Here is a 72,089-nt window from a genome sequence, read left to right as displayed (position 1 = left end):
CTGCATAGGGGGACCACTACTGGGGGCATTATATAAAAGGAGCTGCATAAGGGGGGTGGCAGCAGCTGGGGCTGGCATAGGTGCTGGGGGGGTGGTACATTTTAGTTTGGAGGGAGGCACCAACATTTATCTAGCCTTTGTGCACTTGGGATGAAGTTACGCCACTGTTTAAGAATATTGATTTGTGGTGATATTATTTAAATTTAAATAGTTTAAATAGTATTTAAATAGTTGCACTTGCAGTTGGTATTGAATCAGGTGTTAAGATCCTAAGCAATATATTTGTTGGCTTTTAAATGTGAGTGCTATGTCCATCTTCTTGTTTGTTTTAACATGTTAATACATGAGGCATGTACTTCTTTTTTAATCTATGGAGAGAGAATGTTGCTGATTACCCACAATGGAATTCAGGGAAAAAAATAAGAAATCTTTATTTATATACAACACTTTCCTAACCCCCCTTTGATCATGCTCCTATTTTATAAAGAAGTTTTGAAACTACATGCTAGTCATATATACATAAAGGATTTTCCTTTTTTTTCCTGAATGTGCATTGACTTTTTGAAAGATACATTTTACTTATGCATAATTAAACACACTCAGCACCAAGATGGTTGAGGATTCCTATAAATTCAATTTGGCTTACATATGTGTGGAACATTATTTGGAAATGCATCCATCTCAGCATATGAATGTAATCAGATATCCTCATTGGAAACATGGGGCCTGATTCAGCAAGGATCGCAATTCTGCTTACTTGCATGCAATGCAGTTACTAATATCAGTGGGGATATGCAAATGTTTGCATTCGCATTGCAATCACAGCCTAACATGAGGACGTCCACTTCCCCTTACTCACGTACACTTGGGCAACATAGCGAAACAATTGGTTACATCGAGAAATATCGGACCCATATGCACAGTTAAGGCAGGTCAGACCTCATTCAGGAATTACTAACTTTGGCACATGCTATGAGGCCTCAGGTTACGTATGGTAATGCAGTGACTAATTTATACATGATCCCTGCAACGCCCTCCCAATGCACTGACACGCCTGCGTTTGCCCGACCACCCCCCATCACCACCCACAAGCGGCACTTTCTGTCAATCACTCAGCAATGGGTCTGTGTACACACTATGCTCTCACTCCCGATCGCAGTGGATAGTCCACGCATGGGCACTGCGATGCATATGCATGCGCAGATCACAAAAATCATCCGACTGTGTGTGTCTTAGCTCTCGCAATCCTTGCTGAATCAGGCTCATGGTCTGTTTTGTTTGGCAGGGAATTTTCTTGGTGCGCATACAATGCGAAGTTCTGTAAAAATATGGGATGATATTATAAGCTTGTCAAGGTCTGTCTCAAAGTCATATAGTAATCCAAAGTCCATGGACTCTCTCTGGCTTGAATATGCTCCATTGCCTTCTCAGACATTACTTAATACCCTCTCCAGGAGTAAGTTCTTTGTGTTAAATAAAGGGCAGATACACTTGGGGCTAACTGTTATTATTGACACTACTTTTCATGAGGTGATGCCTATCCAACAATTAACTACTGTAGGCAGCAGTGACCTGGGTCTGTTGCAGGGAGATCTGCTGGCAAAGAAGGTGATAGTACAATAGTGAAGGCAAGGGATTGTTAAGGGTTTTGTGCTCCTAATAGTTGAGCGGTGAAGTTGGGTCATCCTAGAAACTGGAGGTTTACTTTTCACCTGCCAAATGAGGTCAAGAAAAAAGTTATGAATGGGGTTCATCATTGTGCATTATAATGCTCTTCCTCTGGTGGCTTAGCCTTGTCCCCTTAGTAGTAGTCCTTAAGAAAACCCCTGGGAAGTAACATCTGATTTAGCATCTGATTCATCCTCCTAGATATTTGGTTATTGCTGCCATCCCAGATGATTGTTGTGATTTATCAGTGTTTAGAAAAAACACTGTTGTAGGGGTGATCCTTTGGGTGTGTGCCCTTTTGGGTAAGATTGATATTTAGTCAACCTTTCACCTTTTGCACAAGAAATAAGATTATTTTCAGTTAATGAGGTTTCAGTTGGAGGATTTTTATTATATCAATAGATGACTGGCCATGGGATGTTCCACCTCCTGCATCCAGGCACATGGAAATGTGGGAAAGCATATAAATCTTAAGTATTTCCTTGAGTTGGACCCTGCTTGGTCTTTCCAATGCACAGGTTTGCTTTTTTTCTGCCCAGACTTTCTTTACAGAGTTTGGTGTTCCCATCACACATGACAAGATGGAGGTTCCAACATGTAAACTCTTACATTTTTGTGATATAAGCCCCATACAGATGGAGCATGGCATTTGCATGTTGACAGTAAACCCTAATCAAGCTTGGAGGGTCTTGGAGTGCTGCATTCACACTATTTGTCTTTACCCAGCATGTTAATGCTTCTAAACATTTTTTCCTGACCAGGAGCCTAATTGCCTTCCTGGCAGGTGTTTTTCATTTTACATAGCCTATTCCCTAAGATGTTAGCTCTTCAATTTGTTTGTTTATTGATTAATTGTTTCTGTATTCCTATTTGCAGCTTTACATAAGAATGTAAATAATAATTATGTTTTTATTCCTTGTAATGATCAGTGTTCACTAATGAAAGATTAGTGAGGCAGGACAAAGCTGCACAAACACAGGGAATCATTTCACCTGTGCAGTATAGCTCTTGATATAAAACTTTCATACAAACAAAAAATTATCAAGTGCTATTTATGATAGTTGTGTGGTGAGAGTTTCTTTATATTTTGGTGGAACTTTAAAAGGCAGGATAATGTGTGATATACAGGGCCGTAGAGAGACTGGTCGGGCCCGGGTAATGGAGGGGTTATGGCCTAATCATGGGAGGCATGGCCACGCCCCCTTGAAAAAAAAATAGAAAAAATAACACTTTTGCAGCACCACCTAGCGGCACTGCGTGTTGGGGAGGGGGCATTATGTAGGTCCCCCCAGCCTGGCACTAAGCAGAGGGGGGCACGATCAGTGTGATCGCTCCCCCCCACAGCTATAGGAGACTGCTCCGGCTGCTGCAGCAGTCTCGAGCAGTCTCACACAGCAGCCCAGCTAAAGTTGTGTGCTGAGATGCTGTGAGGGAGGGGGAGGGCGAAGTTGGACCCGGCCAAGCCAGGGCCTGGGTAAACTGTACCCGCTCCCCCCCTCTCGGCACCCATGGTGATATATCCTGTGTTACTCACATTGTTATATGTATATACAATATACTAATAATGTTTGAATATATTATATACTAATAAGTACTAAAAAATATGCAAGAAGCACTGTTTCCCCTTGTTTTGTTTTTATATCTGGATTCATCTTTGAGTTTTGGTTTTGCAAAAACACCCTCAAGTGTTTTGGTTTTGGATTCATATAAAAATCAATAAAATTCGATAAAAAAAGATAAAATGTCTGAATCCAAAACCCAAGTTCGTTTTCTAAATCTGAGTTACAAACCGGCAACAGATCTGAACCGGGACTCAGTTCAAACTGGGTCACAAAAGTGAATCTGAACCTTGACTCTGTTCTACTCAGAATCCCGAAATTCAGGTGTGTTTGGAATTTAGACATCTGAACCCGCACATCTCTTTTTCCACTTTTTTTTATTAATTCACTTGATGAATACAGTATGCCATTAAAAGCACTGATGTTGTCATACTAGCCATGGATATTGGCACTTTTCTGCATTACATAAAATTAAAAGGAACCTAGATAGGGTTCATTTGTTTTTCTAGTATATTACAGTAGTTCATTATTCTTCTTAACAAGATTCTACACTTAATGGTAAAGAAGGTAGCAGCAGCTTTAAAATCTTTGAGACAATCATTCCACTAAGCATACTTATTCTTAATCAAAACTATATAAAGGTCAAAAAATTCAGCATAAAACATGAGACATTTCAATGTGGTAGAATGACCATAATTTTAAATGCAAGATTTGTTTTCTCAACCATAGTCAAACATTATAGATAAACTTGCCACTTCTGAGTTGGTTACTTGACTTAAATTACATATTTCACACATTATTTAAGTCTCTGAAAAAGGCATTGTTAGGGATTCAAACGTAAAAATACAGCCAGTCTAATTTATGAACAATTATGGATTTTCCCATATAGAAAGATGCAAGCACCCATTGCCTTTCTTGTTTACAAAAACATATATTATGGCTTCTCTTGCACTATATCAAATCACATATAGTATTAATGGCTGCTGTGTTCAATTAAAAATAAAAGATTTGTAGTTTTTCATTGATATTAATTTCACTACTGCTACATCCACATGGACAATAATATATTGCAATTGGGAACATCTTGATTGATTACAAAATGTAATTCTCAAGACATGACCAAACCTCCCAGAAAATAAGAATATAAAATGAGTAAAATTGCATGCATGTTTTTTTTTCAATGCCATGTTCGAGCATGGAAAATGATGAATTTGGCAGCAGCAGTTTTGATCAACTAGAGAACAGATAGGCAATTAAGTGGAAGGCCGATAGGGAGAAGGTCAAAATAGTACAGATGGGAAATTATAAAGCAGGCATATAAAGTTTCAGTCATCTCTTGAATGAGAGAGAAGCATATTTTATCAATATTTTTAAAGATCCATTTGACAAGACTTTGGTAGTAATGTTAAAGGATGAGAAGTATAAAGGACTAAGGACTACAAGTTAATAAGCTTATGCAATAAAAACTATTAAATATAATTGCTTAAGTGTAAGACTAAGTGGACATCGAGGGGGGAAACAATTGAAGATATTTTTTACTGCATAGAAATAGAGGTGAGCTAATCTCACTCCCTGGTTTATAAAAAGTGTTAGCTATTCATGATTAACTATTAGTCTACTGCACATCAACCTTATCATTATAATCATAATTGTTAAAATGCACTCTACAGTACCATACAATGGGAACATAAATAAAATACATAAATTACAAATTTTACATAAAAAGAAATTATACATAACTTTTTTTTTTCGACATGCAACTGTATATTTTTATTACTAACATTGATGTATTGGCAATGAAATATTGTGTTGCAAGCTATACATGGATACTTTTATTCAAATATAAAGAGAAGGGAGATCTGTAACCTTGGGGAATGGACAAGGAAAGGTAGAGGGTGTGGCAGAACTTACAAATGACCAGGAGTTGAACAGAATTCATTCACATACCTTTGAATAATAAAAGAGGTAACATCAATCTTATCCTGAGCAGACATCATATACTGTATTTTGTAAAAAAAAAGAATCCACTTGGTTATGCAGACCTTCAATTAATTTATACATCACAAACAAAAGATAGTTTACATCTAACCATAGCCAAATTCACGCTCTTACCACTAGATATAAAAACTGATCTATAAAGTGGTAAACATAACATATGAAACTCACTCCAAAATGTATCATTTCAAACAAAACCAAAACACATGACTTCTAACAGGGCCTAATTTGTTTAATTTTATTACCTTGCTATGCAAATCAACTAGAGGAGGCTATGCAAGTGGGGTAATTAATTTGCACCTCATTTATAGATATTTATGTAATATTTTCCTAACAAATGTAACTTTTTATTGAACATGATGGGTTACATCAAAAGTAGTCATGAAAAGCCAACACAAACACGAACAAGTATGCAATAAAAGCAAAAAGAAACAAAGATAAACATTTGTCTGTCAAGAAATAGATTAGGAAATACACAGTTTTAAAATTACTTCTAAAAAATAGCTCTGTATGTACAAATTACAGAACTACATGTTTGTTGCTGAATACAATATTTGTTAAATACGTTTTACTTTTACTTTTACAGCAATCTTTTTTGTAGTGATTATGTAGCTTCTACTCAAATCTGTGGAGAACATGACCAGTACCAAGGCCAACTAATTTTGTAGCCAATTAAGAGACAAAAGGAATCCAACAGCCCCTCAAGAAGGAAATGTGGAAGGGACATTCTCTTTTGGTACAGGTGAACAGAGAAAATAAAAATAAATATAAGGGTCTTATTTAAAGTTGGGGGCAAATTTAATTGCAAACTCCATCTGAAAAAAGTCCCATTATTTACTATCCACTGTTAATCACATTCACAAGTTTGCAACTTAGGCTCCCACCCCTTCATGTACCTGGGTCCAATGTATCTGGAATATGACTGGAGGCATAACTTCACTGTGAGTACCAAAAAAGATGAAAATTGCAGTACACAATGCATAGAAATGTAATTAAATGACTCGGTAGTGTAGATAATAAGTAACCACGTTGATTGGAGCATCTGAACTGATAAGCAAACCAGAAGCAAAAACAGTATAGCTTTTTTATGATAACACTCATAAACAAATGTGCATCCTCTTCTTACCTAACAGAGCATGCAACATATTTTATTTGTGGAGAATAAGTATTCATTGCATTGTACTGTATTTTGACTTTTAAAACACAGTTGCAGAAGTTTAAATATATTTGTATATAAATAGACAAGTTTTAGACATCATTGTCCTATCATTCACAGACTGAATCTGTCGTCGTCGTCGTCGTCGTCGTCGTCATCATCATCATCATCGTGCAACTTACACAAAGGATTTAAGGCCTGATTCAGACCCGGATGCTAAGAAGTGTTCGCTCGTAGCTGACGATGGTTTGCATTGTGCACATGCATATGCATTGAAGTGCGTGTGAGCGAACCACTGCAAAAGATTTGGAAGTGTTCGCTGGACAAGCATAGACAGCCCAGCAGATTGAGTGACAGAAGAAGCCGTTTGTGGGGGGTAACAGGGGCAGGCCACTGGAAACGTGGTAGCGTAGATGAGAACGCAGGCGTGCCTGACCGAAATAACACCGTTTCAGAGGTGTGCATAATTAACAGGCAGCGTCATAGTTCACATCACCTGGTTGTATTTCACACTGAAGTGATCGCAGTGCTTGAGGTAGGGTAGAGGGTATAGTCCTAAAACAGGCTGGTGGGTATCTGCATACACAAAGCGATCACATGCCAAGACATAGTGGGCATGCTTATGCCTTGCCGTGCGATCGCCTGCCATGCCGTCACTTAGCCAAATTTGCATATGCTGGGAACGAGCGAATGCATCTAGTGACCGGCTCTGAATCGAGCCCTTAAGTACAAATAAGACCCCTCAGGCAAACGTGACTGTGTCTGTTTGGCACCCAAGTCACAATTTGTTACTACATGTCCACACCATCCCCTTTCTGTACTTTAGCCTCATCTATGGGGGGATTTGAAGTGCGCACTGGGTGTCACCAGACCATGTGAGAGGGAATATAGATAATAAACTGTACTGGGGCAGGGACTGATTTAAATGACTGAAATTGTCTCTACAAACCAATGTGTGTTATTTGTGCACTATATCAATAATTGTTAATAAATAAATAATGCTTCAAAGTGCTTTAAACTTAGGAATTCTTGATTTCATGTTTCATGTGCATGCTGTATCAAGAAGCCAATAATTGAATTGGCTTAGCTGTGGGGTAAACCCTGCTTCTAATTGAATTCTCCCCAAGGAGGGCCTCATTTACAAAGAACAAAATTAGCTAAGGCATAGTGCAAAATTATTTTTGGTGGTGTTGTGCTCCTAGATAGACTTCCACTATAGCACATGGGGTTTTTGAAGCAGATCGTGGCATTTTTGGAGAAGCAAAGGCACTTTAAGACAGGAGGGGGCTTGCATGCAGACTCTGTGTGGGCCCCCTCTCTTGCCATCAAGTTACAGATTAGATTCTGTAATTTCTCTACAGCACAGTGCTGTACCAAATCCCTTTGCTTTCTCTAGTTTATATATACTGTAATAATTGCTTTATTTTACCTTCTCTTGTTTTTCTGGTTCATTCCTCATTGCTGATTTCTCTTCCTTTCTATTTTGCCTGTCCTCTATTTTTGAATTTTTCTGTTACTACCTCTTCATTTCCATTTTTTTGCTTTTGCTGGTGATCTGCTTATGACTGCTTCTTTTAGCAGGAGAGGGTATGTAGAGGGGGCTCCATCTCAAGGGCCCTCTAATACTTTTGTCTGTCTCCATAGTAGAGCTGTTGTACCCCCTCATTCCCAGATCCTTTGGAGATTGTTTGGCTTATTAACTGGGTGTTGTGTACAAGGAATGAGTGTTTGATAAATATAGGGCTTCCCTCTAGTGTGGTTCTACAGCATCTGTCACCCTTGTGACAGGATTTATTCTGGTGTACATGACTGCCTTACACTTTCATATGCATGATGTAACCTCCCCATTTATTTCCAGTGAGTGAGTACCTAGGTGTGTGCATCCACTCCATACACCTTGGGTTTCTGCAAGCTAGCTCTTCTGACCTCTCAGTCTAATTTGCTTTCCAGAGATGCTATGTCCACTTTATATAATTGATCCGTGCATGTAGTGGCCGGCCTCAGTTCAGATCAAACTTCTATACTGTTTTTATTGTTGGTTACCGACTGTTTGCACAATTTTATTAATTGTCCTGCTTGGTGCAAGTGACAAAGGCTTGTTACTGTATCCTAGGCCACACTGTGTAAATGCCCTAGAACTAAAGCTAACAACGTCTTCCACCAATAATAACCACCCGCTGTTCCCTTAGAACTTATTACATTCACCGGTACTTAGGTGGCTGCCTGGACTTAAACTCATAGTAGCAGTGGTTTACACAGATACCTATGAAGTCCAGAGTTTCATGTGAGAGTGTAAGTGTTTGATGGGAAATAGTGTGACTAATACAGCCAGAGAATTGGATGCAACTGGTATGTTGATGGCAAAATAGCCAGCCATGCAGCTTTGAGAGCCTATGGCGTGGCTTCGAGAGCCAGCATGGCTTGTGAGCTGGTGGTGCGGCTTGAGAACTGGTGGTGTGGCTTGAGACAAAGTGGAATGGCTTGGTGAGCAGATGATGCGGCTTTGAGGGCCGATGCAGCTTGCGAGCCAGTGGTACGGCTTAAGAGCCGATGGTGTGGCTTGAGAGCTGGTGGTGTGGCTGGAGAGCGGTAGTGCAGCTTGAAAGCTGGTGATGTGGCTTTGAGACCTGATGCAGCTTGAGAGCCGGTGGTGTGGCTTGAGATATGGTAGTGTGGTTTCAGAGATGATGATGCTGCCTTGTGTGCAGATGAAGCAGCTATGAGAGCTGGTGCAGCTGAAGAGCTGGTGATGCAGCTTGAAAGCTGATGATGTGGCTTGAGAGCTGGGGATGTGGCCTGAGAGCTGGTGGTGTGGCTTGAGAGCCAACGCTGCTTGCGAGCTGGTGGTGTGACTTGAAAGCTTAGAATGTGGCTTGGTGAGCAACGTGGAAGCTGGTAAATGAGAGTCCACTAGGAATAAGGAACAATAAAAAACACAGATCATGCAGCAGAGCAGAGGGATACTAAAGGAAATGCTATAGTAGGCGAGGCAGCAAAAGACCAGCATGTACAAATAAAGAAAGGATCCAATCACGCTATGTTGTGGTTCACACATGACATCCTGTGGTGTCTGATTCACCTAGCAACCGATGGAAGGACTCCAGGAGAAACACTGGCAGATGAAGGTATATTACTGGAGAGAAACAAGTCGTGACCGCGACTTGTAACAGTACCCCCCGTTGATGAAGAACCCCAAGAACTATCCAAGGTTACTTTTATTCTAATATACAAAAAATATGTTTCAATAGTTAATCACATACAATATTTACTTTCTGTTTTGATTTATGTACTGTCATCAGCCTTAGTCAAATGTGTATGCTTTTCACAACTTACTATACACAATCCTCATAATAAAATGAAGTAATGTAACAAAATGTACTATATCGTTTAATGTGTACTTTGATGTATATACGAACTAAAGTGTATAGGCCTTATTACTCGTGTTAGTCTGCTGCCGTGCAGTCTATGAAACTCATTTAGGGGTTTATAAATATGTGCTCATGAACCACAGTTGTGGATTTCATATCAGGTTTTTGTGAGAGCAATAGCAGTGGATATTTAACTATTTGATATGAGTTTGTATATGATTGGCAGGACCTAGACCATACTAGGATCTGTACATAATTTAATATACTTTTATCTTGTTTGTCTCATGTTTCTTTTTTTGTAATGGTGATCTGTTTATTAAAGAATGTAGTAAAAGTTAAGTTTTAGAATTAATTATTTTTTCAGTGCCCCCAAACAAGAGTCTTCTTTTTTCCTTTTTTCTTATGAATAAACTCACGTTGACCGTGGATCACAACCAAAGCAGGTCTGGATGGAAATTTGGGTCTGAATTTGACAGACCTGAAGGCTGGTTTAAATAGAGAACAATAAAAGGTGTTATTAATATGGAGAGACTTGGGTAAATGAAGCTTGAAGGCCACTGGATTCACCTTAACAATGATGCGAAAAGGACCAATAAATCTCGGACCCAATTTCTGAGTAGGTTGGTGAAGATTGATGTTTTTGGTAGAGAGCCAAACAAAATCACCCTTCCTGAAAGCACATGACCTCAGATGCTTGTCACCTGACTTCTTGGAGCAGATAGAAACTTTACTAAAACTGCACCTTGCTCTAAATGCGATTGAGCCGAGAAACAGAAGACAAATCAGGCAAATTGGAGAAACTGGAATCAAACTAATTCACTCTGGGATGTTGACCTGTTACACAAAAGAAAGGAGAGACTGAAGATTCTGAATGACATGAGTTATTAAATACAAATTCTGCAAGAGGCAAATGATTAACCCAGTCGTAATCGCATTTGGAGACATAGCAGCATAAATATTGTTCCAGAGATTGGTTGGTGTGTTCCATTTGCTTATTGGATTGAGGATGATATCCTGAAGAAAGACTGAGGCAGATGCCTAAAGTGGAACAGAAGGCTCTTCAGAACTGTGCAACAAATTGTATTCCCCAATCCGACACTATGTCCACAGGCAATCCATGCAGGCAAAAGATATGCTGGAAGAACAACAGAGAGTTATTTGGCAGTGGGCAATTTAGACAAAGGAATGAAGTGTGCCATTTTGCTGAAGCGGTCCACAACTGTCAGATAACAGAGCATCGAGCAGGAACTGAGAGACCAACAATAAAGTCCATGTCAATGTGGGTCCAAGGTCTCTTAGGTATAGAGAGAGGAAGCAACAGACCTGAAGGAGCTGTCCGAGGCACCTTATTTTGGTCACAAACCTCACATGCTAGGACAAACTCATGGATATCTTTGGTCAGAGATGGCCACCAAACTGAACAGGATAGTTACTCCAGAGTCTTGCTACTGCCAGGATGACCAAAAAGTAGTTGAGAGGGGAAGTATAACAAAACTAACTTTCTGAACTTTTCCGGTACAGACAAAAGATCAGGAGGCTTGTCCGATGGAGTTTCGGGTGAGAGCAAAATGGATGCAAGAATTGGGAATAATAGGTTCATCTGAAATAGTAGTTTGTTGAACCAGTACAAAGCTTCTGGAAAGTGCATCAGTCTTATTTTTTCTTGACCCTGGATTGAAAGAAATTATGTAATTAAAATTGGTGAAAAACAATGCCCAACGTGCCTGTCTGGAATTCAATCTTTTAGCAGACTCGATGTCTGATAAGTTCTTATGGTCAGTAAGAACAGTAATTTGATGTTTGGCCCCCTCCAGCCAGTGCCTCCAGTCCTCAAAAGCCCATTAATAGTGAGTAACTCCCGATTACCCACTTTGTAATTATGTTCCGCAGTGGTGAATTTACAGGAGAAAAAAGCACAGGGGTGCAATTTGTTATCAAGAGGATCCCTTTGGGATAAAACAGCTCTGGCTCCACCTCAGAAGCATCTACTTATAGGATGAATGGCAGATCTGGATTAGGAGGACAAAGAACAGGAGCATGTATAAAGGTGGCCTTAAGATCTTCAATGGCTTGACCAGCCTTGGATGACCAGTGGAAGGTGTCAGCTCCCTTTTTGGTGAACTCCACACATTAATATTGCCATGCTGCTGGTACCATGTATGATATGGGTAAAACCAAATGCAGGTTTATTTATTTTCTGTTTTAACTCCACAATGGGTGCCACAAGATTTGATGAATCTTTGGTAATAATTAGCAGGGTAGTTGGTTGGACCCACACTAGAATCGCTTTGATCTTATCAGGATCCATAGAAAATCCCTGGGAAGATATGATGTAGCCTAGGAAAGATATTTCAGTGACATCAAAATTGCACTTCTCTAATTAAGCAAAAAGGTGGTTTTCCCACTATTTTTTCAATATCTGGCGAACATGTTGATAGTGTTGATTCAATGACTGTGAGTAGATGAAAATGTCATCAAGGTAAACTACCACAAAGACTCCCAGGAATTCACGAAGAATATCATTATTTATATGCTGAAAAAATGCTGAGGCATTGGAAAGCCCAAATGGCATGACAAAATACTCATAGTGTCCTGAGTGAGTATTGGAGGCCCTCTTCCATTCGTTGGCACTCTTAATCTGGATTAAGTTGTAGGCACCCCAAAGGTTGATTTTTGAGAAGATAGTGACTTGATGTAGCTAATCAAAGAGGACTGAAATGAGGGGTAATTCATAGGAATACTTGACAGTTATATTATTGAGGCCCCTGAAGTCGATGCAAGAATGGAGGGAGCCAACCTTCTTCACTACAAGAAAAACCTAGCCCCCGACTGGAAACTTGGAAGGATAGATAAAACCTTTTAGCTATAGCATTCTTGATAGCTTCCATAGCTTTGTTTTCGGGAATCGATAAAGAATATAACTGACCTTTTGGTAACTTAGCACTTGATTGAATGCACAATCATACAGATGATGAGGTGGAAGAACATCAGCCATTTGTGTAGTTATTGGAAAAATCCTGATACTGGACAGGTATAGCTGAAACATTTCAGGAACAGCAGGTTGAATCATCCGAAAAGGTAAGGTGAGACATTGAGAATGATTTCCCCAGAGGACCAATCAATAACAGGATAATGATCCCTGAGCCAAGGGAGACCATGAAAAATGGGCACAGGAGAACACTGGAGAAGGTAGAAAGAGATGACCTCCGAATGTAAAAGACCAATGGACAAACGAATGGGAGGTGACTTGAATTTGATGAAACCATTGGAGACCAGTCCTCTATCCAGTCTGCAAATGGAAATGTGTTGATCCAAAGGAACAGTGGAAAGACCCAGAGATTTAAAAAAAAGAGATATCTATAAAATTACCAGCTGCACCGCTATCCAAAAATGCAGAAGTGGCAAAAGTTGAATTGGAATATTGGATGGTGGCAGGAACAAGAACGGAATTCTTGGAGTAGATTGGAGCCTGGCCTAATAGTTACTATTTATTGCAAAATTTTATTCCACAGTGTATTATATATAATTAGTAATGTGGGAGTTGTGCACTTGTACTTTTTCTTTTTGTGTCTGCAATGATAGTCTCAACAGGTAGCACATCCCATTATATATATTCAGGGTGTGCAGTCTAGGGCCCTTTTCCACAAACTAAATGTAAATCCTACTGAACATTAGGCCATTCCTTTTATTAGTTTGAGTTGACAGTTGCTCAAGGAATATCCCTTGTCTCTGCAATATAGAGACATAGGAAACGCCTCCTGTGCTTCTCTTCTGGTGGTAAGCAAAAGGCATCAATTGCATGGGTTCCTCCTGATGTGAAGATGGAACCCAGGTGGGAGACTGAGGAGATTTTGTAGGAAGATTCTGCTCTCATCTTTGCTCATGGAGAAGACGATCAATGTGAATAGCCAAATGCATGAGAGCATCTAAAAATTTGAGATGGAGGATGCTGGACAAGACTATCTTTAATAGCTTCTGAGAGTCCAAGATGGAATTGGCTACATAATGCTGAATCATTCCAACTGGAGTCAATTGCCCATCTACAAAATTCAGAAGCATAATTATCCGCTGCTTTTTGTCCTTGTCTGAGGGAGCACAGCTTTGACTCTGCTAAGGCAGTTCTATCTGGATAGATATAACTTAGGTACCTAGGTGGCCACCTGGACTTAAACTCAGAGTAGTAGTTGTTTACACAGATACCTAGGAAAACCAGAGTTGAGAGAATAGGTGCTTGATGGGAAATAGTGAGACTAATACAGCCAGAAAATTGGATGCAACTAGTATGTTGATAATGTGGCAAAAGATTATTGGAGGGTTTATGGAACAGAGGACCTCATTCAGAGGTGGTCGTTAGTTGCAAGCAGTTGCATTGAATCAGGGTGGCCACTTGCATCCTGATTGGTCACCTCTTTGTTGATCGTTAAGCTGTGGGTTTCCACCCACAGCTTAACGACTGACCAGGTTGATGGTCGCGATGGTGATCACCATCACGACCATCGGGGCTTACGACTAGACCATAAGGTTGGGTCTGGACACTCGTAAGCCCCAGGGAGCTTTCTGCTCTGATGGAGCAGGAAGCTCCCCACTGACATCACTGATGATGTCAGTGCGGCCACCCATAAAAAGCTAGGCGTTCGTTAAGGAACGCCTCCATTTTGGAAACCACCCCCCGGCCTGCCTACCAAATAGGGGCAGCTTTCAATCAACATCGACAGACACTCCTTTGGTAATGAGCTCCAGAGCAACAGAATTTCTCTGTCGCTCCGGGGCTTGCACACGCGCAGTATGGCCGCTGCGCGTGCACAGGCCAAACCATCGAGTCAGTTACGAGCGCATCGGCGCTCGCGACCGACTCTGAATGAGGTCCAGAGTTCTTATAAGAATTACTATTTGATTTGTTCTGAGGAGCAGCTTAGCTTGTGAGGCGTCTACTCTCACATATGATATCGTAATGCTAATATGGTTTGTGCTAAGCGCTACACTGCTTGTATCCTGTATATTTGTGCTCTATATGTTTATTTAATTAGATGGTAATATAAAGTAGAAGTGAAGAGATGAATATTAATAACCATGCATTTATTCTATTTGGAGCCACAGTGCTCCTGTGAAAATCTCATGCAACATGTATTCAATATATATTCATATATATGCCTTTGTACATGATTAAAAGGTAAGAGTAAAATTGAAGTGCATATATGAGGACTATTATATGTATAGGTTTATGTCTCTGATTGCATACTTATTGTGGTATAAGCATACACCAACCTCAATTAGAGATCAGTATATGATCAAATCTATGTCTGTGTCTATATGGACACACATCGGTGTCCTCCTGGGAAATGTGTGTAAATTAGTCAAATATGTCCTGTACATGAGGTAAGTAAGTAGTCCTGGCAGGGCAGTGTCCCTTACCCCCAGGTGCACCAACTTACCCTCTATGTCCTTAATGCACACCTCCTGGTGTGCCATGTTTTCATCCAGGTACCTCCTGGTCTCTGTTGTCCTGTGCCTGTCTTCTTGTGTATGCTGTCTCTGCTGGTGCTGTCTGGGATGCCGTCCACACTGCCTGACCGCAAGACTTCTGGGTGAGCGATCTCATGAGATCTCGTGGCTCCCGGGCTCAGCATTCTGGCTGCAGCTCTACTGGTTTGCTGGCAAGGAGACTTGATTGCTATCCACACTGCCTGACTGTGAGACTGCCGGGTGTTGCAATTTTGCAAGATCACGCGGAACCTGGGCTCAGTGTACTTGTAGCGGCTTTACTCGGTTAATAGCCAAGGAGACTACAGATTATTTATCAGTGTTGGTAGTGGAAATGGATCAAGAGCTGTGCTTGTGTCTCCAACATGTTTCAGCCTGTTAGGTTATTTGGCAAGGCATGGAAAAAGAGCCAGTCGTTCAGCTTTGAGAACCTATGTTGTGGCTTCAAGAGCTGATGTGGCTTGTGGGTCAGTGGTGCAGCTTAAGAGCCAGTGGTGCGGCTTGAAACCAAGTGAAGTGGCTTGGTGAGCAGATGGTGCTGCTCTTAGGGCCAATTTGGCTTGCTAGCCAGTGGTAAAGGCTTGAGAGCTGGTGAAGTTGCTGGTGAGCTGGTAGTGCAGCTTGTGAGCCTTTGGTGCAGCTTGAGAGCCAGTGGTGTGGCTTGAGAGCTGATGATGAGGCCTTGTTAGCAGGTGATGCGGCTTTGAGAGCCAGTGCAGCTTGAGAGCCATTGGTACAGCTTGAGAGCCGGGGATGCAGCCTGAGAGCCAGTGGTGTGGCTTGAGAGCCAATGCAGCATACGTGCCGTTGGTGCAGCTTGAAAGCTGGGAATGTGGCTTGGTGAACCAGAGCATCATGGAAGCTGGTAGGAATTAGGAACAATAACAAACACAGATCAAGCAGCAGAGCCAAGGGATTCAAAAGGAAATACTATAGTCAGCAAGGCGGCAATAGACCACCATGTACAAATAAGGAAAGGAACCAATTACACTATATTGTGGTTCACACATGACATCCTGCAGTGTCCGGATCGCCTAGCAACCGATGGAAGGACTCCAGGAGAAACTCTGGCAGATGATTGTATATTGCTGGAGGGAAACAAGTCATGACCACGACTTGTAACAGGCTATTATGTTGCCCTGCTCAAGGTCAATGGAAGGCTTCACAACCTTATTAATTTACACATGTAGGGCAATTATTCAATTGCAGATTTTTTATGTTGTACTTCAGTGAGCCATATCACAGTGCCCTCCATTTTTATTACTTTGTGCAGAGGTGAAGTGTGTGTTGTTTGTGAAAGTGATAGGCACACAATACCTTTTAAGAGTTCTGTACTCTTTTTCTCAGTCTCTCTTTTGTTTGCTTAAACAAATAAAGAGTCCATGTGGAAATTTATTTCTCTGATATCAGCTCCAGTCTTGATTAATTAATAATACTGAATGATATGGTAAGCAACATAATGGGCTTTCAGGCAATTAGACAAATAGGTATACAGCATTGAAAACACCTGCAGCCAACAAGGTAGGGGTGTGCACATTCCCAATAGACAGAAACAAAGAAATGCTGGATATGTGACGCTATGTCTTTATACTGTAGTAACAAAACATATATTATTGACCTGTATATATACTATTGTTAATTAATCATCACAAAAACATGTTAAATAAAAAATACACATCTCCTCAGAGTAGGAAGTCACATGAAAACAAAAATAAATGTGTAAAATTACAAGGATTATACACAACAAATCCTAATACAACTATAATTACCAAGCCAAACCGTTAATACAATACAACATATGTTTTTCTTTTTTGCTGTTATCCCACATACAGAATTCTAAATGATTTATTATACTGTTACAGGGTCTCCACTCAGAGATGATCACGTGTGGGTAATATCCAACCTCTTACCTTTTGTTGTCAGGATGGCAGAGTTAAAGAATACATTCCCCCCCAAAAATATTAGATTTTGTATCCCTAATGCTGGCTAGACATAGTTCACCTCACTAGTCAGTGGCCAACTAGTTTGGCATCGGTTGTTCCGTCCAAAGGAAAGAGCAAGTTTACATAGCCCTGAACTCCTCCCCAGCTCTGACTGGAATCAATTAGAGATTAGTGGCTTGTTTGGTCTAGTTAGATTTTTCCAGCCAGCTTTGGATTCAAGCATAAGACCAGGTCTCATCTTTCTGGGCCAAAAAAAAGTCAACATTGCAGAGCTGATTAATTTTTTGCCTAGAAAGATGATGTCCTGCCATGTACTTTTAATTTGAAACAAACAAAAATGGCAGCTGCTCAATCAATCTAGCAGTACTTATCAGGTGCATGAAAGGGAGGGGTCAGACTAAGTAGAAAAAGGAGGGGGATTTAACCCCCTATTGTACCTCAGCACACTGAATAATACCTGCAACAATATATGAAGACTATATGGTCATAGAAATTCAGAGATATTAGTTGCATGCATTTGCAAATACATGGGAGGCTGCTGGGCCACGTCACGGCTTCTCTGTTACCAGCAGTCCCTAACAATAAGGGGTTCATGTCCGGGGCGCAGTGCACCCCAAAAAACGTCCAGCCCAGGACCCCCCCAGGGCATCACACGAAAATGGAAAAAGAGTGACAGTGCAGTGTAAAGTATAGCTGTGTGTGAGTAATCATTAATTAATTCCACACTTAATGATTACTCACACACAGCTATACTTTACACTGCACTGTCACTCTTTTTCCATTTTCGTGTGATGCCCTGGGGGGGTCCTGGGCTGGACGTTTTTTGGGGTGCACTGCGCCCCGGACATGAACCCCTTATTGTTAGGGACTGCTGGTAACAGAGAAGCCGTGACGTGGCCCAGCAGCCTCCCATGTATTTGCAAATGCATGCAACTAATATCTCTGAATTTCTATGACCATATAGTCTTCATATATTGGTGCAGGTATTATTCAGTGTGCTGAGGTACAATAGGGGGTTAAATCCCCCTCCTTTTTCTACTTTTAATTTGAACCTGGTGGGAAAAACTGAACTAGAACCGAACCCCACATCTCTAAATCAAACCCATGATTTCCCAACAGCTTTCTTGGCTGATTAGACCAGGTACTTAGGTTATTTTGCTGGCTAGAGACACAGCCAGCCCCACCCAGGAGAATACAAATCTTCTGTAGTAATTTGACTTTGTTACATTACTGTATTATGTATTAATGCTTTGGTTTAGTAATAATAAATTTAAAAGTATTTGATATGTATAATACTTGTATTTTTGCACATTTCATATTGTTTTCATTTACCACTGCAGAAGCTCTGTCTTTTAATGTTTTTATTATAATAAAGTAAGAATATTATATATACTTGCCATTAATAAATATGATAGCATAGAAACCTAGTGCCACATATCCAGCATTTATGTTTTCGATGCTGTCCCTAGTATGTTAGTGGAGTGTTTTGGTCATGTATTTCTCTAGTTGGAGACACAGACTCCATTCATCACCTGAACTTGTCATCACATCTTGATTTCCTTGATGTTTTGTACATCAATTTACAAATGCCTTTCAAGGAATTGCCCTGGCATTCCTGGATGGAAATCACAGGTTTCTCATTTCTATCCTGAGGTGTCACACATTTCCTACATTGAGGGTGGGTCTTAATTGTCCAGGTCCAACCTGGGTAGGTCTTGGTTCTTGACTGGAATCCCATCTTGTGAACTTTGGGCCTAATTGACTAGGAATCACTATTCTGCTAATATGCATGCTAGGCAGTTGCTAATAATGGCGGTGACATGTAAATGTTTTCATTTGCATTGCGATTGCAGCCTAACATAAAGACGCCCACTCCCACTTACTCACATCCGTGTACTTGGCCAACATAGAGAAACAATCGGTAACATCAAGTAACAGCGGACAGTTAATGAAGCTCAGACCTCACTCAGGAATTGCTTACTTCAGCGCATGCTATGTGGCCTCAGGCGGTGTCTGGTATTGCAGTGGCTAATATATGCACATCCATGCAACAGTGTTTAAACAGACTGACATGCCTGCATTTGCCCAACCACCCCCATCATCACATACAAATGGAAATTCCTGTCAATCACTATGCCATGGTTCTGCATATCCTCTGCAATCGCTGTCCCGATCGCAGTGGCTAATTCGCACACACACACTGCTATGCATACGCATGCACTGAATGCAACAATGGACCGAATGCATGCATATAAGCACCTGCATTACTTACTGAATCTGGCCCTTTGCCTATTGATTCCTAGCTCATCACCTTCTTATATCTCCTATTGTTTAGCCAGGATGTAGTTACTATGCCTACACCCGGAATCCCCACTGCTGACCAGAAAACCAGTGCTGGAATCCCAGCAGTAGTGGAGATGCCGATGCCAGAATCCTGACAACTGGCACCCGGATCGTAAGTATAGCTGGGCCAGGTAGGTGTTAGCTGTGGGGGGAGGGTTAGGATTAGGCACCCCAGGTTGGCTAGAGTTAGGCTGCAGGAGGAGGGAGGTTAGGGTTAGGCTACACATTGGGGAGGTTAGGGTTAGGCAGCACTGGGGGGGAGAATAGGGTTAGGCACTAAGGAGGAAGGGTTAGGCACTAAAGAGGGAGGGTTAGGCACCAAGGAGGAAGGGTTAGCCACTAAGGAGGGAGGGTTAGGTTTAGGAATGTACCAGGAAGGTTAGGGTGCGAGGTAGGGAGCGTTAGTGTTAGGGTGCTGGAAAGGAGGGTTAGATGGGTGAATAGGGCAGGGGAACAATACTTACCATTCCCCTGTCGGGATTCTAGCCATCAGGATGCTGCTGTCAGTCTACTGACAGCCAGCATCCCAATTGTCAGGATATCATACCCAACCCATTTAGCCTTCTGTTAGTTTTGGCATAATGTGATTATTATACCCCTCAGTTCCTATTTTTTCCATATATATATATATATATATATATATATAAACATATATATTCTCCATTTAACACCTGTAACATGAGGCAACACTGACACTGTTAGTCCCTTACTCAGTTCAATTAATGTGTAAATTCTAACAGTGCATTTACACCAGGGATGGGGAACCTCAGGCCCATGGGCCGTATAAGGCCCCCAGAGTCATATGGTCTGGCCCTCTGAGCTTTTTTCTGTTAGCCTCATCTGGATAGCAGGGTGCCTATAATGTCACCCTGCAGCCAGAATCTACGCGGCAGTGCCTCCAGGAGCGTCCTTAGGACACTTCAGATGGTCACACTGCTGCCCTTACAGCTCCCCGAAGCATCCTCAGGATGCTCCAGGGATTGCTCTAATCATCGGCGAGTGTTTCCCGTCCCCGTGTGACATCACACGGAGGAGGTGTGGCCTGCACCGGGCCTGCAAATAATGTTCTATATATTAAAATGGCCCTCGGCAGGAAAAAGGTTCCCCACCCCTAATTTATACCTTTTACACCATTAAAGAAACTGGTTGATTCTGTAAAGGATAGTAATCACAGTAGGTGTGAGGCAATCAATAATGAATTAATATAGTAGTAATAGAAACCAACAGATGTGTCCTTTGTTATTGTTGCTTAAGTCATGCCAAATAGCCTCTTTTGGAGTGCCAGGTTCCATGACACTTCAGCCATGCTGAGTGTCATCTTTGCTGAAAATGTGCATATTATTTGCATATTAGAGACACATTGAAGAGACAAAATGACATTGCTAGCTTACACTGAACAATTTGGTGTACCACATTTGTACGATTGACTGTGAATCTATGTAAAAAAGGGCTCTGATGTGCTGCTTTTGCAACTTTATATGTGTGTAACACCAATTCCTGTGCCAGTAACGTTGCAACCTAGTGTCTCTGGTACAATGTGAGTGTAATTTTGCTGCAACTGCTGTGCAACTAAGATGCTAAATTTTAAGAAAAATAAGGCACACTACCCCTCATCTTTGGCATATGGACAACCAGTATGTGAGAACACATGTGCAAGAGCTTACAGTCGCAATTTGTCCAAAATAAATTGGGTTAGTGGTGCTCCCAAAGATTAAATATTTAATACTCAGTAACAGGGGTGCAGAAAAAAGCAAAAGACAAACATATTTTGTTGGGGCACACTTAGATTAGAAAACAAAAAGATTTAAAACTTAACTTTTATTACTATATACCCTATTAAAGTATTAAATAATACCTGTGAGAAGCTTTCGGTTCTGATATGGAGGAGTGAGCAGCTGCCTCTGTGAGCTCTGTCCTGCCCATCCGCCTAACCTTTCTCTCGGCTACCTTGTTAGCCTCCAAGCTGGCACTGAAGCTGCCTATTACCTGTATGGCCATTCATGGACAAATATCTGAGGGCGCAGCAACCACAGTAGCAGACACCACAGCCTCAACCTCCCAGACAGGAGAAATGCAAGGCTGAATCCAATATGGCACCAGATGCTGATAAAGCTGCAGGGACCTCAGAAGCAAAGAAGCCTAAGCCAGCACTCTCTCAGGATCCTGACATTTCTCAGGTATGATGAGTTCGTGATGCCCCCGTCACATATAGTGATATTGTAGATGCCATTAAAACAACTATAACTCCTTTACTCACCCAAGCTATCTCAGATATTACAAAATATAAATAAAGAAGTAAAATGACTTGCGCTGCCTAGCTGCTGCTTTGTACCAACTCCCAAGAGCACCAAGTCTTGAAACAATACATAAATAGCACATATATGGAGTGGTCCACAAGCGCTGTTAGAAATTAGATCACGCGTTCTCCCTTTCATTTTCCCTTTTTTTGGAAGATCATACGGATGTCCTGTAAATCCCAAAAAACTTCAAAAGAAGGAGACACTATCAGTATAATACAGGAGCAAAACTTCCAGAAACTTCAGGAGGACCACTGGACTTACCCAGACAAAATAAAATGCATTCCTCAAAAGGTTTCTTTGTAAGTCATATGCTTCCTTATTTCTTATCTCTGTGAACCCCAATTGGAGTGACACTCACCTAATATCTCATAAGTCTGTTCCCGTAAAGGTGTCTTTTAGATGTTAGGAATTCCAAATGAATCGAAAAAGAATCACTCCAATGACTCCAAGCAAGTCGATAGCATTTATTCCCAAAATTAAAATGCATTTGTTTTTTAAGAAAATTGTTTTATTTAGCATGTTAATGGAATGATCATGTGACCCAGGTATTGGGTATAAAAGACCGTGGTGGTTTGTTGAACTTTACACCCTGAGGAAGGATATACATCCGAAACATGTTGGTGAATGAAAGGGACACCCCAGGATCCAGTTCCAATTGTATGGTAATGTACTGATTTGACCATCCGTCGAAATTGACCAGCATCCCCTAACATTTTTTGCCCAGGATTAGATGTGGGAGGAAGGTTTGGTTTGGACCTTTTTTCTGGTGTGGTCTGAATTGGAACAAACCATCTGGTCTGGAGTGTTTCCTTTAAAGTTTTTTGTTTTTGTTTTTTATACTGCAATTTTTCTTAAAATGGAGATCGTTTTTAGTACTTGTTTTAATTTTTGGGAATAAATGCTATCGACTTGCTTGGAGTCATTGGAGTGATTCTTTTTCGATTCATTTGGAATTCCTGACATCTAAAAGATACCTTTATGGGAACAGACTTATGAGATATTAGGTGAGTGTCGCTCCAATTGGGGTTCACAGAGATAAGAAATAAGGAAGCAAATGACTGACAAAGAAACCTTTTGAGGAATGCATTTTATTTTGTCTGGGTGAGTCCAGTGGTACTCCTGAAGTTTCTGGAAGTTTTGCTCCTGTATTATACTGATAGTGTCTCCTTCTTTTGAATTTTCTTGGGAGTTACAGGACATCCGTATATGATCTTCCAAAAAAAGGGAAAACGAAAGGGAGAACGCCTGATCTCATTTCTAACAGCGCTTGTGGACCACTCCATATATGTGTTATTTATGTATTGTTTCAGATATTACAACCCAGCTGCAGCAATTTACACACAGGGTTTCGGTGGAGGAGGACAGAATAGGGGTGATTTTCAGGATGTCTCACAGCTAAAATGACATTTCATGACATAGAGAAAAAAAACTTGCAATTGTGGAACAAAATAGACGACCTTGAATATAGGTCCTGCCGTAACAATATAAGCATAGTGGGAATCCCTGAATCAGTAAAAGGACCATCCTTAGCTCATTTTGTCCACAATACACTTCCATTCCACCTGGGCATAGAATCAAAGGGATCTTGTTATAGAGACAGAGTGGGCAAAATTCCCCCTGCTTCTTCTGCAGCTAAACCAAGAGTTACGTTATTCAAAAACTTAAACTACCTGCATAAAACTGCTATATATGGTCTGCTTCTTGCAAAATGTTTCTTTTGTCATAAATTATATATCTTCCAAGATTTTTCCGTTGAACTATCCAGAGTCAGAACGGCTCCAGTATGTGTCTCACTCATCAAAAGTAAACGCAAATTGTCCCTGATTTACCCTGTGCATCTGCGCATCTTTGATGGGGCCTCATACAAGGACTTTACAAACCTATATGATGCTGCAGCCTTTGCTGAAGGAGGAATATGAAGTGATGAACCATGATATCTCTGATGAAGCGGTCACAGTGACTTGATTTATCCTTGGAAAGCTCCACTGATTCATGTTTATACCATTAAGGCTAGCATACCTAAGTCCACATATTTTACTCCAAGGTTTTTGCAATATACCTTTTGTAGTATTACAATATATACTGTTCTTGTTGCTATTCAGCTTTTTTGCCTGCTTAAATAGTATATTTATTTAGTATAAGGGTGTGAGACGGATTACACAAATATGCCTGTAGTCTGTATTATGCTGTTTTTATTACCATCTATTATACACCAGAAGACATTTACTGTACTATCAGATATCCTGCTCTTGTTCTTTGTATTTATGCTTTATTCTCCACTGTCCTGCTATTGTCTTGTATTGTCTCCTGCCTCAAATTTATTCTATGTGATTCCTTCATCAAAAGTGGTGACTTTATATGACAACATTCTCATGTGTTCTAATTTTTTTTTTTAATCTCTGCTGTATCATGGCTTCCCAAAAATTTGGTACATTTAATGTAGGGGGGATTAACTCTCTGGCAAAACGTAGAATAATATTACTTTAGTGAACAAACAAAGTATTGATGTTGCTTTTCTGCAAGAAACTCACTTGATTCCAGCAGAGACAAAACATCTTCAAATGTTTCAGTGGTCTCTAATTGCAGCTGCTCCCTATAGTTCTAAGTCCAGGGGAGTTGTTATATTGGGGAAAAAAATATTTATATATGGAGTTAATGTCTGTAGAATCTGACATAGAGGATCGATGTGTATTTGCTTAAGTCCTCCTCCTAGTATCATTTATGCAATATCTATGCTTCTGTTTAAACAAAGTAATTTTACTGCACAATTTTATCTAAACTGCTAACTTTTGATCCCTCCACTTTAATATTATGTGGAGATTTTGACCTAATTTTATCCCCTTATCTGGAGCGATCCAATACTTTTAAGCAATCCACACCCCTTCCTAAATTTTGTGTTCCACTTCTAGCTGAAAGACTTCATCTTGTTGATTCATGGAAAGCCTTTCATCCTATAGACAAAGACTATACATGTCTTTTATAGGCACATAATACACTTACATGTATTGATTATACTCTAATCTCCAGCTTTCTATTTCCCAAAGTGTCAAACTCTTCTATATAGCCCATATTCCTCTCACACCATGTATTGGTTTGGTTTGAACTTCAAACTACCTCTGAAAAATGCCCGAATAGACTATTGAGATTTCCAATACATCTTTCTCAATCCATTAATTTTCGTAAAAAGTTGGAATCTGCCTGGGAGGAATATCAGCTCATTAATTTTTCTCATGCTGACAAAGATCCTTCCTTATTTTGGCAAACATCCAAATCAGTTATACGGGGATACTTATTTCTTACACTGCTAGTGTTAAAAAAACAACGTGCTAAGTCCTACATTGACTTACAGCAAACATTATCCGTAAACATATCAACATTTTAAAATGTCTCTGAATATGGCAACAAAAACTTTATACCAAAATGCTAAAACACATTTTGACAAATGTCTTAATATTATGGGAGATAAAAATTAATTCTCAGTAAACTATAAATTCCATAAGTTCAGGAATAAAACTGGAAAGCCCCTTACAAATTTGCTTTCAGGTGGTCTCCAGTAGATGATAGTTCAACCCCTTAAAAAACCTGATGATTCTCTCACTACTTCCAAAGGTCAGATCACTGATGAGTAGATCCTATGAATCTCTATCCTCCCCTCCCCACCAGATCAACGCTATTCCTTTAACAGCCGACTCAACTAAACCCTCCTCCTTAAAGGAACCTTTTGGTCTGCAATCCAATATGTCTCCTCCAAATGCTTCAGCCACACATACTGATGCTTAATTTTGCTCCCTGCTTCCGATACCTCAGATATCACCTAAAGTAAAACAAATATTATCTGACCCAATCACTTTAGATGAAGTCCATAGAGACATTCAGAAATTAAAATCAGCAAAAGCCCCAGGCCCCAATGGTCTCTAAAGTGAGTTCTGTACGTTACTAGCTCCTAGAATAGGCAAATCCTTGATCTCTCTTTGTACCCATATAATGACTCATGGGACTTTTCTGAAGTATTTTAACTCCATGGTGATTAAAGTTATCCCCAAACCAGAGAAAGACCCCTCTCTTCCTGGCTCTTATAGGACAATTTCTCTTTTAAACATTGATTACAAATTGTTTACAAAAATTTTAGTCGAAATACTTAAAACATTTCTGCCTGACATTATACATCCTGGCCAGGCTGGATTTATCTGGGGTAAACATTCAGTTGTAAATGTCTGAAGAGTCTTGTCAGTCATTCAACATACTAAATATACCTTAGGAACTACCAAAAATACCAATAAAATTTTAGCCTTAGATGCAGAAAAGGCTTTTGACCTTTTCTGTTTCTTACTTTACAAAACTTAGGGTTTCCCACATCATTTATAGACACCTTACGGACTTTATATACTCTGCCATTTTCTCAGGTTTCTTGTAATGGTTATCTTTCCTTTCCCATTTTAATTGGTAGAGGTATTAGGCAGGGCTGTCCCTTGTCACCATTACACTTTGCTATAGCAATTAAACCCTTAGCAGTTGCTAATCACTCCTCCTCCTTGATAAGAGGGATTTCTATTGAAAATTGCACTGTTTACTGATGACACACTTCTTTTTTATCAGTTCTGGATCAATCATTACCAGCAGCCATGGAATTAATAAATTCTGTAGGCACAGTATCAGGATACAAGGTTAATGTTGCCAAATCAGAAATACTATATATCTGTGGATCCCCTCTAGCATGAGCAGACAATGTGAATATTCCCCTGTTTAAAGTGGCCTTGACTCATATACAATATCTTGGGATTAATGTAGGGTCTGACCTCTCCACCTTATGTAATTTAAACTATACCACCGATATAACAAAAATGTATCTCCTTTTCAACAATTGGAGATACTTACCTCTATCATTGTTAGGCTGACTAGTTGTTATCAAATGTACTTATTTTTCAAAAAAGATTTAATTTTATCCAGATGCTCACTATCTCCCTGACACACAAAGATATTTCTAAATAGAATCATTATTCTCAAAATTTGTATAGCAAAATAAAAGACCAAGAATAATGACACAAAAACTAAAGGTGTTAAGGAGAGGGGGAAGACTGGGAACTCCAGACATCTCCACATATTCCATAGCGGTATTTTCCGATACATCAGTGACTGGCTGTTGTAAAAAAGTGAATATACAGAAAAATCATTAGATATTGCCCTTCTCTCTGCTTATTCTCTTACTGCTCTTCTCCAAACAAATGTTCTTTTTTTCCTCATAGCATTATGAACAATATAATCTTTAAAGTTACATATCAAGTTTGGCTTGATCTTAATAAAAAATATGATAGGAATCCACTTATTACACAACTTATTCCTCTATGGGAGACCCCATCATTCCCCCCCTTCTTTGACTAATTCTGCTTTTCAGACATGGTGTGATATGGGTCTCTCTTGCTCATTAAAAATTTTCAACCTGAGTGGGGTTTTACTCTCTTTCTCAGAACTCCAACTTAAATATGGGCTCCCAAGACAATTCTTCATTTACCTTCAAGTCTGCTACTATATAGCTTCTCTTAATTTTAAACTCAATGCTGTCTTTGACCCTAACTCATTAGATTCCTTACTCAAATTTCTGGGCAATATTTTATTTCAAAACTAGGTATATCTTCCGTAAACTGCTCCCAGCCATTATCTCACCTCAATGTGATGTACTATTTGCAAAATGGAAATCTGATATACCAGAGTTACAAGGCATCCACAGCCTTGCTCACTATGACAAATCCTTAAAGTTTCTACAATCAGCTTATCTACAGAATGTTCACTTTTGCACACTCCATAAAGCTTACATCACCCCATCACAACGTAAACACATGGTCCCTAGTGAAACAGGCAAATGTTTGAAATGTGGTGTTTCTTCAGCAAACTTTAATCCATTACTTTCCACCATACTCACCCTGGGGAAATAAGCACTTGTAATTCACTGGACTTCCAAATTTGCACCCTCTTTAATGTTAATTAAACAAAAATTGTTACAGCTCCTCTATTGTGATAGAAGAGCTACTATCCCAGATATCATTAAAGGGGTTGAGAAATTCTATGCAAAATGGGAAATTTATATAGAATCCCTAGGTACTACAGCCATGGGCAAAAGTATTGAGAATGACACAAGTATTGCTTTTCACAAAGTATGCTGCTTCAGTTTTTATGATGGCAATTTGCATATACTCCACAATGTCAAGAAGAGTGATCAGATGAATTGCAATTAATTACAAAATCCCTCTTTGCCATGACAATTAACTTAATCCCAAAAACAAAATGTACACTGCATTTCAGCCCTGCCACAAAAGGACCTGCTGACATCATGTCAGTGATTCTCTTGTTAACACAGGTGAGAGTGATGATGAGGACAAGGCTGGAGATCACTCTGTCATGCTGATTGAGTTGGAATAACAGACTGGAAGCTTTAAAAGGAGAGTGGAGTTTGGAACCATTGTTCTTCCTCTGTTAACCATGGTTACCTGCAAGGAAATATGTGCAGTCATCATTGCTTTGCACAAAAAGGGCTTCACAGGAAAGGATATTGCTGCTAGTAAGATTGAACCTAAATCAACCATTTATCGGATCATCAAGAACTGCAAGGAGAGAGGTTCAATAGTTGTGAAGAAGGCTTCAGGGTGCCCAAGAGTGTATAACAAGTGCCAGAATTGTCTCCTAAAGTTGATACAGCTGTGGGATCAGGGCACCACCAGTGTAGAGCTTGCTCAGGAATGGCAGCAGGCAGGTGTGAGTGCATCTTCATGCACAGTGAGGCAAAAACTTTTGGAGGTCTGGGTAAAGTTATTTTCTCTGATGAATCCCCTTTCAGATTGTTTGGGGCATCTGGAAAAATGCTTGCCTGGAAAATGAAAGGTGAGCTCTACCATCAGTCCTGTGTCATGCCAACAGTAAATTATATTGAGACCATTCATGTGTGGGGTTGCTTCTCAGCCAAGGGAGTGGGCTCACTCACAATTTTGCCTAAGAACACAGCCATGAAAAAAGAATGGTACCAAAACATCCTCCAAGAGCAACTTCTCCCAACCATCCAAGAACAGTTTGGTAATAAACAATGCATTTTCCAGCATGATGGAGCACCTTTCCATAAGGAAAAACTGATAACTAAGTCGCTTGGGGAACAAAACATTAAAGTTTTGGGTCCATGGCCAAGAAACTCCCCAGACCTTAATCCCATTGAGAACCTGTGGTCAATCCTCAAGAGGCAGGTGTCAAACCCCCCACAATATTTCTATTCTTTTGTAAAAACATGTTATATAAATTATATTTCATAGAAACCTGAGTGCACAGTATAGGAGCAATCTCAGTATGATGGATCCACTAGAAAATAAAGTGTTGATGTTTGCATTTTAGATCATTTGTATCCTTTTATTTACATACTGTATTATTTTTATGATATACCTATGCTCTAAAATATTATGTTCTCTGTATATTACAACTGTGTGATTGTTTTGATATAATTATCTCTTTTGTATTTTGTCTCTATATAAGTTGAGAAAAACTCAATAAAAGATATATTAAAAAAATTATAATACCTGTGAAATATGATCATAATAATAAAAAAAGTTTCACTAACTATAGAGATACAGAAGACAATACTATAATCTGCATAGAGAAGAACTAGGTATAATGGAAGTATGAGTATCTGCCTAATATGGTAAGCAAATTAGTTGCAGTATGGTAATATATATATATATATATATATATATATATAAGTGTCAAGTGTCTTTTTCAAGCCATCCAGAGTGCTGCCTCTTGGTACACTATTTTACTATTTAGGTATATGCCTGTTAAAGGGGATGTAATTATGAGACCGGTGGCCTCAAGGCCGCTGGTCTCAATCCCGACATCGGAATCCCGGCAATGGATTTAAGATAGGCGTCAAAATACCGACATCTGTCTGAACCCAATGGCAGGGCGCTGAGGATGCCAGCCCATGTGAAAGTAAGTCCAGGGTGCCCAAACATTAGCCATGGGGGGAAGGGTTAGGATTAGGGAGTATAGTGTGGTTAGGGTTAGGTTTTCGCAGGGAGATTACAGTTAGGCACCTCTATGGGGGAGGGTCAGGGATAGGCACCACCAGAGAGAGATTAGGGTTAGGAAACCCCCTGGGAGGGTTAGGTTTAGAGAGCAGTAAGAGGGTGTAAGGGTCAGGCACCCCCGGTAGAAGGTTAGGGTTAGGCATTAGGGGGGAGGTTAGGCACCAATAAGGGAGGGTTAGGAGGGAAAGGGGAGGGTTAGGATACTTACCTGCCCCAGTTGGGATCTTCATCTTGTTGGGCATCTGCTGCCGTTATTTTAATACCATTCCCTGTTAAATGCACCAGATGCAATCTATATACAGCAGCCAGGCCAGGAGTCCTGGCCTCAGCAAGCTATATATATATATATATATACATACATATATATATATATAGACAAACAGACTGGCGGTACTCTCTTCAAAAAAATACTCAGACAGCAGGTGTAAATCGATCAACGTTTCGATGTTAATACATCATCATCAGGATAACAAAAGACAAATGAATACACTTACTTATACTTCCACCACTCCCGCGTGTACAGCTGCGGCTTCTGGGTCCGTCATGGCGGCACCCATCGATGACATCACCAGCCATGTCCCGTTGCCACAGTAACCAAGTAAACAATAAAAATGGCATGAAGAGGGCAATAAGCATAGCAAAAGAGGTATAATACCTCTGATACCAATGCGCAAATAGTTATCACATAGAAATAGAGGCAAAGGAACAATCTCGGCCCATATTATATGAAAGCACAATCGCAACATATTAATTGCATAAAAATTTACAAATATCTACAATTAAATATGTTAATGACCAGAGGTAAAACAAGGAGACTGGAAAGTACACACAGAAAATTATCACAAAAAATATAATATCAAGATGCAGTGTCATGTATGTCCCCAGGCAGACCCCCTGGGGAAAACCATGACACCCATATAAAAACAAAAACATGATCAAGTGACTTATTACATAAGGCTAATTACCATAAGTGGACCACATGTAACCAATGCAAACATCCTAGATATTAATCACACCCTATTTAGGGTCTCTCTAATGACAAAGTGGCCATAACATCGTAATAAATAACATTATATAATGAATTTATAAAAAACAATGTAAACCCAAGTTGTCATTTAAGCCCCGAGGATGTAAGGTGCCAAGGCGAAATATCCAGTGTGACTCACACTGTAGTAGCCTGCGTGAGCGATCACCCCCTCTACGTAGGGGCAGAACATGATCTATAAGAATGTAATGAGGGGTAGATATATTGTGGCCAGCCTGTGAAAAGTGTCTGACCACAGGCTGGTCACTAGTCACCGAACCTATAGCCGTCCAAATGGCAGAGCGGTGCAACGCCATGCGGTCCCTCAATGTCCTATCTGTCTTCCCTACATAGCCTAGGCCACAGGGACAAGTAATTAGGTAAACCGCATATTTTGTGGTACAGCTCAATCTGTATCTTATGCTATAGCGTTTGCCGCTCAGAGGGTTCGCAAAAGAGTCACCTGTTAACAAATACCTACAGGTTAAACAATTGAGGCATTTGAAACAACCATTCTTTTGCCTTAGAAAATGTCCATTCTCATTTTTGTTTCTACCACTGCCAATATCGGTTTTCACAACCCAATCATAAATATTTTTCTGTAGAATAGGCCAGTGTTTTTTTGATACTGAATCAATCATAGGGCTAAATGTGTTATAATGGTTAACCCAAGGAATACGTTTGCTTTGTTGCAAGGTCAACTTGGGACCCAAAAGAACATCACGAGAAACAGACATGGCCCTATATTTAGCATTCAATAGGGAATCTCTATCATACCCACGTGCCAGAAATTTGTCAATCCTCACATCAATTTTTACACCAGCTGCCTCAATGTTATTACAGATGTGTCTAGCACGTAAAAATTGAGAGTACGGCAAACCGAACTTGAGAGATTTCGGATGGAAACTATCAGCATGTAATAATGAGTTTCTATCAGAAGGTTTACTGTAGAGGGATGTACTGATTTTCCCATTCTGGTGACAAATTTCTACATCTAGAAAGGTAACACAGTCGCACTTGATGTTATATGTAAACTTAATAGGGCTCATGGTCATATTATGGCCTTCTATAAACTCTATAAATGCCTGCTGTGTATCCATCCTGATGATAAATGTCATCTATATATCTAGCATACATATGTATGTATCTAGATACAGATGGAGAGGAAAAAAAGATTTTACGTTCTTCCTAAAACATATACGCATTGGCGTACGATGGGGTCACATTCGACCCCATCGCACACCCCATGCGTTGCAAATATATTTTATCCTCAAATGTAAAGTAGTTGTGCGTAAGGATCAAATTCAAAAGGTGGGTAACCAACCTGATATCGGGACCGATGTATAATGGATTCCCATCTATCAAACTATGCACTGACTCAATACCAGCATCATTCGGTATAACAGTGTAAAAATTTGAAACGTCTACACTGCATAACATGCTATGAGATGGAATATCCCCCAATAAAATTAATTTGTTCAAGAAAGAGGTGGTATCCATCAAAAAATCAGGATGTGCAACTATGCAGGGTTGTAATAGAGTGTCCAGATATATTGAAACACATTGAGACAATGAGCCACGTGCTGATATGATTGGACGTCTGGGGGGATTGTTCAAACTTTTGTGCACTTTTGGAACAGTGTACATAATCGGGAAGACTGGAAATTTGGGTACCAGAGAATCACATAATGCTTGTGAAATAATACAGTTGTCAACAGCATCTTGCAGGCATAGTTGTAATTCACCCTTGTATCATAAAGTTGGATCAGAATCAAGTAATACATACACGTTTGTGTCACACAATTGCCTTGCAACCTCTGACAGATATTGTGAAACATCTTGAATTACAATCGACCCACCCTTGTCGGCGGGCCATATAACGATGTCATCATAATTAGAGAGTGCATTCAAAGCTTTGAATTCCAGTTGACTTAAATTATGATGGAACTGGGGCTTACTAGTAGACAACCCTTTATTGACCTCTTTGTCAACCATATTAATATACGTTCTGATTGATGGATTCATGGAGATAGGGTCATACGTTGACCTGAGTGATAATTTCTTAACAGATTATGGAATATCTGAAGTCAAATTAACTCTATCATGACTCTTAGATCCACAGTATGTGTTTTGATATATCTGGACACTCTATTACAACCCTGCATAGTTGGACATCCTGATTTTTTGATGGATACCACCTCTTTCTTGAACAAATTAATTTTATTGGGGGATATTCCATCTCATAGCATGTTATGCAGTGTAGATGTTTCAAATTTGTACACTGTTATACCGAATGATGCTGGTATTGAGTCAGTGATAGATGGGAATCCATTATACATCGGTCCCGATATCGGGTTGTTTAACCATCTTTTGAATTTGATCCTTACGCAAAACTACTTTATATTTGAGGATAAAATACAGTCAGGTCCATAAATATTGGGACATTGACGGAATTTTCATATTTTGGCCTGTATTCACTACCACAATTGCTTTGAAATGAAACAAACAAGATGTGCTTTAACTGCAGACTTTCAGATTTAATTTGATAATAATTACATCCAAATCAGGTGAACAGTGTAGGAATTACAACGCTTTCTATATGTGCCTCCCACTTTTTAAGGGGCCAAAAGTAATGGGACAAACTAAACAATCCTAAATCTAACTTTCACTTTTTAGTACTTTGTTGCAAATCCTTTGCAGGCAATTACAGCCTGAAGTCTGGAATGCATAGACATCACCAGACCCTGGGTTTCATCCCTAGTGATGCTCTGCCAGGCCTCTACTGCAAATGTCTTCAGTTCCTGTTTGTTCTTGGGGCATTTTCCCTTCAGTTTTGTTTTCATCAAGTGATACATGCTCAATTGGATTCAGGTCAGGGGATTGACTTGGCCATTGCATAACATTCCACTTTTTAGCATTAAAAAACTCTTTGGTTGCTTTTGCAGTATGCTTCGGGTCATTGTCCATCTGCACTGTGAAGCGCCGTCCAATGAGTTCTGAAGCATTTGACTGAATATGAGCATATAATATTGCCCAAAACACTTCAGAATTCATTCTGCTGCTTTTGTCAGCAGTCACATCATCAATAAATACAAGGGAACCAGTTCCATTGGCAGCCATACATGCCCACACCATGACATACATGCCCACACCACCATGCTTCATTTATGAGGTAGTATATTTTGCAGTTCCATTCCTTCTCCATACTCTTCTCTTCCCATCACTCTGGTCCAAGTTGTTCTTTGTCTCATCTGTCCATAGGATGTTGTTCCAGAACTGTAATGGCTTTTTTAGATGTTGTTTGGCAAACTCTAATCTGGTCTTCCTGTTTTTGAGGCTCACCAATGGTTTACATGTTGTGGTGAACCCACTATATTCACTCTTGTGAAGTCTTCTCTTGATTGCTGACTTTGACACATATACACCTACCTCCTGGAGAGTGTTCTTGATTTGGCCAACTGTTGTGAAGGGGTTTTTCTACACTAGGGAAATAATTCTTCTGTCATCCACCACAGTTGTTTTCTATGGTCTTCCGGGTCTTTTGGTGTTGCTGAGCTCTCCGGTGCGTACTTTCTTTTTAAGAATGTTCCAAACAGTTGATTTGGCCACACCTAATGTTTTTGCTATCTCTCTGATGGGTTTGTTTTGATTTTTCAGCCTAATGATGGCTTGCTTCACTAATAGTGACAGCTCTTTGGATCTCATATTGAGAGTCGACAGCAACTGATTCCAAATGCAAATGTCACACCTAGAATCAACTCCAGACCTTTTACCTGCTTAATTGATAATGATATAACGAGGGAATAGCCCACACCTGTCCATGAAATAGCTTTTGAGTTGATAGTCCCATTACTTTTGGCCCCTTAAAAAATGGGAGCTACATATAGAAACCGTTGTAATTCCTACACCGTTCACCTGATTTGGATGTAATTACCCTCAAATTAAATCTGAAAGTCTGCAGTTAAAGCACATATTGTTTGTTTCATTTCACAGCCCTTGTGGTGGTGAATAGAGGCCCAAATATGAAAATTCTGGCAATGTCCCAATATTTATGCACCTGACTGTATATTTGCAATGGGGTCAAATGTGGCCCCATTGTACACCAATGTTTTTGGAAGAACGTAAAATCTATTTTTCCTCTCCATCTGTATCTAGATACATACATATGTATGCTAGATATATAGGTGACATATTTATCATCTGAACGGGTACACAGCAGGCATTTATAGAGTTTATAGAAGGCCATAATATGACCATGAGCCCTATTAAGTTTACATGTAACATAAAGTGCGACTGTGTTACCTTTCTAGATGAAGAAATTTTTCACCAGAACTGGAAAATCAGTACATCCCTCTACAGTAAACCGACTGATAGAAACTCATTATTACATGTTGATAGTTTCCATCCGAAATCTCTCAAGTTCAGTTTGCCGTACTCTCAATTTTTACATGCCAGATGCATCTGTAATAACATTGAGGCAGCTGGCGTAAAAACTGATGTGATGATTGACAAATTTCTGGCACGTGGGTATGATAGAGATTCCCTATTGAATGCTAAATATAGGGCCATGTCTGTTTCTCGTGATGTTCTTTTGGGTCCCAAGTTGACCTTGCAACAAAGCAAACGTATTCCTTGGGTTAACCATTATAACACATTTAGCCCTATGATTGATTCAGTATCAAAAAAACACTGGCCTATTTTACAGAATGACCCTGATCTGAATCTTGTAGATACGATGATCATGTCATGTTATACACGTGGTAAAAATATTTATGATTGGGTTGTGAAAACCGATATTGGCAGTGGTAGAAACAAAAATGAGAATGGACATTTTCTAAGGCAAAAGAATGGTTGTTTCAAATGCCTCAATTGTTTAACCTATAGGTATTTGTTAACAGGTGACTCTTTTGTGAACCCTCTGAGCGGCAAACGCTATAGCATAAGATACAGATTGAGCTGTACCACAAAATATGCGGTTTACCTAATTTCTTGTCCCTGCGGCCTAGGCTATGTAGGGAAGACAGATAGGACTTTGAGGGACCGCATGGCGTTGCACCGCTCTGCCATTTGGGCGGCTATAAGTTCGGTGACTAGTGACCAGCCTGTGGTCAGACACTTTTCACAGGCTGGCCACAATATATCTACCCCTCGTTACATTCTTATAGATCATGTTCCGCCCCTACGTAGAGGGGGTGATCGCTCACGCAGGCTACTACAGTGTGAGTCACACTGGATATTTCACCTTGGCACCTTACATCCTCGGGGCTTAAATGACAACTTGGGTTTACATTGTTTTTTATAAATTCATTATATAATGTTATTTATTCGATGTTATGGCCACTTTGTCATTAGAGAGACCCTAAATAGGGTGTGAATAATATCTAGGATGTTTGCATTGGTTACATGTGGTCCACTTATGGTAATTAGCCTTATGTAATAAGTCGCTTGATCATGTTTTTGTTTTTATGTGGGTGTCATGGTTTTCCTCAGGGGGTCTGCCTGGGGACATACATGACACTGCATCTTGATATTATATTTTTTGTGATAATTTTCTGTGTGTATTTTCCAGTCTCCTTGTTTTGCTTCAGGCCATTAACATATTTAATTGTAGATATTTGTACATTTTTATTCAATTAATATGTTGTGATTGTGCTTTCATATAATATGGGCCGAGATTGTTCCTTTGCCTCTATTTCTATGTGATAACTATTTGCGCATTGGTATCAGAGGTATTATACCTCTTTTGCTATGCTTATTGCCCTCTTCATGCCGTTTTTATTGTTTACTTGGTTACTGTGGCAATGGTTCGCGCAGGTGACATCATCGGTGGGAGCCGCAATGACGTACCGAGAAGCCGCAGCTGTGCACGTGGGAGTGGTGGGGGTATAAGTATGTGTATTCATTTGTCTTTTGTTATCCTGATGACGATGTATTAACATCGAAATGTTGATCTATTTACACCTGCTGTCTGAGTATTTTTTTGAAGAGGGTGCCGCCGGTCTGTTTGTATGTTGGAGCCCCCTGTTGTGGAGCTTCTCCGGAGGGCACCTTGGTGACTGCTGCATTACATGGGAGTGCCACCCACACTGGTATACATATATATATATATATATATATATATATAGTCACATTTTGTGGTATTTTGCTCAGTATTGTAGTATTTGGATGCTCAAAAAGTGATCACCAAAAATATAATAAAGAAAACATTATGTTTTAATATCATTGCCATACAGCAACAATCAGGGGACTACCACACTTTTTTAGCCCTAACTATCAAAGGCAGCTAGCTTGTACACATGTTTACACAATGTCAGAGTCCTGTTGGCCTCTTGCAGGTATGGCTACTGGCCTCCTGGCCCACTGACCTCCTGGCCTGACTTGCCACAGCCCCACCTGGGCTGCATCCTTGTGGGCAACTGGCAGGTAACTATGGACCTGATTCAGACCCTCTCACTAAGGCAACAATCCCCTGCACTTTTTAGCTGGAGCTAAGTGCAGAAAGATATACAACTATGGAACAACACGCAGCCTCCACCTCACAAGAATTATTGGAGTGTAGAGGTGTAACCACATTATGTGGTGAACAGTTTAGTTATACTGATGATGAAGCTGAACAGATTTTATTCAAGGAGCAACTTTCAAGTGAGGATTTAGCTAGTGCTAATGAGAATATATTCCAGCAATTGGTTAATTTAAAAAGAAGGGAAATAGACTTCCAACTTCACGGAATATCGCTTTCTGATTATTACAGAGAAAAAATGCTACCCCGTGGATTTAGAGTGAAGAACACACCGACCATTGATCGCTACAACCCCGATTTTTGTCGGCGTTGGATAGGAATTCTAAATAAATGTGAAATGGACTTGATGCTCCTCATTATCGAGGAGGCAAGCAGGGAATTTAGGTTAACTAAGGAGAAAATTATTAACTTGGAAACCACCCACAAAAGTGCTTTAGATAATACATCAGCACAGGAATTATATCAGAAAATTAAGAACCAGTGTGATGCCTATCGCAAGGATTTAATTAAATTTAAACAAAATAAGTATCATACAGTCAAGTCTGACTACAATGAGAACAAGGTTTATTGCTGGTTAATGGATGGCGAACCTAGGAAACAGCCCTTCTTTCACTCAAGACAGAATTGGAGAAGACGCAGGGAGGGAATTGAAAGTGGACAAGCAACCTCTAACAGTGACAGCAATTTCACTGTCCAAGATACAGAGGGATCTAATATGAATGCACCACTCCCTTTAGAAGTACCAGTGGAAATAGATACAGCACCCAAAGGACACCCACCCACCGGGAGGGGGGGGGGCAAAATGAAAGTTTCCAGAGGACCAGGAATCAGAAAGAGGAATTAACCTATAATCTTTCATCAAGATCCTTTAGTGAAATAGAAATGAGAGTACTCAACAAGGGTTTATCATTTGTGCCCATAAATGTACATAGTGAAATTCAGTGGCAATTGGATCTCCACAAATTTTCTAGAAAACTGCACCTACGCGAACATTTCCAACATAAACAAAAGCTTTCCACGCATAACAAATTCACACAATTTCTACAAAAAAGATCAACATCAAAATTTGACCCACCATCAAATAATTAATCGATTAAAACTTTCACCCGATTGTTGGATGATTTGGTTCAATGTTACAATGTGGCCATTATACCACCACATCACAATCTATCTAATATTGAACAAGCCGCGCTTAAAGATCTTAGTAAATATCGTGACATTATATTTAGCCCTGCCGATAAAGGTGGAGCGGTGGTCATACAAAATCTTGATGATTATAAAAAGGAACTTCAGCGACAATTATCTGTTCAAACAGTATATACTCGCCTGGTAAGCGACCCAACTATGGAATATAAAAATTAATTGGATGACATCTTACATGAAGCAACAAGTGAGGGTCTTATCACAGAGAATTTACAAACAGCACTAATTCAAGACAACACAGTGGTACTTATCATTTATACAGTGCCAAAGATACATAAATCTTTAATCAAACCTCTGGGATGTCCTATAATTTCGGCCAGGAATTCCATCTTCCATCTGGTATCATAAAACCTTGATAGTGTGATACAGCTGTATCTATCCAATCATACCAGGTTTTTGAAGGACATGACATCCTTTCTGAATAACATCAATATGATCAACATGGTTCCACAAGATACATTGTTATGTACGATGGATGTGTGTAATTTATATACCGTGATTCCCCATACACATGGATTGGAAGCAATGCAAACTTTCTTGATTGCAGAAGAAATGCATGAAATAGATTTGGATTTTTTATTAAAACTGTTGAAATTAACTCTAACACAAAATAATTTTTTGTATAATGGTACATTTTTTTTACAAGCCTCAGATTTTGCCATGGGTAACAATGTGGCAGGAACATGCAAATATTTACATGCTACAAGTTGAAACAGCTATGTTCTTTTCAGGACCAGAAACAACTCAACATATTCTGTACTTTTGCCGATATATAGACAACCTATTTATGTGTTGGATGTGAGGATTTTTGACACTAATGATTAATACAAGATCTTCACCCATCAAATTAATGTATCAATACAGCAAGGAATCTATCAATTATCTAGATGTACAAGTTTATATAAGGAATGGTAAACTGATCACAAATATATATACTAAACCTACAGTTAAAAATAATTTATCGCTGGCAGCAAGTCATCACCCTCAATCATTAAAGAAAGGTTTACCTAAATCACAAATGATTAGGGTAGCACGCATAACTAGTGAGAGAGACGAAGTTGAAAAAGCCATTGTCCAAGTCATCATCAAATTTAGGAACAAAGGGCCTAATTCAGACCCGCTCGTGAGCGCTGAGCGCTCGCAAGTGGGTAGATGGTGTCCTAATGCGCATGCGCACGACGGAGGGAGCTCCCACCAAGCTGTCGCTATGGGTCTTGCACCAAAGAGGGCGTGCTGTCGATGGTGAGTGACAGCACGCCCCCTTTGGTGGGCGTGCCAGGGATGTTGCGCCCAGATGGAGGCGTTCCCATGGGAACGCCTACCGTGTGGGTCCGGCCCCACTGACATCACTAGTGATGTCAGAGGGAGTGCTTTAGGCTCTGATAGAGCCAAAAGCACTCCTGGGCTTGCGGCAGCGAGACCCTACCGCAGGCTCTCGTCACAAGCCCGATGGTCGCGATGGTCATGACCATCGCGACCATCTTTTTGGCCGCTCGCATAAGCTGTGGGTGGTCACCCGCAGCTATGCGAGCGGCCAGGAGGCTGCTCCATTTTTAGGTAGGAGGGCCCTGATTCAGAGCGAGCGCTCTGGTCAGAGCGTCCGGCTCTGAATCAGGCCCAGAGTGAACAACCTGAACCATTTGCAACAACAGAAACAAGAGGTGTTACAATTACCATGCGAAACATTGTGGAAAACTACTACTAAACAAAGAGATAAAATAATAAACTGGAAACACAAATATACAACAGCGAGCCCTGTATTACATTGTGCCACTAAAGCACTTTGGCCAATTATCACGTCTGACAAAAATTTACCAGGTCTTCATGGACATAGACCTATGACACGCTTTACCAGGAGTCGAAATCTGAAGGACTATATTATGCATACTAACATCACTGGATTTAAATCGATGGTACCAGACAGGACTTTCTTATATAAGCAACCAGGATGTTATAAGTGCTTGAAATGCACAACCTGCCATAACATGCTAACAGGATCAGATTTTAAGAATCTGCACAGTGAGAAACTATACAGGATCAAACATATAGTTACTTGTACCACTCCATTTATTATCTATATCATCATCTGTCCGTGCGGCATGTTATACATGGGCAAAACAGTAAAAACCATGCGTGAGCACATGGCGTTACACTGGTCGGCAATCCGTGCAGCCCTATCAGGGAAACCCATAGACCAGCCTTTTGCCGACACTATGTCGAGAGGGGACATTGGGCCTGATTCAGACCCACTCGCAAGCGGCTGTCCGCTCGCAAGTTGGTCGATGTTGTGCTCTGCGCATGCGCACGACGGCGGGAGCTCCGTTGTGCGCATGCGCCAGACGCGACGAGCGAAGGACTTTTCTTCGCTCGTTGTGTCTGATCAAAGGGGGCGTGCTGTCGATGTTGATTGACAGCACGCCCCCTTTGGTGGGCGTGCCGGGGGCGTGCCTCCCTGACGGGGGCATTCCCACGGGAACGCCTACCGTCAGAAGCCGGCCCACTGACATCACTAGTGATGTCAGTGGGAGTGATTTTGGCTCTGATAGAGCCAAAATCACTCCGGGGCTTGCGGTTGAAAACCACAACCACAGGCTCCGGCTCGCAGTTTCGATGGTCGCGATGGTCACGACCATCGCGGCCATCAAACTGCACGCTCGTATAGGCTGTGGGTGGTGACCCACAGCTATACGAGCGTCCAGGAGGACGCTCCATCTTTATGGAGGGCGGCCCTCATTCAGAGCGTGCGCTCTGCTCAGAGCGTACGGCTCTGAATGAGGGCCATAGTTTATCTAACTTTCAGGATAAAATAATCAATCATATACCAGAATCACTATGCAGAGGGGATAGAGCTGGCCAACTCTTGAGACTGGAAGCAAGATGGATTATGACTTTGGATACAGTTAATCCTAAAGGATTGAACGATAAAATCTGTTGGAATATGTTATAAGCATATTTTATGATGGTCTTGTCCAGCAGCTCTTTGTCACTGCTTTAGTCATTTAATAGTTCCTATATAGCCATTGTATTGTTCTATATGGCATGTATTCAGCATACTAACTTATATTGATTCCTTTTATGTACATGTTACATTATTGGATGGGGCAGTTTAATTCTACCTAACTGAGCTATTGTTCTATCCTTTGGTTCATGGTGTACCTTCATTTGTGATCAGTTATCGGCCTTTATTGAGATTGTTTTCTTGATCTATATATCGGAGTGCTCCCTATATTATATCTTGCTATTTAGCTAGCTTCATATGTATACGTTTAGGCATTTTAATTGGTGAAGGTGTGTTTCACGGTATGTTTATTGTTGTGCTTCAGCCACCATACGCTGGGGATCGCTGATGTGTGTTTTGTTGCTATGGCAACAAGCGAACGTTCTGTGCCCCGACGTCATCACGGAGGGATGCACTCTGCAGTGTGCAGATGCGCGGGTCCCACGAGGCTGACAGTCATGTTAAGAGGTGATTTTACTTAAGGTAAGAATGTATTGCATGTTGCTTGTTTTACCAAAGGACATTTCAGCTCTGAAACGTTGGCATCGATATACTGTACATCATTTGTTAAAGACCCTTAGTGCTGCTGCCTATTCTTTGGACTATATATATATATATATATATATATATATATATAGTCGCATTTTGTGGTATTTTGCTCAGTAGTGCAGTATTTGGATGCTCAAAAAGGGATCACCAAAAATAAAATAAACACAAAATTATGCTTTAATATCATTGCAATACAGAAGCAATCAGGGCACTACCACACTCTTTTTGCCCTAGCTATCAAAGGCAGCTAGTTTGTGCACGTATTTACACAATGTCAGAGTCCTGTTGGCCTCTTGCAGGTTAGGGCTACTGGCCTCCTGGCCCACTGACCTCCTGGCCTGACTTGCCACAGCCCCACCTGGGCTGCATCCTTGTGGGCAACTGGCAGGTTACTATGGACCTGATTCAGACCTGCTCACTAAGGCGCGATTGCTCGCTCTTAGCGATTTTCTCCCATCTGTGCATACGTATAATTTACAGTGCGCGTGCGCAAGCCATTCATTGCGATCTGATTTTGGTAGCTCGTAAGCCACTATCAGGTTGCTACTTTGAGTGACAGATAGTGCTGTTTGTGGATGGTAACGGGAAGGTGCTTGTAAATGGAGGAGTGGTTGTGCAAATACAGGCGTGTCTGGCCGCCAAAACGGCACTTCAAGGGAGTGCATAATTAGGAAAGTAGCGTCATTGTACAAGCCACCTGCATGTATTTTAGCCAGCGCTGATCGCTGTGCTCGCGGCAGGTTAAGGTAACCTCAAGGGCTGCAAGCAGTCCAATGGGTCACGATGGTCTCAATTAATCCTTCATTTCCCGGAGATGATGTGTGTTGTGAGTGGCAAGGGGGCATCTTCAGACATTTGAGAGGGCACTTTGCCGTAATTCGCTAAAACATAGTGGGCATACTTACACGATGCAGTGCGAGCACTTCATTTAAATATCTGGCCCCTTTTTGCCAGCGAGCGATTGCATCTTGCGAGCAGGTCTGAATCAGGTCCTATATGTATAGGATGAGCCAGACTTCCCATAATAGGGCAAAAACATAAAAAATGAGGATTTGGGAGTAATCTAAAGCTCCAACTATCACTTTTTTCTGACATTCTCAATTAGGAACCCTTGTCTGCTATAGTCTATGGGGGATTTTGGGGGAGGCATAACTGAGGGTAGGGGTGAAATTAAGACTTGGGGTTTGTTTTATTAGGTAGTTATTGTGCCAGGGTGCATGCTTTTGGGATTCAGATAAATTATAAAGGAACAGTTTTTAAACTATTACCTCAAGAATGCACCATTATAAAGATAGAACTTTTCAACTTCTTGCGCAGCCTCAGTAGGAGCCTCCAGCTGGTGTACTCACTGTGGCTTCACATGGGTGCACAAAGATGGGCATTGTTTGTGGACGATAGTGGTGCTGGAAAACACCAGTGGTGGCGGGGACATGGAGGTAGCATTTGGGACATCAGTGACGGCGGTGGCACAGGTGTTGGCGCTGGCGCGGCTCTTGGCAGCAGGTCACCAGTGTCGGCAGCATGGGTGTCGGCAGCATGGGTGTCAGCGGGACCCCGCAGCGGTGGAGGTGTGGTCATTGGCTGCGGGCCTGGATCTGAGAGGATCCAGTCCCTGCCAAACATTCTGCAGAGTACAGCAGAATGGCTGGCAGGGACTTGATCCTTTCTCTGACACCCGAACAAGCGCCGGTCCCACCGCTGCCGGGTGCTGCCGCCAATGATGTCGCAAGCCATGATTGGCTTATAGTGGCAATATTTTATTTTCAAATATGGCCGTCGCGAGCCAATTATGACTCGCAACATCATTGGAGGTGGCAGTACCTGAAGAGGACCACAGAAGCCCTGGGGTGGTTGCAGCTACCCTCCAGGTGAAGATGCCAGAAGCCCTGGCAGGTGGGTGCCTGCCAGGCAAAGATGCCGAAGCCCTGGTGGGTTGGCACTCACCAGGTGAATCTGCCGAAGCCCTGCGGGTTGGCACCTGCCAGGCAAAGATGCCATAAGTCCTAGTGGGCAGCAGCCATGAAAAAGAGCTGACACAAGCTGTCGCCCACTAGGTGAAGACACTGAAGCCCTGGCAGGTTGGTGCCCACCAGGTGAAGACCCCAAAGCCCTGGTGGGTTGGTGTCCACCAGGCAAAGACAACAGAAGTCCTAGTGGGAGGCAGCCATGAAAAAGAGCTAACACAAGCTGCTGCCCAGTAGGCACTGAGGCCCTGGTGGGTTGGCGCCCACCAAGTGAAGACACCGGAAGTCCAAGTGGTAGGCAGCCACAAAAGAGCTGACACAGGCTGCAGCCCACTAGGTGGAGATGTCAAAGCCCTGGTGGGATGCAGAAAGCCCTGGCAGGTTGGCGCCCATTAGGTGAAGATACTGAAGCCCTGGCAGGTTGGCGGCCACAAGGTGAAGACACCAGGAGCCCTAGTGGGCACTGGCCATGTAAAAGAGCTAACACAGGCTGCTGCCCACTAGGCAAAGATGCCAAAGCCCTGGCAGGTTGGTGCCCGCCTGGTGAAGATATCAGAAGTCCTAGTTGGATGCAGCCACAAAAAATAGCTGACAGGCTGTCGCTCACTAGGTAAAGACATCAAAGCCCTGGCGGGTTGGTGCCCACCAGGTGAAGATGCCAAAGCCCTGGCAGGTTGGTGCCTGCCAGGCAAAGACACCAGAAGTCCTAGTGAGAGGCAGCCACAAAAAAGAGTTAACACAGGATGCCACCCACTAGACGAAGACACCAAAGCCCTGGCAAGTTGGCGCCCACCAGGCGAAGACATCAGAAGTCCTAGTGGGAAGCAGCCATGAAAAAGAGATAACAGGCTGCCTCCCACTAAGTGAAGACCCCAAAGCCCTGGCAGGTTGGTGCCCGTCAGGTGAAGATGCCAGAAGTCCAAGTGGGAGGCAGCCACAAAAAAGAGCTGACACAGGCTACCACCCAATAGGCGAAGACGCCAAAGCCCTGGCAGGTTGGAGCCTGCTAGACAAAGACGCCGAAGCCCTAGCAGGTTGGAGCCCACCAGGCAAAGACGCCAAAGCCCTAGCAGGTTTGTGCCCACCAGACAAAGACGCCAAAGCCCTGGTGGGTTGGTGTCTGCCAGGTGCAGATGCCAGAAGTCCTAGTGGGTGGTGTCCCAGTAAAAGAGCTGACACAGGCTGAAGCCCACTATGTGAAAACACCAAAGCCCTGGTGGTGTGCCCACCAGGCAGGTATGCCGAAGCCCTGGCAGGTTGGCATCTGCCAGGTGAAAATGCCAAAGCCCTAGCAGGTTGGTGCCCACCAGGAGAAGTTGCCAAAATCCTGGTGGGTTGGCACCTGCCAAGCAAAGATGCCTAAGCCCTGGGGTGGTAGCAGCCATGTAAAAGAGCTTAAAGGCCACCATCCTTCAGGTGAAGGCCTGTAAAATAAAATATTTCAATATTAAAGTGTGTTGTGTTATTTTAATATTAATTTTTACAGGTGGACTACAGGTGGCAGTGGGCCCTAATGCCCAGCATGCTGGTACTTGTGGTTTTTCAATTACCAGAATGCAGGGAGGTATGCTGGGACCTATAGTTCACCTGCAAATGAAAATATTCTTTAAAATGCTCCACATCACACAATCAATCTGGCACCCACCACCCAGGGGTGCTGGGGATAGCCCCAGGCTATCAGCCTAGGCCTTGGGTGCCTTGAGGAGGGGGACCCCTTTATTGGGAGGGGTCCCCAGCTCCTCAAGAATCCACAGCCTGGACTGACTAGCGGTCAGGGTTGATGCTGTGGATTGGGGTGCTCGGTGAAAGGGCTCCCCTGGCTGTGGCATCAGCCCCCTGTTCAAAATAGTCCAGTGCTGTTCTGGAGAATACAGGGGGACCCTACTCATTTTTTTCCCTTGTATTTCCAGAACCAGGATCGGATCAGAGCCCAGTGCTGGTTGCACAACTTTGGGGGACCCCTATGTCATTTGTACCCCATATTTTGGCAACCAGGGCTGGTTCTGACTAGCCTAGTGCTAAATACGGGGTCCCCTGTGTCATTTGTCCCCTACATTTAAGCACATCCAGGACTGGCTGCCTGTGTTTAAAGAAAAAACTAAAAAAATGGTGTGGCCCCCTCCCCAAAAAACCAACCAGCCCATGGCTATGGAGCCCCAGTACTGGTTGTGCTAAATACATGGGACAAATGATGTATGGGGCATCCGTATTAAGCACAACCAGCACCAGGCTTATCAGAACCTTTCCTGGTTGCCAAAATATGGGGTACAAATGACGTAGGGGTCCCCCTGTATTTCCCAGAACCAGCACTGGAACCTTTGTAGCTGGGGGGTGATGCCACAGCCAGGGGAGCCCATTCACCAGGCCCCCCAGCAGAAGCATCACCCAAGACCGCTAGTCAGCCCAGGTCGGGGATCCCTGGGAAAATGGGGACCCTCCCAATAAAGGGGTCCCCCTCCTCAGGGCACCCCAGGCTAAGGCTGATAGCCCAGAGCTATCCCCAGCACCCCTCGGTGGTGGGTGCTGGGTTGATTATGTAAAGTGTGGTGCATATGAAAATATAAATATTGTCTTTTGCTGTGGAACTACAGTTCCAATCAAGCCTCCCCCGCATGCTGGTACTTGGAGAACCACAAGCGGGGCATTACGGGCTTGCTGGTACTTTTAGTTCCACAGCAAAAGCGATATTAAAATAAACACACAACCCACCGTAGAAAAGTACAATTTTATTAAAACATGCATGCACACACATGCTCCGACCAACCTCATCCAGCTCCAGCCCACCCCTAGCACAGCAGCCTCTGCTACTGACTGCTAGGCTTGCAGCTTTCCACCAGCAGCATGCACCGGCAGCACCCAGCGAGGAGCAGAGGGACAGGCTAAGGCAGAGTCTGGCTGAGTGAGACATTGACTGAGGATTCAGATCTCAGGGATGAACAGCAGCCAGGCAGATTTGAAAGATAATTGAAGATTTTACATCCATACCGGTTTATTAAGGATTTGTGGAAGACTCGAGAAAGATTCCTTGTGGAAATATTGACCCTCCTACTCACTTCAGAGACAAATATATTTAAATTTTTTTCTGGATTACTGGAGACTGACTCACCTACCTGATTTGTTTTGCACTCTTTTTCGCGTTTGTCCATTCTGTTATCTAGGGTATTTGTGGGGATTTACCCATTCACACTGTTTAGCTGCATTACCAGTGAAGCGCGGTATTTCTATTTACCTACTTCCTTTAATGCACACACACATGTACTCACAAATGCATACACACTATCTCACCTACTCACCTAGTATTCCTGAATCCAATCTGTCCTCTTCTCCAGTAGGTAATCCAATGGGGAGTACCTGTAATAACAATTCCATACAGATCTCCACCAAGTGTAGATCTTGTCCTCTTCAAACAATCCTCGGTCATGGCAAAAAAAAACCACGAATTACCCGAGCCCACGGACATTAGTAGTGTCCTCTAAGGACACTGCTACCAGAATGACAGCTCCACTATAGGATTTCAGTCTAGAAATCCTTTTGCGAAGCTCTCATTGGCTGAGAGAGGCGAGCCTTCCGCCTCTCAGCCAATGAGCGGTTCTCACCATTGAATTCAATGGTGAGAACCGAGTGTGCCCTTTTCAAAAATGGTGCCTTAGTGCCATTTTTGAAATTCAAATATGGCCGCCGTGAGCCAATCATGGCTCGCAAAGTCATCGCCCCACCCCCTCAGCTGGATTAAATACTGAACGTGCAAGGTCCGTGCACTCAGTCGGTGGCGGGGAGGCAGCAGAGAAGAGTTGCCAAAGACAGAAGATAGAAGATGCCGCAGAAGCCCTGGATGGGTGACGAGCAGAAAAAAGAGCTTAAAGGCCATTGCCCTCCAGGTGAAGATGCCATAGAAGTCCTGGGGGAGTGGCAGCCATGTAAAAGAGCTTAAGGCTGCCGCCCCCCCAGGTGAAGGTCCTTCTAAATAAAATATTTTAAATAATGGTGTTTGCCTGTTTTATTTTAATATTTCTTTTGCAGGGGTACTATAGAAACCAGCAGGCCGATAGTGCCCTGCCTGCTGGTACTGTTGATTCTCCAAGTGCCAGTATGCAGGGGCTGTTTGCTGGGACCTATAGTACTACTGCAAAAGACAATATTTTTATATTCATATGCACCACGCAACACAATTCAACCTAGCATCCACCGCCCAGGAGTGCTGGGGATTGCCCCGTATTTTGGCAACCAGGACTGGTTCTCAAAAGTCTGGTGCTGGTTCTGTTTCATATGGGGAACCCCTACGTCGTTTGTCCCCTGTATGTAGCACAACCAGTACTGGGGCTAAAAAAGCCCGGTGCTGGTTGTCTTCTAGGGGGCGGGGCTGCACCTTTTTTTTTACACATTTCCTTATTACCTTATCCACACCAATCTGTCTTTACCCATCTGCACTGCTCTGTCTTCACATGTCCATGCTACTCTCTTCCCCCATCCAAGTCGCTGTCCCCCCAAACTGTGCCACTATGTTTCCCCCCATCCACACAACTGTTTTCCACCCATCTGCATTACTTTGGCTACCCCCCTCTGTACTGCATAACCTTTGCTCCTCTACATGCCTTTGTGTCTCACCTATCCAGCTGCTGTGTCCACCACTTTTATCCCATCTGCACAGCTCTATTTTCTGCTTTGACCTCAGTTGCATAGACTGCATGTGTGTATCCCAATGAGCACACAATTCTGCGAATTAGCAGCTCCACCATTTTGTGAGTGACAGCAATCTCATTCTGTGACAGTGCTGAATCTGCAGTTAACCACAGGGTGTGATGGCATACCAGTTCTGTTTTGCACAAGGAACATGTCCATTATTATTCACATACCACCAGTGTCATATAGCTGTAAAGTAAGATGTTTCGTTCCCCATATGAGACCTTTGTCAAGGTGCATCCATAACACAATGTTAGTCAAGCCATAAGAAAAGTGTAACAACAATTACCACAGAAGACAACATATATAGCACACATAATGCTTACCAGGTGGAAGGCCAATCGATCACTGTGAGACTGCACATGCTGTGCTGACACGCACACCCACGTGGCCACGCCCCCTAGCACAAACCAGCTCCAAGCCTCAAGTTGGAGAACCAATCATATGGCAGCAAACCTCTGTGACATCATACTACAAAGTCACATGGAAAAGGGCTGTGCTAAATAGCACCTGGACACGAACATCACTGCAAGCTAAACCACAACAGTAAGTTGCTAGGCAACATAGCACGATGTGCAGTGTGGGGCATCAGTTCCCTGTCATCAAACAAAATTAGCCATAATGCCCCTCTGTTAGATCATGTAATAAAGACACATAATCGATATGGCACTCCCTGTAGATAAGAAAAATATAAAAACACATACATAGTCACATACAAACAACTATTAAAAAAATTTTTGTTATATATCAGCAATCCCTAAAAAAAATTATAGCAATACATTAAATAGGATTTGTTCATTCAGGCCATGAGGTGCTACTGTGTCGAGTTCATATATCCATTTTGCTTCACGCCGCTTAAGTGCCAGTTCCCTGTCACTGCCTCTTGTTAGTGGAGACTGCCAGTCAATGACCATACACCGTTAACTGGCCAGTGTATGTCCTTGTGCCAAGAAGTGTTTTGCCACCAGTTTGTTGGTGGTTCCCATAGTTAATGCTTGTCGCACTGAGCTTCTATGGTTAGCCATCCGTTCATGGAAGGATCTTGTTGCAAGACCAATATAGACCAGGGCACAAGGACACATAAGCATATAAATCAGATACTCACTGGTACATGTGAGTCTGTGCTTCATTTTTATCGTCCTGCCAGTATGTGGATGCTTGAATGAATTTCCAGTAATCATACTGCAACATGTGATGCAATTAATGCAACGAAAACAGCCTGTGCGCATATCCTTCATGTTGGAAGGCTCATTCCATAAGGTAGGCCTCATCAATAATTGTTTGAGACTTGCACCCTTCCGTAATGATAAAAGAAGAGTCTTATCCTTAAATGGCAACATAGTGTCAGTTCTTATAATTGGCCAATGTTTGTGAATTGCCTTCTGTACACTGGTGGTGTGTGTGTCGTGCAAACTAGAGAAGATGATACGATTCTTCAATTTCTCACAATTGATACGTTTGTTAGACAACTGTCAAAATGTTTTCTTTGCTTTAGCCAAGCAGGATTTGACAATTTTATGTGAGTACCCTCGTTGTAAGAACCGTAGTTCCATTTCATGCAACATGACTTCAGCCACTTCTTCCTCACTGTTGTTCCGCAACACCCTCAAGAATTGCAAAATGGCAAGACTAGATTTTAAATGTTTCGGGTGAAAACTTGATGCCAACAATAGTGTATTACAATCTGTTGGCTTCCGAAACAATGTTGTGGCAATTTTGGTGCCCAACCTGAACACAGTCAGATCCAAAAAATCGACATGGTCATTGTGTGCCATGAACATAAACTTAATGGGCGTGGGTAAGTTGTTGAGTTCTCTCATCATAGTAACAATACTCTCATAGTCTCCAGACCAAATTATAAACAGGTCATCAATAAACCGCTTAAAATACAAGATCTTTATTACCATACTTGGGGAGGATGTATGTGTGCTCAAAAAAATGCATGTAAATATTCGCCACATTCGACCCCATTGCTATCCCTGATGACTGCATAAAGAAACCATCTTTATATTGGAAGTAATTATATTCAAGAACACATCTAAGTAGTACCAATAAAAATTCTATTGGGGGCATCACAATATGTTCCTTAATTTAGTACAAGAGCCTTACTCACCGCCTCCACACTGCCATCATGCGGGATGACGGTGTACAGTGATCCCACATTGATGGTGACAAACATCATAGGAAGAGAAATCTCACCCACATCTTTCAGTTTGCAAATGAAGTCACCCGTATCTTTGATATATGTGGGCCTTTGATTGGCAAACACCTGAAGAAAACCATTAAGGTATTGAGCCAGTGGCTGTAAGATTGATCCCTGTGCTGAAATTATCGGACATCCGTGCGGCTTCACCAAGGTTTTGTGTACCTTGGGGAGTGTATACAAGATGGGACATACTGGAAACTATACTTTCAAACATTTAGCGAGTGTCTCATCCAACCATCGATGTAAGATCGCATCATCGATAACATCATCTACTTTCTTTTTAATTTCATTTGTAGGATTATATGTTAATCTCTTGTAGGTAATGTTATCAGATAATTGTCTACAAATTTCAGCATCATAATCAACAAAATCTTGCAACACAATGGCTCTGCCGTTATTGGCGGGCCGTATGACAAGATCACGATTGTTTTGTAAATTTTTTAATGCCTTGCATTCATCAATCATCAAATTGTCAAAATATCTTTTACAATTCATTTTATGATCAACATTTGTTAGTCGTTGAAAGGCCCTTATACTTGAATTAGTGGAATTTGGATCAAATAAACTTGGTTGTCTAAGAATCGGTAATATGTCATTATAGGGGAGTTCCTGCTTATTACTGAAAAACTCCCATAGTCTGAGCTGTCTTCCCATTTTATAATGATCGACCGCCCACTGGAAATCACTATGCTTTTGAAGTGGCACAAATGAGAGACCTTTATTTAACAACGAGGTTTCACTGTCTGATAAAGGGTATGATGACAAATTAAATATAAGATCACTTATTTATTCCGCCCTTTCTATTTTATATCCACCTCTTCTCGGGTGGGGTCTGACCCTCTGCCTCGTCCACTTACGGGCTGCTGTTTGATCCACCCTAAAAAAGATTGTTTAGGGGGCAGGCTATCTTGGGAGTAAGACTCAGATGCTGATTGGGATGAATAAAAGTTTGGTTTGTTAAACCTCCTTGAGCGTATAAATCTTAATGGTCTACGCTGTTTAGATGTATTAGAGTCAACAATTAACCATCTATACACAGAATGCTGTTTATTGTCAGTATTAACAGTCTCAAGTTTACGTCTCTGAAATGGAAGCAATTCGCTGTTATAATTATCAAGATTAGTCTGTAACCTATCAAACCATTTTTCAGTCTTGTCATCAGATAGACATTTATAATAATTGTCAGGGAAGGTTTTAGTCTCAGGTTTCAAAATGGCTAATTCACGCCACACCTCCTCAATTACCAAGAGTAAAAAATCCAAAGAGCATTTATTTTACACCCCGCACCAACGGCTACAAAAGGCAGGATTATTGCGGCTGATGGTGGGGGTGTTAGCAATATGAAATCCCCTAGGTATCCTTTTTGATCTAAAATACTCTGAAAGGAACTGCCCATGTAAATTAAGATCAATTTCTCGTTTCCTTAATCTAAGTAGTTTATGATAAATATCGACAGGGGTTTCAGCAGGTAACTCAGAGAATTCTGTTTGACCAAAAAAGACCCTCTCAGCATCATCATCAGTTAAACTGATGAAGCGATTTTCAGCCTCATTCAGGATCTCCTCATAAAATACCCTAGAGGAAGTTTGGGAAATGATATATAGCAGATATGCTCAAGAACATCCACTAACATAGACAACACACTGAACAGACACAAAATCCTCCCACAAGTAACACATACAAAAATACAAAAACTTACTGGATTGCTGATATATAAACCAGGCTGAAAAGCATCAGATTGATCCAAATATCAATCATATAAAAAAACAGCTTTTTCGTTGGTATCAATGTTGATACAACAGCTGTTTCTCCAAAAATAAGGTGCAAGGTCAAAAGAAATAACTAAATTTTTTTTAATATCTGTTTGTATGTGATTATGGGCCTGATTCAGACCCACTCGCAAGCGGCTGTCTGCTCGCAAGTGGGTCGATGTTGTGCACTGTGCATGCGCACGATGGCGGGAGCTCCGTCGTGCGCATGCGCCAGACGCAACGAGCGAAGGACTTTCCTTCTCTCGTTGTGTCTGATCAAAGGGGGCGTGCTGTCGATGTTGATTGACAGCACGCCCCTTTGGTGGGCGTGCCTCCCAGACGGGGGCGTTCCCAAGGGAGCGCCTACCGTCAGAAGCCGGCCCACTGACATCACAAGTGATGTCAGTGGGAGTGATTTTGGCTCTGATAGAGCCAAAATCACTCCGGGCCTTGCGGTTGAAAAACTCAACCGCAGGCTCCGGCTCGCAGTGGCGATGGTCGCGATGGTCAAGACCATCGCGGCCTTCAACCTGCACGCTCGTTCAGGCTGTGGGTGGTGACCCACAGCTATACGAGCGTCCAGGAGGACGCTCCATAATTATGGAGGGCGGCCCTCATTCAGAGCGTGCGCTCTGCTCAGAGCGTATGGCTCTGAATGAGGGCCTATGTATGTGTTTTTATATTTTGCTTATCTACAGGGAGTGCCATATCGATTATGTGAGTCTTTATTACATGAACTAACAGAGGGGCATTATTATGGCTAATTTTGTTTGATGACAGGGAACTGATGCCCCACACTGCGCATCGTGCTATGTTGCCTAGCAACTTACTGTTGTGGTTTAGCTTGCAGTGATGTTCGTGTCCAGGTGCTATTTAGCACAGCCCTTTTCCATGTGACTTTGTAGTATGATGTTCTCCAAGATGAGGCTTGGAGCTGGTTTGTGCTAGGGTGTGTGGCCATGTGGGTGTGTGTGTCAGCACAGCATGTGCAGTCTCACAGTGATCGATTGGCCTTCCACCTGGTAAGCATTATGTGTGCTATATATGTTGTGTTCTGTGGTAATTGTTGTTACATTTTTCTTATGGCTTGAATAACATTGTGTTATGGATGCACCTTGACAAAGGTCTCATCTGTGCACCGAAACGTCGGACTTTACAGCTATATGACACTGGTGGTATGTGAATAAACTGGACTTAATTTTACTTAATTATGGTGAGTGCCCACGCTACTTTATTTTTCTACAAATATAAGGACCCTGGATGCTCCATGTGGTTACATTGAGGTGCACCTCTTTGGGCTGACATTGGCTGCAGTGAGTGAGGGCTATACTGGACATATATATCTATATATATATATATATATATATATATATATACAAAAAATCCTTCTGGCTTGGGTATGCACCCAGCGCAATATAAAGGAAGGCGACACTCCAATAGGTGAATAAAGTCAATTTGTATTAATAATTTGACATCATCATAACAATATCCATGTGTCAATGTTTCAAGGCTAGTAGCCTTTTCATCAGGACATACATAGGAGAACAAAATGTAAAACTGTCCTACCTTAAATAGAAGAAGGAAGAGTGCTGAAAGGATCTCCTCACCGTGTTTGGAGCCACGAGATGCGAGCGTCGACCGGAAGTGGGGAACTCACCAAACGTGACACAGCCCTGTGGTTGCCCAGCAGCCGGAGACGCAGCCTCCACTAGGACCTGCGGGCAGGCCAAAACTCCCCGAAGTGACCTCACAGGAGTCTACATCAGGGTGCTGGCATCCCTCGGGTGCGACGCGCCTCTGTGGTTGCCCAGCAACCAGTAGTCAACTTTGTCATCGGCCCCTGAAGGAAATAGAAAAATTAAATATGCATGAAGAATGTATAAAGAGATAGTGCAGACAAACAAATCCAAGTATGGATAGAGAAAAAGAAAGCAGAAAGAGTGCGTGATGTACAAATAAAAATTGACAAAGAAGAAATACTAGAAAAATGTAGGAAGAATCAAAAATAGAGTCAACTAAATACTAAATAATATGCAAAATAACAATAACACATTATCATAATGGCATATGGCAGTATAGTCACTAAGGATAAATAATAAAGGAGAAAACGATTAATGAATGCAAAAGGGGCATAGCATAAAGACCAACTAGAAGACATGAATTATAAAAACACATTTAACATGTTTTTTTCATTAAGCCCCCTTGGGGCAATAGTGTCTAAGTGATGGATCCAACGTGCCTCACACTGGTTCAAACATTTAGCTCTGTCACCGCCCTGAACGTCAATAGGAACATGATCCACAATTTTGTATTTAAGACTGGCTAAAGTATGATTAGCCAACCGAAAATGATGAGCCACAGGTTGCTCTATCTCTTTACCTCCCAGGACCGCTCTGATGGAGGATCGGTGCAAAGCTGCTCGTTCTCTGAACGTGCAAGTGGTCTGCCCAACATAATTGAGCCCGCAAGGGCAAATAATGATGTAAATGATAAACGTGGATGTGCACGTAAGTACATGTCGTATAGGAAATTTACGGCCACTATGCGGATGTTTGAAGTAATGTCCTGGTTCCAAATATCTGCAGGTGCTGCAAGCAATACACCTGTAGCATCCTGGTTACTTCTTCTGAACAACTATGTCTGAAGCAGGAGATGGGGAAACAACATAGGTTTTCATAAGTAGATCCTTAAGATTCTTTCCTCTTGAATAAGCCGGCATGAGAGAAGTGTGCTTGAATATAGGGAGATCACTGTCACTTGTCACAATCAGCCATAGTTGCTTAGAAGACTGCTTCACAGTGGAGCTTATGGTGGAAAATTCAGAGATGAATGGAATTCTGCTTGCCACTTTGTGTTTAGAGGCAGATTTTAACAACTCTGGAGTTTCAGTTATGGAGTCTGCAGCTAACTATTTTGATCCTACTTCTTTTTTGGATATACTACAGTTTAAAGGATTTACTAAGAGTTTTAGTGATGAACAGGCTTCAGCTATCTTGTTCCAGCCAGGGACTAGTGGTGATTTGGAACAAGCGTCATCAGAGGATTTATTTCATCTACTTCTTAAGTGGAGGAAAAGAGAGACTAACTATCTTCTTCATGGATCTTCATTATCTGATTACCACAGAGCCAGAATAATCCCCAGAGGATTTAGGATCAGAAACACTCCTACTATTGGCCGTAACAGTGACGAATTCTGTTGTCAGTGGATTGGTATACTCAATAAGTGTAGATTTGACTTAATGCTATTAGTCATACAGCAATCAAGCAAAAAACTTTTGGTCACACGGACTAAACTAGCTGAATACCACACTATGCATAAAAACTAGTTTGGATGATAAAAAATTGAAAGCATTGTGGGAAAAATTAGAAGCACAATGTGAACAGTATAAACAAGATCTTCTTAAATTTAAAAAGAAAAAACTGACCACAGTGCAGGCAGACTATGAAGACCACAGAGTTTACAATTGGTTATCAGGATCCGGCTCCAGGACCACCAATTGGTCTCGCACCACATGGAGAAATAAATCCTATAAAAGAGATGCGTATAAAGCCACAAGCGACAGTGATTTTGCTGTAGATGATTCAGATGATCACGAGCCCATTTGGGCAGTCCCTTTAGGCAGGATTACAAGAGCCAGCCAAGAAAGTCCTGGACCAAGCCCACGAGGAGGGGCAAACACAACCAAAGACAACACCAAGCCTCCCACAAACAAGAAAAAGACCTAATTTTTAATTTATCAAATCGCCCGTTGTCTTAACCCGAAATGTCATTACTCAATAAGGGCTTATCCTTTATTCCCACTAATCTCCATCATGATCTCACGTGGAAAATTGATTTACACAGGTTTAACCGTTTGAATTTTTTCAACACAAATCTTCTTCCACATCAATTGATAAGTTTGCAGATTTTCATCAGATACATTCTTCTTCATCTTTCGATCCACCCTCATCCAATGCTTCATTAAAAATGTTTTCTAGATTACTGGATACAGCGGTGACAGAATGTAAAACTACTAATAAGAAACGTTATCACAATTTAAATACAGCAGAGTAAACTGCGTTACAACATCTGCGCAATGACCCCAATATAGTTATCCGCCCCGCGGATAAAGGGGGAGCCCTAGTGGTGATGGACACAACTTATTATCTGCAGGAGATTGATCAACAGCTATCTGAGTCCAGCACTTACAAACTGCTATCTCACGATCCAACTTCTGTTTTTTTACAAGAATTGGAGTCTATTTTGACCATCGCATGTGAACAGGAGCTCATCAATCAGAAATTGAAAGATTCCCTGCTTCAGAAATTTCCTAAGATTCCGATTATCTATACAATACCGAAATTACACAAGAATCCCATTCATCCACCTGGACGTCCGATTATATCGGCGAGGGGGTCACTGTATCAAGTTGTTTCTCAATTTTTGGACATTTTAATTCAGCCGCTTATCATGAAACAAACTACATTTCTCAAGGATACAACTCAATTCCTGCTCAAATTACAAAATCTTGAAGCTCTTCCAACGAGGACCATCTTGTGCACACTTGAAGTGAAGAATTTATACACAGTAATTCCCCATCAAGAAGGTTTAGCAGTTATGCACAGATTTCTGGTCAAAAATCAGTTCAATCGGTTAGATATTGACCTATTCATGAAATTGCTTGAGCTCACGTTGATTAGGAATTATTTTCTCCACAATGGACGGTTTCTATTTGCAACTGATGGGCTGCGCAATGGGGTCCTGCGTGGCCCCATCCTTTGCAAACATTTGCATTTTTGAATGTGAAGCACAATTTTTCTTCTCAGATGCCCACATCAGCAGTCAAATTATAATGTACACAAGGTACATAGACAACCTTTTTTTGATCTGGTCAGGTACAGAGAATGACTTGTGTAGTCTTGTGACTTCCATCAACTTATTGGATGGCCCTATCAAATTCACTCTGGATTACAGCAGAAAAGAGATTTACTATTTAGATGTTGCAGTATCTGTTTCCAATGGTACCATCACCATCAATCTCTACAATAAACTCACTGACCGAAACACTGTTCTGCATCATAGCAGTTGTCATCCTTCATCTTTGAAGAAATCCTTGCCTCGTTCCCAGTTTATGCGTGCCGCTAGAATCACCAGTGACCCTTCAGCACTAAATGGCTGTCTTGATGAATTAGTGGACAAATTTATATGTCGTGGTTATCCTGTGCTGGAATTGTTGGCTAGCAAACAAGAAATTCTGCAGACACCTAGGACAGAGTTGTTAATATCTGCCTCTAAACACAAAGTGGCAAGCAGAATTCCATTCATCTCTGAATTTTCCACCATAAGCTCCACTGTGAAGCAGTCTTCTAAGCAACTATGGCTGATTGTGACAAGTGACAGTGATCTCCCTATATTCAAGCACACTTCTCTCATGCCGGCTTATTCAAGAGGAAAGAATCAAAAAGGATCTACTTATGAAAACCTATGTAGTTTCCCCATCTCCTGCTTCAGACATAGTTGTTCAGAAGAAGAAACCAGGATGCTACAGGTATATTGCTTGCAGCACCTGCAGATATTTGGAACCAGGACATTACTTCAAACATCCGCATAGTGGCCGTAAATTTCCTATACGACATGTACTTACGTGCACATCCACGTTTATCATTTACATCATTATTTGCCATTGCACGTTCGGAGAATGAGCAGCTTTGCACCGATCCTCCATCAGAGCGGTCCTGGGAGGTAAAGATATAGAGCAACCTGTGGCTCGTCATTTTTGGTTGGCTAATCATACTTTAGCCAGTCTTAAATACAAAATTGTGGATCATGTTCCTATTGACGTTTGGGGCGGTAACAGAGCTAAATGTTTGAACCAGTGTGAGGCACGTTGGATCCATCACTTAGACACTATTGCCCCAAGGGGGCTTAATGAAAAAAAACATGTTAAATGTGTTTTTATAATTCATGTCTTCTAGTTGGTCTTTATGCTATGCCCCTTTTGCATTCATTATTCATTTTCTCCTTTAAAATTTATCCTTAGCGACTACACTGCCATATGCCATTATGATAATGTGTTATTGTTATTTTGCATATTATTTAGTATTTAGTTGACTCTATTTTTGATTCTTCCTACATTTTTCTAGTATTTCTTCTTTGTCACTTTTTATTTGTACATCACGCACTCTTTCTGTTTTCTTTTTCTCTATCCACACTTGGATTTGTTTGTCTGCACTATCTCCTCATACATTCTTCATGCATATTTCATTTTTCTATTTCCTTCAGGGGCCGATGACAAAGTGGACTACTGGTTGCTAGGCAACCACAGAGGCATGTCGCGCCCGGGGGATGCCAGCACCCCTGACGTAGACTCCTATGAGGTCACTTCAGGGAGTTTCGGCCTGCCCGCAGGTCCTAGTGGAGGCTGCGTCTCCGGCTGCTGGGCAACCACAGGGCTGTGTCACGTTTGGTGAGTTCCCCACTTCCGGTCGACGCTCGCATCTTGTGGCTCCAGACACGGTGAGGAGATCCTTTCAGCACTCTTCCTTCTTCTATTTAAGGACAGCTTTACATTTTGTTCTCCTATGTATGTCCTGATGAAAAGGCTACTAGCCTTGAATCGTTGACACATGGATATTGTTATGATGATGTCAAATTATTAATACAAATTGACTTTATTCACCTATTGGAGTGCCGCCTTCCTTTATATTGCGCTGGGTGCATACCCAAGCCAGAAGGATTTTTTGTGCATTTTTTTAGGATGGCACCCGCGTTCTCACCTTTATCGTCCTGAGTGCCAGGCTTATTCTACTATATATATATATATGTATATGTTACACCTATATCAACTACAGCACATATTCTGCACAAACCCCCTCCTTTTTCTACTTAGTATGACCCCTCCCTTTCATGCACCTGATTAGTGCTGCTAGATTGATTGAGCAGCTGCCATTTTTTGTTTGTTTGGTATGAGTGGCATGAAGGATCCAGTATTAGTAGGGCATGCTGGTTCTAGTAGTGCTAGTTGTAGTTCCCAGGGGTGACTCCCAGGTAAGCTGGCTCTCAATGTGGATGCATTTATGTATGTGCCTTTATCAGGAGGCCTTACATTTGACAAAATTTATATGTGCCTTTATCATGAGGCCTTATAATTGGTAAATTTACATTTGGGGTGAGCGTTCGGGCGTTAGGCCTCCGGGGCTAGTCTGGCTGGGCCCCCTCATGGCATCACCACTTAATACACATAGTTGCTTTTTACATCACATATTATGTTTGTATTTTTTTCATGTAATAATTCACATATATTTTAACCCCTTTTTCCAACACTCATTAATTAGTCTTATACACCTATACCTTACACTGCACTGTCACTCTTTTTCCATTTTCGTGTGATGCCTTGGGGGGGTCCTGGGCTGGACTTTTTTTGGGGTGCACTGCACCCAGATGTGAACCCCTTAGTGTTAGGGACTGCTAGTGACAGAGAAGCTGTGACGTGGCATAGCAGCTTCCCATGTATTTGCAAATGCATGCAACTAATATCTCTGATTTCTATGACCATATAGTTTTCATATATTGTTGCAGGTACTATTCAGTGTGCTGAGGAACAATAGGGGGTTAAACCCTCCTCCTTTTTCTACATATTCTGCACAAGCCAATTTCTATAGAGATATCATGTCAAACTAGTCATTAGGTGTCAATTGTAAGTTTCATATTTATAGAAAACACCACATAGATATGCATTAAGTGGTAAGCAGGTCACTTGATGTGAATTTTGATCTCAAAAACAGAGACACACCAAATAAATCTCATAAGATAGTGAACAAATTATTTACAGTATGCTGGGATGCAAAACATTTATTGGCAACAATCTGTATTCTCTATGAGCCAATTTATGTATAAATGTCACCTTGAACCATTCAGTTAGTTTTAGTTGATTGCTCCAAATTATAGAGAATACCACATTGAAATGCATAAAACGGTTACACACATAATAGTATTTCTACACATACTGTAATAATAATATTTAATTAACCACCAAATCTCTGGTGAGCCAATTGTTAATGCTCATACACAATGTGGATTACACACAAACTGTATATAATAAACCTGTGTGATGCCCACATACAATTTTAGAGCAAATTTTTAAAATATGAAAATGTCAAAATATGTGGTGTTTAAACCATGTGGTAGAATCAGGCATCCTAAAAACTGTTATACTGGCAGGGAGAAAATACAGTTCAACAGATTGAAGGGCTGGATGTGTCTCTGTATATGCTGTACACCATTTGCAAGCATTGGACAGTAGATGAGAAAACAGCTTAGAAATAACCCTGGGTGAAAGATGAATGTGCACTTCTACTGTTTGTTAATAAGGTCATATATGGGCCCTATTACCAGATCAGCATTGCAGGGATACGCTGACCGACCTACACTAGATGTGAGAGTGCATGGGAAAGAATACAAATGATGCCTGGGTCATAAATGTGTCTGACTGCAGAGAGCAACGGGGATCAACTTGTGGGACTGTCCTCATGGACGTGTGACTGGAAATTACATGTGTTTTGCCGACCAAGCCTGTAAAATTAAATTTCCAGTCGCCCTAAGATGAATCAATAATGTTATGGTTATAGGATCTCAACAATTGCTTGTAGTGACACCCGGATTTGCTGATGTCTTTGATGTCATACTTTATACTCCTGTGCCTTGCGGTTTTTTTTTTTTACCTTACACCAGCATGGCACCACAGTCACCTATTTCTGGTTTGGCTGGATGCTGAAGCACTGTATTTTATCTTTGGGCTTGCCCCCAGTGACAATGTTTCATTCTCAGTTACAGGGGTTATCTGTCAAAGGCATCATGGCACTAGACCACTGGAAGTTGGACTGTTTTAAATGTTATGTCCGGATTCACAAGGCACCTGCATCACCCTTGCAAATGGTGACTCAGGGTTTCTTCTGCTTGCTGCTGATGGATTAATGTTTCACAGAGGCAGCATTGAGGGTCATCCAGGGGAGAGAGGATATGTGATCCAGCCAGGGGAGCAGTAAGCCATTGGGGCAGAAAAGAAGATTGGTAAGAGGATACATAATGTCATCTTGAGATGGCATTATGTTTCTCAAAAGCATACTTATACCTGGATGCAAATTCAGAATTATCCTATTTTGTTGAATTATTGAAGTTTTACATATGGATTAAAGGCAACATAGTAATTGGGATACAAAGATATAGCCACAACAAAGTGCAAAATAAAACCACATATGTAGCAATCTCGATAGCAATCAATACTTAACAATCAAAATTCAAACATTGGGATAGAGTTAAATATGAACACTTTAAAATCAAATATGGCTTAATTGTAAGAAATAATTAGTTGCAAAACATAAAGGCAAATCAAAGATAAAGGCCTGGGCAAAGGAAAGGAACAACACATTAGGAAAGAAAAGCTTGGGGAAGGGAGGAGACGGCAAGCTAAAAGAATGTAAAACTACAGTCTGACACCCAGTATGATTTAAAATTGAGGAGTAGTGAGTCTTTTATTTTTGTTGGCATACACAGAGAAGGTAGAGGTTAGGTTTTTTTGCACTAATCTATGATGTAAATACCAGTTAATTGATGTGAACAGCTTAAAGATGTGAGCGCCTGTTGGCAGATCTAGGGTATCACTGTAGAGACCCCACTTTTTATTAAATATTATACCTATGTGTATATCAGACAAAAAAATGCTTCAACTAATGTATTTCGATCAGAGGTGCACCCTGCACCTCTGATCGAAATACATTAGTTGAAGCATTTTTTTGTTTCACATCCTGCAGGGTAAGAACAGAGTGGGCTGTCCAGTGTGTTAGGATAATCTTCTTTGCTATGGTTACTAAAATTGTAATGAGAGTAGGAATGCATTTCTTTTCAGGTTCCAGAGGCCAAGTTGCAATATTAAACATGCACCCAGGTCGTGTCTTTTCTTTATCGAGCATGTATCATTTATAAACATTATCAGTTTGTTATTAAATATTTTTATCTTACCACAGTCTCAAAAACAGTGCAGAAAGGTAGCATTAGCAGAGTGACATTTTAAACACCTACCCGCCTCCGTATAGACTATGGACCTCATTCAGACCCGCTCGCAAGTGCTCAGCGCTCACAAGCAGGTCGATGTTTAGGCCCTGTACACGTGCAGTGGCCGCACTGCACGTGTGCAAGCCCTGGAGAGAGAGAGAAATTCTCTCGCTCTGGAGCTCACTACAAAAGGGGCATCTGTCGATGTTGATCATGGCGGGGGGGGGTGGTTACACAAATGGAGGCATTCCTTAAGGAACTCCTGCCGTTTTGTGGGCAGCCACACTGACATCAGCAGTGATGTCAGTGGGGAGCTTCCTGCTCGATCAGAGCAGGAAGCTCCCTGGGGCTTGCGGTTGCCGAAACCCAACCTTAGGATGTCGTCGCAAGCCCCGATGGTCTTGACCATCGCGACCATCAACCTGGTCGGTCGTTAAAGCTTTGGGTGGTGACCAGGAGGCCGCACTTAAAAACCCAAGCGGCCGCCCACATTCAGAGTGACCGCTCACATTTTGCGAGCGCCTCTGAATGAGGGCCTATATGTCAATGTTGTGTTGGATATATATAGGCTCAATGCAGAGTGCAAATGTGTACTTCTTATAGATATGCAGATTGCAAAATGTTAAAAATACAATCAGTATGTTGTAATAAATCTATATCAGTTATGGAAGGTATAACTACATGCCAAACTTTGAAGTGCTTATTACATGAAGTTTCTAATATAAAAAAAATGTACAAAATTACTCGCGCCCTACACCGCAGCTTGATCCTACTCCTAGGAACACCAATCCTAAATAATCATGTACAAGAGAAAATGTTAAGTAGTTCCTTAAGCGCAGTCTCAATACCAATCCTAGAAGCAAGCTTCTCAAATGTTCTTTTACATTGTGGTCCCCCTCGAAATAAATTCTTTCCAAATTATAAACTTATAACAAGGATCCCACTCAACAATTTACAATACACTATATCCCTTAAAATGTTTCTTTATACATCACTCCACCATAGGACTTTTTGGTTCTCCAGTTCACCATTCATACATTTGTCTAAAGGAATGAGTCTCACCTTAATGCACCTTATGTCATTCACCAAAAGGTTACTTTAGGAATAGGCACCATTATTCATTGGGAATCAACAACAAAGGAGGGGAAATATGAAATGTCCTGGGATGGTGCACTAAACTAGTATTATCTTAAAACATAACTTTTATTTAGTAGATAGTAAGATTTTGATATCTTAAGATTGTAACAAAAGAAACAGCAAAAATAGGTTAAAATATAGGTAGATTGTGTAAAAAGATGTAGAAAATATGTGGTTTAAGATTTTGTTCTAAAAATAACATTGAAGGCAGTGCTACCACATATTCATAGAAATTCTTGTTGTTCTTGATAATATTTGTGGTGTGTATTTCTATTATATTATATACATATATAGTGTTCCCACTCTTTATATAACACCACATACAGTAAATCAAAATAATTATCCCTGTTATTAGTATTTGTTCAGCATGTAATACTGTGGTTACTGGTATATCTCACATACTTGAAAAGGTTCTGTCCATCTGACAGTGTCCCTTAAAGCCTCTCATAGGGTTACTATAGAGACATCATATTGTGTCTTTGACATATATCATCAATCATGTTTGTTGTTATACACAAGGATATTATTCAGTACCCCCACAGTAGTTCTTATTTTGGAGTGCTTATATTATTAAAGTCACATATATTAGTGAATTTGTGGTACTTTTATTATCACTAGGTGATCCTTATGCCATGATGGATATAACCAAATAATACATACGATCAATTTTCAGTATCCCTCTCTTATATACTCGTGTGAATTTGCCAGAGTGCTTCTGGGGAGAATATATAAATCAATCAAATATTTAGTGTCACATGCAAATTGCATCCTCATCAAATGTTTCAACTGTTATATTCTCATATACAGTATAGCTCTCCACTCAGAGTGGAGCTTGCTCACACTAACAGGAGGGATCTATCCAGGTTCAGAGTACAAGTGGTTCAATTAACAGAGATAATATACATAACAACACATTGTCATATTGATGAATAGTGGGCAGCGCCATGTGACCGATGCAGCGTTTTGCTATGAAACTTTATCAAGGTAAGCCGAGCTGACTTACAGACCTCCCTTAAATACCCACCAACATACTGTGTCACCAATCGGGTGTCTGATGCATCCGTGTCCACCAATCACTCCGGACCATGCTCTCTATCTCTGCCTTTCTTTCTTGATTGACAGCACACCCATGTTTCCTAGGGTTGATGACATCATCATGAGGGATCTCAATGGATCCTAGATACATGGATGTTGCCTAAGTCTGGAGTAACCGAACTCTGATTTTCATTCATTGTATAGCACTGTTAATGGGTAAAGCTTCATAATATATGACAATATTTATAGGATTATAATATACATGGATGTGACAGAAAACCTCCTTTGTTAGTGAACAATAGGATAGAGTGGTTAGCATTAATCCCATAAATCATGTGATCATCACCATGATATTAGGGTCTTTTCAGGATGTCTAATTGAAAGTGGATAAAATGATGAAATCTAGACTAGATGATTGTAATCAAATACCTATAGGTCAAAAAATTAGATTTTAATGATACATTTGATTAATGTTATTCTATTCTATAAATAAAATAATTAAAAAATTATGGAATACAATTTCAATAATAATTAGTAGTGTGTAAGTTAGACTATTGCAATGTCATTCCAATATTCTGCAGTGGTATTGTGGTATAGCACACCAGATATTAATTATAATTGCATGAATATAAATAACAATATGTGGACATAAATATCTATAATTATTATTCTCATTAAGGACCCATCCACCATAGAGTGAATTAGAGAACAAGTAGTGATTAAACAAATGTGATCATACATTATATGTGTCTATACATTCATTGTGTGAAGAAAATATACAGTATGTGTAAAATTCTACTAAAAGAGTGTGATCAGTTAAAATTAAATAGGATGTAGACAAAAAGTATGGTGGTCACTCAAATCAACTGAATGACATTGCACAGGTGCTTGTAAAGGGTGGGATTTACAGTGAACCACAGAAAAAAAGATTCCATCCAGCTCACTGCAGCAATATCAACAAAAATTCTTGAATCCTACATGATAATAGGAATTCAGAGGTGTTAGTTACATACATTTGCAAATATATGAATAAGCGCCAGGCCTTTTTCAAGGCTCCTCTATACTGGCATCCCTAACATTAAGGGGATCACGTCCGAGAAGCAAGGTACCCAAAAAAATTCCAGCCAAGGACCATCCCCAGGGCATCACATGAAAAGGGGAAAATAGGTGATAGTGAAGTGTAAAGTGTAAAGAATAGATGTGTAAAGATAAATCAATAAGTTTAATGAAATGATAAAGAATTAAAATGACATAAATAATAAACAAACAATTAGAAAAGTGATAAAAAATATCTATGTGAATTAAGTGGTGATGCCATGAAAAAGGTCCAGCCAAGATTGCAAACAAAAAGTATGGTGGTTGCTCATATCAGCTTAATGACATTGCACAGGTGCTTATAAAGGGACACTGAACCACAGAAAAAAAGATTCCCTCCAGCTGACTGCAGCAATATCAACAAAAATACTTGAATCCTACATGATAATAGGAATTCAGAGGTATTAGTTACATAAAATTAAATAGGATACTCACAATTCATATCCATCTAAAGCTCATACTTTAACTAGCGAAATAAACAAGTAAATTTGTGTATATAGGTAGAAAATAAAATATTGTAAAATAAAAAATAAAAAAAAATATATCAAATCAAATCAAATAAAATAAATAAATGCAAAAAATTATATATAGTAAAGTGAAAAATCTTCTGAAATAATAAAGAAATGTGTAACTTGTGCAAAGCAAAAACAAATAAAAAGTGTATAAACAAAAAAATGTGATATAGTGTACGTTAAGTTGTAATTATATATGTAATATATATATATATATATATATATATATATATAGTGTATATTTCATTGGAACCATTAAAATAGTGTGAATATAATAAATAGAGTGACAAAGTAGATATTAAAAATATTATTAAGTCCATAATCTAAAAATTATATAAAGATCATATACGGATGCAAATATATATTATCTATTTCATGTGAATGATGCAGCTTGATTATTCCACAAGATCATATGTAATGTTATTCTGGAAATATATTAGACATATAAAAATACTAAAATATAGATTGCCTCTTAGGTATTTCATAGGGAAAAGATTCTGTAATTAACCCAAAAAGGACACGTAACTGGTGTCTTCATTTAGGCCCAGATTGTCCATAGGAAAGATGAATTTAGTCTCCTGTTTCAGAAGCTCATGATCCACATCGCCACCTCTGATGTTCAAGTTGATTCTCTTCATCCCAAAGGCTGTTAGACCCCTTGGGTTGCTTCCATGATACTTTAAAAAGTGGCTAGCCACTGGTGTCAGGGCTTTGAACATCTGTCTGTCCCATTCCACGTTCCTTATACTTCCTATATGTTCTAGAAGTCTTTTCTTAAGGGGTATTTTGGTCTTCCCAATGTAGTTTTTACCACATGGGCATTGTAAATTGTAAATAATTCATGTTGAATCGCAATTGATATGCTCCTTAATGTACCAGGTATTGTTGTATCTACTGTATCTTGCAAGCTGTTAGTAGTTACCATAATTGAACAGACTTTACAGGTTCCAGATTTTCTGGATCCTTTTTTCAAAAATATAATTTTTGGGGGACTCTAGATGGTTTTGGACTAAGATATCTCTGAGGTTTCAGGATCGTCTCCAGCTTATCTGAATCCTGTCCCCAATTACCTTTGCTAGATCCTGATCAGTATGTAGTACATGTAGATGTTTATGTAAAATTTCTTGAATGCTTTTCCATTCATGACAGAAACTCCTGATGAATATTACACATTCCTGTTCTTTCTCTTTCATCTTTGGGGTTAGGAGTTGCTCTCTGGTGTACATCCTGGTAGCTTTGTATGCTTTTCTGATCATTCTCACACTTTACTTGAACTTTCAGCCTAATACTTAATTGTTATGATCATGCTTGAAAAGAATGTTCTTCGGAAAAATTCAGTTTCATGCGTAAGAATTCCCCTTTTGGTAATCCTCTCAACATAGGAGGAAAGTGTGAACTCTTATTATGCAAAATATTGTTTGTAGAGGTTTTTTTACAAAATAGATCTGAAGAGATATGTCCATCCTTTTCGTTTGTGAGTGAAACATCAAGAAAATTGTTTATCTCCTTACTTGTTTCGAAGGTAAGTTTCAGATAAAGATTGTTAGAGTTAAGTTGAGATAGGAATTTTTAAAAGAGTCGTTTGTCACCTTCCCAAATTACGAGGAGATCATCAATATATCTCAGCCATAACAGAATATGGTTAGTGTAGAAATAATTTTGGTCATTGAAGACATATTCCCTCTCCCACCACCCCAGGTAGAGGTTAGCATATGTTGGGGCACATGTGGTCCACATTTCAGTCCCTTGCAAATGGAGATAAAAGTTGTTATTACAAACAAAATAGTTTTTAGTGAGAACAAAACGTAGAAGTGAGAAGAGGAAGTTGTTGAATTCATTATTGCATTCCATACTTAAAAAGTATTCCACTGCCTTAATTCCATATTCATGGTTAATGCTCATATAGAGACTTTCTACATCATAAGTGATGAGCCACATGTCTGTATTCAGGAATACGTCCTGGATCTTGCTTAATACATCAAGTGTATCTCTTATATAAGATGGTAATTGCAGGACATGTTTCCTGAAATGGTGATCCAGAAATGTACTCACATTTTCAGTTAGGTTGCCCATCCCGAAGGCAATGGGTCTACCAGGTGGGTAAGTCTCATCCTTGTGGATATTAGATAGTAGATATAGAGTAGGAGTTTTAGGATTCTATGTTTTAAGAAAATCATAATCTTTCTTGGTTATGATTCCACTACCTTGGCTACTTCAATGAGGATTTTATATGATTCCAAAAAGTCTCTAGTAGAATTGAAAACCATTCTTTTGTAGCTAGATTTGTCCTCCAATTGTTGGTTCAGTTCTTTTAAATATTTATCCCGAGGCCATAACGATGTTCCCCCCTTAATCTGAAGGCTTGATAAGTGTATTGCTCCATTCTTGCATCTCTTTAAAGCTTTTCTCTCTTCTCTATTTAAATTGTTCTCATAATCCTTAATTTTTGTTTTGTTGTTATACAAGTGGTCTAAATTTTGGCTCACTAAATCAATGAAAACCTTCACCGGTGGACAGATGGAGGCATCTGGCAAGAAAGAGGACTTTCTCTTTAGGGATTTGGTGGAGCATCCAGGGACTCTTGTGAAATTTATAGGATCTGAGTTTGTAGGTTGTTGTAAAGATTTCTCCTCTAATTCTTCCAGAATGAAGATTGTTCATAGATCTTCTTGTGAGAAGGCTTCAATGTCAGGTGCCATGTGTTTCCCTTTAGTCATGAAGAATTTTTTCAACAACAAATTTCTATCAAAAATGTTTACATCTTTTTCAAATTCAAACCTATTGAATGATGTCATGTGTGAAAAGGATAGTCCTTTATTAAGGATCTCAGTTTTTAGATTTAGAAGTATCTTCTTCTATTTCCTGTATCGGCGGTGGTCCCAGGGTTCTTCCCCCCACTTTCGGAACCCTCTTTTTCTTTCCCATTCTGGTTTTCCTGAACTTGATCCTATATTGTCCCTGGTTTCTCTGGGAGTAGCCACTAAAAAATTCCTGTTGTCTATATAAGGGAAGTCGTACACTGGTAGAATCATTATCATAGGAATCTATGTCTGAGATAGTATAATTGGATCTACTTTCTGGTGTCCTTTTCCTTATATGACTCCATCTGTAGACTATATTAGACATAAAGTAATGTTTATCTCTCTGTAATTTGTAATTTAGATTTCTTTCTGTTGATAATTTCTTTTTTCCACTTCCAATCTATATTTATCATATGTTTTTTGAAACCTATGTTTGAAACCTAGGTTTTCAAAGTTCTTCAATTTAGTACTCAACAGGGAGATTACTTGTGACTATTTATTCAAAAGTATTTTGTCATGCGTTATCAAAATATTTATTAAATTCAATGATCAAGTAAGAGTTTTTTCCCATTCTATTTTCAGTGCGTCAGAGGCCAAAGGATGGGAATACCTGTGGTCTCAAGCCCCTGGGTGTAATTGACTGTTTGATATAGCTTTCAAAAGTAGTCTTGTTCCAGAATGTTTTGGACTGTTTAAATAATAATTGTTTTAATTGATATAGATCATTTATCCAGTTTCCATTTATAGTGTCAGTATGAACTATGTCACTGTTGAACAACACATCCACACCATTTCTCAATTTGGTTTGTTTATCTTGATGTTCTTGGATTAAACTGAAGCTAGGAATATTCACCTCCGTTGTGCTAGGATTAAGCATCATTTTATGTTAGTGTTGGAGAGTCTAGTCAGCTTGACTTAAGATCTGATCAGAATGTATATTATAAATGTTTGTAAATTCTCTCAAATATCAATGAGACACTTCTGTGTATCGCTAATCCATGCTTACTGGAAAGAGAAAAAAGGTAGTTCAGAAACCCCACCCAAAAAATTAGTAGATATTGATTCTCCAGTCACACAGGATATATAGGTCTCCCAAGTTTGGGGACAGTGATTACCCCTTTAAATAATAATATGGTCAAGGGTATGCTACCATGAACATAATGTTAAGATTTGGAATCACCAACTGCACACTCCTATTGTTCTTGGTAATCAGATTATATTTATTCCATTACAATGACATACATAAAAGTAATAAAACAGTCAAAAAATGGTTGGTGGTTGTTTCTATGGACCTTAAGCTAAAACACCTTACTGAAACCTGGGATAGTAAAGTGCAAATGCTAAGATGTAATATTGGCCCAAAAATAGAAAAAACTTTACCAACCATATGTGCAACCACCCACCATCAAATCATTTCAAATGATATGTCCTTCCTCAGGATGTGGAATGGATCCACAGGAAACTCTATTTAGCCCTAAATCAATTAAAATCCTTAATATACTTAAAAATACATAAAATATCTAATATTCATATTTTAGAACATATTTCATAATATAGGCATCATATATTAACAAACATATCTTAATCTTCTTCCTTATAACTAAAAATAATTATAAAATTCACAATAAATAACCAAATATATATATATATATATATATATATATCCATTAATAAAACATGGAATATCCATTCCTTTAAAAAAATGATCATATGGTTCACCTGAGCCAGTCCAGTAATCCGGTCCATATTAAATCACTCTCTCTTCACTCAAATGATGGACACCGGAAGTAAACATCTGTCACTGAATCATCTCCGAGTGTCTCCTCGATGCTGTGCTCCTTTTGGTAAAGATGACCAGAAGTGTCCACTCCACTCGAACTCCAATAGATTGAGCTCTGGAAATCATGGCTGTCAGCCTGGAGGTTCCTTTCTTCTAACAGAAGTAATGTGATGTCCCCCAACAGGAAGTTACAGATGTAAGACCAGAAGTGATGTCAATTGGAACGCACTGGACCAAACTCATGCACCGCAAACTTCTAGCGGTAGTCAGCAGGGTCATTTTATTCTGGCTCAGATATTTAATGAGATGCCAAATTCTTATTACCATATTAGTTCCAATATAAGTTCCTCAATTGATGTACATATAAAAACAAAAAAAGATTCCATTAAGAAATATAATCCATATTAAACTATAGACAATATAGATATACGGGTATACACAGAGTAAATCAATTCATATAAACCTCTTGAGTTCAAACTCTACATTTAACCCTCTAGGGGCTAATGTTTTCAATACATAAATGTTCTTCATTTCTGACTGTGCCAGTCTTACATCCCTATCATTCACTCTCCAATTGGGATATATCACTTGTATACCACAAAAATATACTAAACTAGTAATATTACATAAATGATTCTGCTTAAAATGTAGGGAGACACAATGGGATTCCAAGGCCCTTTTAATATTATGGGCATGCTCACTAAGTCTCTCTTTTAACATATGGGAGGTCCTCCCAATATATTGGGACCCACATTCACACTGTAATAAATACGCACAATATCTATTGGTGCATGTAATAAAGTTGTCAATCTCATATATCATATTTTTTTTGTGTTGATTTATAGTGTGTGATTTTAGTTTCCTTACTTTTGCATAGGCAACACATAACACAGGTACCACACCTAAAAAAACCTTAGATCTGTTTAAAGGC

The sequence above is a fragment of the Taudactylus pleione genome, unplaced genomic scaffold (genome assembly GCF_031769625.1).
Source record: "Taudactylus pleione unplaced genomic scaffold, aTauple2 ptg000066l, whole genome shotgun sequence".
Lineage (NCBI taxonomy): Eukaryota > Metazoa > Chordata > Amphibia > Anura > Myobatrachidae > Taudactylus > Taudactylus pleione.
The sequence above is the reverse complement of the archived record's forward strand: the minus strand, read 5'-3'. Positions refer to the sequence as shown.